Below are 72,089 nucleotides of genomic sequence, written 5' to 3'. Positions count from 1 at the left end.
TAACAGGCTGGATTTAACATGCTGCAGCTCCTACTCTTCCTTTTGTGTAGCAACGGATAGCGCCAGCTTTCATCTAATCCACAATCGAGATCTTTGGCCAGAGGGGTATTTGTCCCGTGTATTTTGTGACAGAATTCCTTCACTGGAGGCTACTGTAAGTGCTACTATTTTATCTGTACATTCGGCATACTAACGTGTTTCCTGTATATTATCAGAACGCTAGAGGTCTCCGCACAAGGCAAAGAGTATCCTCAGCTAACCTGTGGCTTCCAGTTACGATAATATATAGATTACCGAAACTTGGTTGCATTCACATTTTCTTAGTTCCGATTATTTTGGTAACGAATATCCGGTCTTCCGACGTGACAGAGATTATGGCACATAGGGTCTACAAATTTGTGGGGGTGTCCTTATCGCTGTCCATGCATCTGTTCCTGCCTTTCGACGGTACAACCTCGAAAGTAATCACTAGAGCCCAGATTCCTAAGCAATTGCCTTTTTTGTTTGTGCGGTTGTAATAGTGCCTTATCAATACAGGAGCACAAACTGGGTACTGAGGAACCTCCTGTATCGATTTGATAGTGCCTATAAATGCCTGTTCCAGCATTAGTGCCTATTTTGGCAAAGATGCCTAAAACTCCGATTACACATCGAAAAATGCCTTTAACAGCTCTAAGGCGGTGGCGAAACTTCATTGGCCAGGTGAAATTGACATTGGTCACGTCGCACATCCTTTTGAAGCCATCGATCGCTTGAAAGGCGCGAGTATCTCGAAGGTGTTGAAATGTAAAGCTGATAATTGAGAATCTGTTACTCTGTACAGTTGCTCGTTCTTTCTCTACCTTCTAGCATTGTGTGGTTTTGCACGTCGTAATTGTAAAATATAGGCATGTTTTGTAACAGTGTTGTCGGGTGTGGGGTAAATGAGGGGTGTGACGAACGAAGAGAGGCACAGCACAGGCCCGATACGATCTCTACAGTTTTGCAACATGAGGAAGCTCAAGTCCTTGCGGCCAGTCAGGGCCAGAGTGGAGTTTCTAGTCCACTATAGCCATAGGTACACGAGCGAAAGTGACACCATGTCTAGTATAAGCAGACTTGATCCCCCATATTTGCCTGCTAGTGCGAGTCTTGTGCTAATGCTGAAAACGAAATGTAGAAGGTGAAGCTTCAAAGATTCTAGGACTAAGAAATTTGCGCGTTAGACTAAAACCTCCGATGCTCCAAGCCAACCTCGCATTGCGCCAGTACGCTGCCCGTGACAAGCCCTTCTGAGAAGTGTCAATGACTAGAAGCCTTGTGACCACAGTAGGATGAATAAGCTTTGCGTTTCGTGCAGCAAAAAAGTTAGAGAAATAGTCACAACTCTCACGAAAGAAGGAAGTCACTGTGCTTTGGTGTGTTTATTCTTTCTCTGTGTTCCAGCCTCAGAACATCAATCTCCACAACTCTCATTTATCATATTGTTCTTGCAGATGTAAGTTATTTATTCACTTTGTTTTTGCACTTTCAGAGCTACAGATGAAAAAATAAATGAATTTAGAATGAAATAATGAAATGAAAAAATTAATGAATGAATACGTGCCAAAAAACAAGGTTTTTTCGTGCTTAAAAATCCGGGCTCTAGTAATCACAAGTCTGTTTGCGTCGAAGTACCAAGGCTCAACTGGCGAACTAAGGCTCAACGATAGCAAGCCTCTCCTGTGATGGCTAACCTTCCCTTTACCCCTTATCAAACAACAACAACAACGTCTTTTATCTTCTTGAGTTTCTCGATTACCATGCCTTGTCCTGTCAAATATATTTAAGAACTGCTCCTCCAACACACTGGATTTGGTAATTAGCAACTTTCATATGAAAGACATAATAACCACTTCAATGATGAAAGAAGTCAATGATGAAAGAAGTGAGTGAAGTCACTGAAAAGCTAGCCAGACTGTAGTGGTTGGTTTGTCCCTTCAGATGACGCACCTTCGGAAGTCGCTGGGGACGTACGTTAGCTTAGCTCAATTTATAAGAGCCCTGGACCGGTAATCCAGAAGATGTGGGCTTGAGTCCTACAGCTAGCTAACCGTTTCAGTGATTTCCTTCTTTCCTCATTTCTTAGGCACTTGAGACTTTGTATGTATTTGTCCTTTCTATCTGTTCCAGCCTGAGAACATCAATTCCAATCATAACTACTTCAACCGCATTAGTTGAGCCAGACAAATATCATCCACCATTGATCACTATTTTTCCCCTTACCGCTAATCGACGATATCCAGAAGTCAGAAACAGGTATGAGTACAGTAGGGGCGACTACTTACAGCTGTGCAGATTCTATGCAAACGCTGACTGGTCTCCAGTAACAACTGCTGATGACATTAATATTGCCACAGCTAATCTTACCAGGCTTAGTTCTTGATGGTATCGACAGATTTATTCCAAAATGTAAAGTCAAATTGAGAAGATACCCTTACTGTTTTTCTCGGAAACTTAGATGCCTCATGCGCAGAAAGCTTTATTTTCACCACCAGATATGTCAGTATGGGCAGTTCCTACTGGCACAATAAATTTTCAGTTGTTCGTCGTCAAGTAAAAGCTTATATAGACGGGTTGATTTCTGTAGAGGGTTCGCTTAATAGAAATCCTAAAATGTTCCAGAGATATGTTAAAATCAAAATGTCGCCTGATACCTGCTGTATGTGTCTGTTAGAAGGCAACGCCTCTGTGACTCATTCCATTGAAGTTGCCAATGCATTTGCTAAGCAGTTTGCTGAAGTGGTTTGAACAAAGCAAAATTCCCCTTGCAATTGTGCAAAGTGTACATCCAGCATTCCGACAACTTCTTTTACGCTGCCACACATTTACATAACTGAGTCAGATGTTTATTTTGCTATAAAAGACCTGAAAGGTAACATAAGTTGTGGCTTCAGCAAGATACCCAACTTCATTATGAAAGGTCGTGCTTCAGTGTTTGCTCCCATACTAGCAACTATATTTGATAGGTCTCTTAGACAATGTGTGTTCCCATCGTTATGGGAAAAATCTATTATTCCTGTACATGAATCTGGGTCGCACTAATTCTTCGGCACACTATCGGCTGATATCGCTATTTTCGTTTCTCGAAGTTCTTCGAAAAGATAACATTCATCCACCTTTCGTCGTTTTTTAAATCTTTGCTGTCAGCTACCCAGCATGGCTTTACTTCTGGTAGAGCAGTAGAAACAAACTTGGTCACTTTCCTTAATTATATGGGACAAAGAGTAGCATCGGGCTTACAAGTTGATACTATTTCTTTTGATTTTTTGGAGGGCTTCAATTCGGTTTGTCACCCATTGTTATTATGTACATTATCACACTATGGTATTAGTAATCCACTTTGCTCATGGTTTGCATCTTATCTCTCTGACAGATTCAATGTTGTTCGTGTCAACGGTTATTCATGCTCTTATAATGTATCCGCAGGTGTACCACAGGGGTCTTACCTAGGTCCCCTACCTTTTAACATCTTTGTGAATGACCTGCCAACTTGTGTGAAAAATTAAAATGTTCTTCAATAAGCAGATGACCTGAAGCTGTTGAGAGAAATTAGATGCTAATTAGAGATTGTATATTGCTCCAGGATGATATTACTTCTCTTATTGAGGGGTGCTATAAAAACTTACTCATGCTTAGTGATGGTAAGACACTCATGATTTCATTCACAAGGAAAATTAATTGTATTACCCACAAGTACTATCTTTCCACTTTAACAATTGTACGTGTCGATGTTACTTGTGATCTCAGCGTTCATCTTGAACACCCCTTATCTGTTGTTCACAATGTCAACAAAGTAACATCTGCAGCGATGAGAAACTTTGGTCTTATTGCCCGCATTTATAAATTATTCTTGAGTCCTTCTTGCTTCTTACGTCTGTACATCACTTCGGTTGTGCCACATCTAGAATTTGCTTGTACCGCATGGAATTCTTGAGACTTGACAAGACAACAAGCGATCGAAAAAGTGCAGTAACTTCAACTTTTCATCAGATTGTTCTATGGTAGACAAGTTGGCGTTTCTATTTATTACATCTGTCATCAACTGCTACGAAGATTAGGTTCGCCAACATTATTATCTCGTTGAGCTATTCATGATCTTTTGTTCCTGCACAGCGTACATAGTTCATTCCCTCCTTGATTGTACCTATCGGCTATCGTCTCTTTCTTTTAATGTGCCGTCAAAGGTGCTATGTCATTCCCCTATTTTTTACACCGCTACACACAATGACTATAGTCCATTAACATGCCTAATGACTAATTTCAATCACCTTTATCATGAGCACGGTGTCAGCATTTTTATGCCCTGTAGCTTATTTTATATAGTGCTGTAAAACCTATTGTTTAGCCGTTTGTTATATGATGTTTCTAATGTACATTATTTTGTGTTAGGTCATTGTGCACCTTTAGGTAGACCTTTATAGGTTGTTATTGAGCACTTTATAAAAATAAACTTGAAACTTAGAATGAGGCACAAGAACTGGTTCACCAATGAAACTCGCAACAGGCATGGCGCGTGCTAGGTTCATGTCTTTTGGACGTGAAGATCCAATAGCTTAGTAAGCACATAATACCTTCTCTTCATCTCAAAAATGAGCAGCATACAAGCTGTGTATGTGTGTCCTCTTTTCTGCATTCCTTCCAGTTTCTGATAAACACCAAGGAGGGCAACCCGAGAGAGGGATGAAGAGAGTACACAACAAATTCTCAAACACAGCAAAAAAACTTTGCAAACCTCCGTTTTTTGCTGTGTTTGAGAATTTGTTGTGTCGTCTCTTCATCCCTGTCTCGGGTTCCCCTCCTTGATCATGCACGAGCTTGTCAGCGCTTTGTCTCTTCTATCGATCATCTGATAAACACCCAGTTTGAAAACCTGTTGTTCGTACTGTCTTTCCCAGCCATGATCAGTTCATGAGTTCTGGCTGAAAACTTCATGAAATTTGGTGTGAAGAAGTATGAGTTTACATACATGATGATATTATAATTTGGTGTGATGTGAGAACACAAGATGGACACTCATCATTTTGGCTAATGTGCACATGGTGCGCATGAATCCAAGGAAAAGGTAACTAATGGCTGTAGTATACATAGATATATTTTTTAGATAATGTTAATTACAAGTGCAGGCAAGCTGGTGGATACATTTCATACTCAGAGAAGCCTGAGATTGGGCACTAGTAAGAGCGATATACATGAACTGGGAGATCAAGAGCCCGGTGTGAGTGTCTGCTATTCTTCCTAGTGCCCAAGCTCAGGCTTCTTCAAGTTTAGATATTATGTACACTTTTGATGACTAGCAAATAGTTGCACATGTTACAGAAACAATAAGACAGAAACAACGGTCTAGTGGTGGAAGGGATGCCCCAACCGTGTGCTTGTCTAGTGTCTCTCATGGTGACTACTGGGGTGATTGGCAAAATGCAGGACAGTGTTGAAGGCAGTACTTCTGCCTCAAAAGCAGCCTTCTGTATTTTTCTTGTCTTTTGTCTTTCTTCTGTTTGCATTGACAAATCTCACAAAACTGTGGTTCAGGTTTCTGAGGAAAGCAGTTGGAAACGCAGAATACTTGCAGATCTTCCTGGATAATAGAGAGTGACCCAACTTCAAATGGCATACATTGCCAACTTACACCAGCTTTTGCGCCACCAGCCCTCCCATATATTGAAACCGGAACTTTACACTAAATGTGTCTTTCCCCCTTAAAACATAACTCGTTAAAGTATGACGTCTACTATAAAATGAGGCTACCATAAAGCACCCTGGAAGCACCATCAGTCTACACGGGACAATTTTTTCCTCCCATGCCAGCTGGGACATTGTCTTTGGTGCCATTCTTTTCGGGACCCTTTCTCCTGGAGCAAGTTTTTCTCTAACCCAGGACTTCCAGGTCTCTCTTGAGAAGGGTCGACGTGCAGCACCTTGGGTTTGTGAGCTTGTGCGAGTAAAGCATTAAGACCCCGACCAGGCAGGACAGAAGGCCCGTGCCGAATGAGGAGTGAGAGAGGGCACGTAAAATGTTAATAGGGAGTTTTAGTACATCGGCACATTGCTAAGATTGGATTTGATAGCTTCTGTTATCATATCATTTTCATTCAAAAATTCCTTAATAACCGTTTATGAGGACGAGTGGATTAACGGAGAGGGGGGGGGGCATGTCCTGACCCTACCCTCAATTTCTGTTGTTACATACAGTTTCAATTGACCTTGGTTGTGCAATAGCATGTTGCGCAAGGCAGGACCCCCCCGAAAAATCCTGGATCCGCTTCTGTACGAGGACACTAAGCAACAATGAATAGCAAAGCGACGGTGAAGTCAGTCATTTCTGTAGAGCATTCGTTTGCATGTGTAGAGCACCTATTCAATATTGGGGGTAGTGCTTCAAAATGATAGAAAGAAAACTGGGAAGGCTATCTGATAGTAACAAATGTAAATGCAGCAAGTGACACACATGAAAGGAAGGACTGTGTGCGCATCCCTTCTATAGGGTTTAAGGAAGAAGAGCTTTTGTTCGTATGTGTTCAGCAAGAATAAACGTTTTTGTCCTCGCAAATTCCCGTCTGTGAGTTACTGATGACACCTTAACAAAGCTGGTATTTTAGAGTGTGGGTTCCTTCTTCGTTTCATGTGGATGTGTCACTTGATGTGTTTCCATTTGTTACTGTAACATACGAACTACCCTGCTTCAGCACTTCAAGCTATTGGAAACTAATTTCAAAAAGGAGTTCTCCTTGTGAACTAATAAGGTCTTCTGATGCCATTCGCAAATTCAAACACCTCAGGGAAAAGAGGTGCTGACGCCAGGAATCGAACCTGGTTCTTCTGATCTGTTGAATTCTTGGTCTCGGCACCTCTTTTCCCTGAGTTGTTTGAATTTGAGAATGGCATAAGAAAGCTTTATTAGATAAACTGCTTTTTGAAATTACTATCCAATAGCTTGAAGTGCTGAAGCAGGGCAGTTGGTATGTCATAGTAACAAACATAAATGCAGCAGGTATCACATTCACATTTGATTTTATTTTATTTGTATTTTAATGGTGCACTAGTTACTAAGGCCATAATATGCCAAATACTACTGGACGTTTTACCTAGGTAAAATTAGTGTCAATGAAAAAATGGCTAGGAAGCAAGCAAGCTGGTCAAGACGATGCATAATGTAAAATTCCGAGACTAGGGAACACGAAGGGACACAACACGAACAACATGACTTCGTGTTGTGTCTGTCCCTTCGTGTTCCCTAGTATAGGGGCTTTACATTATGCAAAATTAGTGTGTTCACAAAAATTAAGATAAATGCTGGATTAGTAATTAAAATCACAGTAAGGAATTTAATTTCTGGGCGTGTGAGGCTTACATGTCTGTGTCGTCTCTAATTATGGTCTGCCTCGGCCAATTCGTATGCGAGGTTTGGTTTTACGGACACTACAGGTTTGATTCAAGTGGGACTGTTGTTGCCTGCACACTGTTACATGTTCTTTCTTTCATTATTTATTCCTTTATTAGCAATACAAAACAAAAGAAAACATGCAAGAAATGGGATTGTAGGGTAAAGCTGCGACGCAGTCCTAGACACAAAAAATAATATAATCATAATAATAAAATAGTGTCACAGTCTTGTGAGGATACAGCAGAGTAGCAACAAACACTTTGAAACTAGAAACATAAATCTGATGTCAAAAATTAACACAATTACAACACACACAATAACAAAAATTAACACACAAAAAGTAACAACAAGCACACCTACAAACAGGAAACAATATTTGACGATGTCAAAAATTATTTATTGCCGTCAGCAGTAGAAAATAATACTTAAACTTCCTGCTTAAACTTACGACTGGAAGAAGTCTGATGTGCAACCAAATGCAAAATGTTCCAGACCTTGACACCAAAAAATACAACAGTAAACTGACCAAAATTGGTTCTGGAAATTGGAAGCTTCAGATTAAGGTTAGCAGTACGCAGTGAGTATGGTGATGAATAAACTTGTAAGGAGATCATTGATGAATTGCAGATCCTGCTTATCAATTTATAGACAAGGCTGGCAAGTTTTACCTTTAGTAAGTCAAAGACACTACTTACAGACAAAAAGGAAAGGTGAGACTAACAGAAGCGTGAGGATGTAACGATAGCACAATCCTAAGTGTCCTTTTTTGCGTAATATATCATATGTACAAATGGGATGCGTATGTGAGTCAGTAAATGCATAATTTATGTGGCTCTGGATCAATGCCTAATATATCAGAAGAAGCACTCTGGTAGGTAAAATAGATTTGACTTTTGTAAGTGCAAGAAGACCGGGAACAATCATGGTCTAAACATCCAGAATATGTGGCTTCCATCAAGGTGCTCAAGCAGTAAAACACCCAGAAACTTTGCAGACGAGAATCTGTTTACCTCATCGTCCCCAAAATGCAGTTTATAGTTAGGGCCTGACTTTTTCGGGTTTTATTTTTGGCCAAATTCGGGGCCAAATTGGCCAAATTTTCGAATGAAAAATTTCGGGTGATATTTTTCATTCAAAAATTCGGGTGTATTCGGGTTAAATACCGTTACGGCATATTCTGTATTCAGGAATTCGGGTGTATTCGGGTGATTTTTTTTTTGTTTAATAAAAATTTGTCTTAACATGGAACTAATGTTTAGCAATGTTATCAAGCTTTATTTTAATGCACGCTTACGAGTGTGCCACGCGACCCGGATGTTTTCGGGTAGATTCGGGTTAAACCTGAATTTTACAGATTTCGTTCGGGGGGTAAATATCGGGCGGATACGGGTTTAACCCTAAAAAGTCAGGCCCTATATTATAGTGAGTAGTTGCAATTGCTTCCTGTTAAGGATGAAATATGATGTAGCTAGATTTACTAGGCATTTTCAGTATTTCTGTTTGGAGATAACCATGTTGAATACCTCAGAAGAACTGCTTTAGCTTTGGAAAACAATGAGCGTGTATCATTAGCCTCGACAATGATGTTTGTGCCATCCGCATATAATATACATGTAACTCGTAAATAGCCCAGTACGTCGTTTACATATACTAGGAATAGAAATGGGACGAAAACTGACCCCTGTGGAATGCCACTGTTTATTGGCAACATGCGTGACAATGCTTCACAGATCTGTACATACTGATATCTGCTGTTAAGGTAGCTCTGGGGGACGCCACATACACCATACCTGGGGAGCTTCCTTAGTAGTATGATGTGATCAAACAGATCAAATGCTTTTTTAAGTCAATAAATATGCCCATAGTCAGCAGCTTCTGATCAATCTTTTGTTTTATGTCTTCTGTTGCATTCACAAAGGCCAACTCTGTTGATTTTGCTTTGCACAAACCAAACAGAAAAGGTGTCAATAACTTGTAACAATCAAAGAAATGCTGCAAGCGCTTTAAGATTAGCATTTCCACAATCTTGCTCAGAACCAGAAGAATAGCTATAGGTCTGTAGTTCTGAACTCCTTGTTTAGCACCTTTATGTATATAGGTATGACCCTTGCTATTTTTAACCCTGAGGGATACACCCTAGCCTCAAACATTTTGTTGACAAGGTTGCCATGGGTTGCGAGAGGACGCTAAAGGAACCGCCTGACAAATTTAGTTGAGATCCGACCGTAGTGGACCAAACATGTTTCTTGAGTCCGTGAATTAGCTGCTCAATTTCGTGGAGATCTGTAGGAGCAAGAAAAAAGTGTTAGGTTATGTTCCAGTTTGATCATAAGGGTTCGGCTCCGAAAGGCAACTATAGTGGTTCAAACCTGTTATTTCTAAACAGTTCGGTCCATGAACGAGCTCAATAACATGAACTTGCCTCCATTGGAATGATGCACATTATGTCTACTGCACTATATTTGTTTGTTATATTTAATTTTGTATGGTGGACTGAAGGCAGGAGATTGCAATGCTCATGACAGATTTTTGGGATGGTTTATGGTGGGCACTCCAGTGCGGAGAATGGACAATGTGCACAAGTAAATCAGGCGTTCTCCTCCTACCACGTATTTTTATCATTACTTCCTCTGAGAAGTTGAGAACAGGCACTGGGTACACTTTGCATATATTTTAACAGTAAGTGAAAGACGTGCACCCTGCTTTCATAGCAAATAGCAAGCATAACTTCAATCCTTTAAACTTGCGCTAGCATTACCATAACATGTACCTTTCATCTTGCGAAGTAATTGCTCATGAGCGTATTAAATGATGATGCCCTGCTCATGAAACATCGAGTGGCAACCACTGCCACCACCTGCTCAAAATCAGCAAAGCCATCACCTGTAAAAAGCCAGCAAAGCCATCACCTGAAGAGAATGTAGAAGGCGGCGTAGACTACATATGTCAGTCTGACTAAGTAATCGCTTACAATGACATTGGCCAGTACCACTTTGTTTAAACCCTGATGATGTATATGTCCTTTTGTAACACTATGAATGTTTCTGAGTTGCCACAAAGATTGTGCTCTTCAGATTGCAGTTTTCGGTCTCACTGGAGCATATGTTACCGGCAAAGTATTCTGTTGAATACCAAGATCTTTTTCGCAAAGTATGAAGTCTGCTTCCTGGTAAACGTCTTTCACACTTTGCCTAGGCATCCTGTACATTGCCAAAGCCACTTCAGGCAAAGTATGAAAAATGTTTCTTCTCGACAGTAAACACTTGTTGACGAATGAAATCTCTAATTTTTGTTATTTTGGGTGTGTATTGTTGGCAAAAACATGCGACCAGAGTGGGTCTGCCCATAGTCTGTTCATCCGTCGTGACTTGGTTAGTTTTGAGTATCTTTTTGCATCAACACAGGGCCAGAGTGGGTACAAGTACACTGTTCATCTGTCGTTACTGACTTAGGTAGTTTTGTTTATATTTTGCATGATGAAAACAAAACATTTTCGCACTTTGCCTGCCACAGCGTACACGTTCTGTACGTATTCTATAGAATGCCTAGACACTGTATGAAATGAATTTCATTTCACACTTTGCCGGCTGATTTCGAATAGTTTCTAAAATGGCTGGGGGGGGGGGGCATTCTATGGAATGCCAGATTTAACCCTTTGCCGGTAATATACGTATTACCATGAAGAAGCGTCTGCTTCGTGCAACAATTAATCAGTTCAACACATTGATTCTATTACCTTGCATCCAACATAGGTGCCCTTTAAATTCCTTGAGTATTTTGTAGTAAACCTGTCTGTCCTTTCACTGTTCCTGTCTGCTATTTCTACTGTTATTAAACTTTATACATGTTTTGCCTGTGTGTATGGTTAAACCTTTGCATTTTTCCATGTTCATTTTTTATATTTTTACTGTCCTCCTACTGTTGCACATGCATGTGGCAGTGTAATTCTCAATTTCTCGCTTCTTCAGCAAATTTTACTACATGTCATACTGTTGAGCACAAAACAAGTGAGATGGTTCATAGAACAAATCGATCGCGTCACCTGATGTAATGCAGACACAGTGCAGGAATACTTGCGATTAAAATGCACCAGAGTGCTCAGTCCCTTGCATTGCATCTGCTTTTCCAAACAACAAATGGACCACCTACGTTTAATGTTTTAACATAGCAACTTGTTGCAAGCGCCCACGTCTTCACACTCGACAACCATGCGTTTTGAAAGCCTCTGCAAAGGGTAAAATGCCTTAGACTTGGGAGTGCTCAATAAGAACAGAAACAGATGTTGGGGACCAGCTGCACTCTAAGCAGGGAATGGCTTATTATCATTAATTCCATGCCATTGTGTTTGCGTGTCAGAATGTCTACGGTTTGTGTAACTAAGCAGACCAAGCTGTTAGCCAAGTAATAATCTATCGCCAGGCATCGCTGCTTCTCTAAATACAGGTATCAGATGACAACGGAGGCGCACCGGCCGACGCCCGAGAGAGAGAGAACGGAGAGAACCGTGACACGAACGGAAAGCGGACGCTTGGCCGCACGGAGAGTTAAATTTCATCCTATATCTAGTATGTAACCTACCAAATAAAATTCAGTTATCCCGTTACGAATTCACTGACTACGGTGCTCACAACTGACACCACACAGCACACTGCATCAAACCGTGCACAAATCCGATCATGAGACTAAACAAGTAAAACGGCATGTGTCTCTTGCTTCTTGAAAATAATGATTCAAAATAAAGATCGCGGCGTGGTAATCCAATTCTCTCCTCAACCGTCACCAGCGCAGGCAGCACAACATGAAACTCCACGTAACATCGGCATTTTCCGAGGGGCTGTTACACACTTCCGGTTTACGCAGCAGCACAGGTACACAATATCACACGATATCCGAATCCGATCGGGCGCAGCGATGCCTTCCTTGGTCCTTCCTTCAATGGTGATTTATGATGAGATTCACAAATAACAGAACAAGTAAACACCTAAACATATGGCAATGTGGCCCACGGCTTTATCGACACACACACACACACACACAAATAACAGCGTATCAGCTTTCTTGCATGATGACAAGCACACTAAAGATAACACCGTGTCCGTGCAGTTGTTTCATGGTACGAAGCATATTTTGGACCGAAAACCAGAAGAAAAAAATGCAGCTAAAGTGCCACGTCTGATCAGTCAACACAAAATTCACAAGACATTTGGAACTATTTTCTGCCGCGGGTGTGGCGCTGTCACAAGGATCATCCGGGTTCGGCCAAGCCACGACGAATGGAAGTTGATAACTATTTTTCAGAGCGGACAACGACAGCCCCGTTTGTTGCTATACCACTTGACTACAGCGACCAATCAAATCGGGTGGATTCTGAACTGTTCGTTTTTAACGATATATTGTTAACCGTAGATTTTTGAGAATTTATTGTTAAAAGTGGATAGTTACGCGGTTTATTTTTAATGGTGAATTCTTAAGCATATATTCTGGGCGTTTTATTTTTAACGGTGGATACTCACGCGATTATTCTTGCACGTTTATTTTTAACGGTTTCAAATAGCTTACACTCAAGTCACCAAACCGTCGCTCGTTTCGGTTCCAAACCGTTGCGTCTGGCAACCATGTAGCAGGAGAACAAAGCATCGTACAAACGGCTGCTTCTTCCTCGTGGTTTCGTGTGGTCAACTTCAACTATAATGCGTTGAGTTTAACCATAGGCTATGGTTTAACCGGCAAGATATTGCACCATCGTGCGTGACGTTTGTTGTTGCATTCGCTATTTGTCTGACGACGTAAAAGATGGGGGGGGGGGCTCGAGCCCCCCCTTCCTGCCACGACCCGACCCACGCAAATCGTGCAAATCCGAGGAGGGGACCAGTGTGGTGATCGCGAAAGTTCTTGCTGTTCATGGCGTCTATCTAAGCGGCACTCCTGAATGGTTTTCAAAGTATGAGCTTTTCAAAGCGCTTACAATCTCGTGACACCACCTCATTGGACATTACAGCCTATATATGTAATCGTATTGTGAACGTCCAAATAAATTATTTTCGTTCTTTTGTTTGTTTTTCATCCGCATTTTGCGGTGTGGACAAGTATATGTGTGTTGTCGCACCCAGGATCAGTGGGGGGGGGGGGGGGGGCGAGATTTCGTATCGAGCCCCCTACCTTGGAGGTCTGGCTACGCCACTGATGGAAGCACAGTGTAGGCTACCGATCATGACAGATTTCCTAACGGACGTCGCCATTGGCCCTCTCGTCGCCAGTATGTCTACGTGCCGGTACGCGAAGCAAACTGGGGCAAGCAGAAAACGACACACACCACCACAAACTGACATTGCAGAATTCTAGCATCGTGACAACAGACATTTGGTCACTCGGCAACAGGTTCACAACGACACAGTGATCGTGGAAGACGAGATACGAAAAATTAGAGATGTCGGAGCATGATAGCAATTGTTAAGAAAGCATCCAAAGGCAAGCGTTAAGCAAATTTCGGCTCTTATATTTGAATTTTATGGGAAGGGGCATGTTGAGCGTAGACAGCAGTGAAGCAAGAGCAACAACCATAACATAAAACTAATCAGAATGGGACGGAACACACGGCGTTGCTTGAACATGTGGACAGTGGACTTCTGAATAGCGAACACGTGCATAATGGATAGCGAACTTGCAAATAGAGCACATTGCAAGTATATTTTGTGGGTGGGGTGGGGATGAGAATTTGTTAGCAGTAGCAGAAGTAGTCGGGAGGCGATATCAATTTCTTCTCTCTTTTTGTTTCCTCACAAACAAAGAAATACGGCGTTGCGAACGCGCCCAGAAAGTGCGCGCTTCACTGTACTTTGCAATTTTGCAGAACAACATGATCGCGGTGATGAGCGCGATCACGCAATAATCGCGCTCAGGGCAAACAGCCTGATCGCGATCACATTGTAATTCCCATGAGTGCCTGCAGAGGCCGGGCATCGTGATCACAATACAGGAATCACGAAATACGGATTACTGCCGTGAGTGTGATGGCGATCACCGCAGGTTTTCCTGATGTAATTTCAACGCTCCGTGATCATGGCAAGGGCGCTTCAATGACGATTGCAATCCCAGCCACACTCATCCCTTTGGTGATCGTGCTGGCGTTTATTGTGGGTTATCGCGATCATGTGTGATTTCGCAGCGGTCTGATATTGAAGAATTTAAGTAATCGCTTGGCTCTAAATTCTTGTGAATTCGGGTCGAAAAACTTCCAATACACTGAATACTAAATTCGGGGAGAAATTGGGCTCAGTTACTCAAGAGACAACTGACGTCGTGAGACTGAGACAATCCAGAAGATGTGGGTGCGAATCCTACAGCTAGCTAACCTTTTCAGTGACTTCCATCTTTCATCAGTCACCCAAACTAACTGTACTGATTTGGTAGAAATAGTTATGTAACTGCATTTGCTTCCAGACAAGCTAGTTAGCGTACATTCCTACAGATATCTCAATCAAGGCAGTTTGACAGGTTAAAATCAGGTCTCGCCGTAAACAGGCAACCTTTAATTCAGGGAAGACTCCGGTTATGCAAGAAGTTCAAACGAGCCTTGCTGGAGACAGGCACACAAGTACCCAAAATATGACTGCCTTCTCCACGACGAATATACCACGGTCTGTCGGTACGAAGTGACCAAGATAACGATAATTGTTGTAGATGGTCCTCCGTTCCCAGATCATTCGCTATAGGCGTTTTTCTCTCATGTGCAAGTTATAATTACCTCTACTGATTAATAAACTGGCACATATGAGTCTTTTTTCTTTTTGTATTTCGCATTGTGCTGTGGAATCCAAAACTCAATTTTGAACCTGAAATATCATGTGAAGTGCCCGTGCCTGCCGTCCTGAGCTCACCAACAGAGGGACACAGATCAGTGCAACGTACCGTATCACTATATCTTGATCCACATCCAGTTTCTGAAGGTAAAAGAGACGACGTCCACTGGGCACTTTGATGACAGCGTCCATCGCGGAGCCTTCATTTCCCCTGTTTGTCCGGACTCCAACATTTGCAGCCAAAATGTCTGGGTGGCGGGAAACAAACCTACAATGCAATATGGGATACAAACAAAACACAATCATTGCTTGTTTGTATCTTGTCTGAAGTACATCGTGTACGGTATTTCAATCGGCAAATTGCAGGCATTTCAATAGTTTGTGCCACATCAGCCTGTTCTCTGAGTCTATGGGTACTTTATGCCATGTATTCAATAGCAACAAACGATTATGGATACAATATTTTCTTTTGATACTCACTATGCATACAGATTCCAGATTCACCTTGGGAGTGACAGTTCTGTTCCTGTGAACGACATGTGCGTACAGCGGGCACAATGAACAACAAGCGCAGCCAACGATTTGATGCAGCATTTCTGGACACAACATGAAACGTGGCATTTCAGCGCAGCTGTGCCAGAGAGGAGGCATTCATGCACGTCACAAACTCGTCACGGACAACATCGGAGAAGCTGGAGGCCATTGCCTAAGTAAGATCATGCTGCAGTTATTTTGTATAATTGAGTAAACGTTCAGATTGCAGCCTCAGTCAATTTGCATTTCTTTCTCTGAGCAAATTGAGGGGTCTGCTTGCAATAATACAGCATGTACTGAACATCTCCAACCTTTTATTTTCAGATGGCATGCCACTTTACATTGAGCTTTTCACTGACCTTTAAAACGAAGCAAAGGTAAAACTAGTCAGCGAATCCTTGCAGATTTTGTTTTGGATTTGTTGCCCGGCAAGGCAAAGCAACAAAATAAAAACACAAAAGTAAGGAAGGAATGCCAGACACATCCACCCACATCCAATCATCATCATCATCATCAAAAACACAAAAGTGACATAATAAAGAAAGTAATCTGGGAATAGTAAGTGAATTCTTCCGCATTTCATTGTCCATACCACCATGCATGCAGATTAAGGTCAGACCGTACTGCTTATTTGCCTCTCAGGCTACGACACCGCATGTAGAACAGGACTTGAAAAAGCCGATGGGCACACACCTATGTAACCACACTGGACTCTTCGGTAAAACCAGTGTCCACACTGTACACTCCAGTAAGACCAGTGCCCACACTGCACTGTCCAGTAAGGCCGGTGCCCATACTCGACTCTCCAGTAGCACCAGTGCCCACACTGGGATAATCCAGTCAGACCAGTATCCAGACGGGACATCCAGTCTGACGCTCGATAATGGTTTCCAGTCTGTCCAGTATACTGTTGTTGTTGTTTTTTTTCAATAGGGCTTTTCACGATTGATTAGCATGGTAACATTACAATGGAAACTCTTCTCCACTATGTTGTCAACAGGAAAACAGGAAAGTCACAAGCCCAAAGAAATGATGTGTTGGGCTTCAATTCACGAACGATGACCAAGGCAGCAATAAGCGTGTATGTCAAAGGACGTAGGAAGGGAAATGATGTGGAAATGAAATGGACGCCACGCTCTGACCACGTTGGCTTCCGCAGTCAGCGAAGCCGCAGGCTGAAACCTCAGTTTGCAGAAGATCACTATAACGAAAAAGGACAGAAAGTTGAAACATGAAATGCAGCATGGGCTCAATGTCTGTCACTCAACGCACTCCTCAATATTTGTCAGCGCTCCGTTATGCCTTCGACGTTGTCAATACACCATTTGCCTCGATTTCCGTGCGCAGTTCACCGTGCGTCATGGAGTCGACAACTGCTGCAGTAGTTTTGTGCTGGTTCCACGCTGAATCGCGGGATTTTCTCCTTGTCGCTTCTGATACTTCTTCGCAGCAGGTGTCACTCAACTTTGTTTTGCTCTTCTTCGGCCTTGAAAGTGTATGGTACCACTCAATCCACTTGCTTTTTGAGCTTTCTTTTTTTATTATCGGCTTTTACCTCCCTGCCAGAAGAACATGGCACAACGAAATCATGCTGAAATCCCAAGCAGCACAATGTACTGAAAGTCTGGTGCAATGGGGCTGGACGGGTAGGTGGAAAGCCTTGAACAGATTTGTGAAACTAAAGAACATTGATAAGACACATACCGTCCACCCCTACTGCAATCGACGTTCAGTACATTTTGCTGCTTCGGAGCTCTTCACAGTTCTTTATTTTTCTTTCGTGCGTTTGCCCTGGTGGCTACAATTCTCTTCTGCCGCAGTGCTTGCAGTCAGACTTTTCCTTGGTGGCGAACATGCGCGCTGGGGGTCAGACCCTAGCACATGCACAGCATGTGCCCCTTGAACTCCTCCTCTCATTATCGCACCGTATGTGCTCTTCTTGGGGTACCCTATAAGCGGATTAGTACGTAAAGGAGGCGTGAGGTCTGCAAGCTTTCGCACCTTAGTATTGTTTAGGTAGTATGGCCAAGTCATTAAGGTCGGTAGTTCGCGTTCAAACTTTGACGAGCGGAAGAGAGACGTCCCCACATTGTCTTCAGGCCGCCTGGACGCGGTGACACGAGTCATCACGAAAACGGTGAAACACTCCCTGTTATATCTAATGGAATGAATCTTATTTGACACTGCGTTTTTTCTGCATAGAAGAGAGGCCACCTGATTCAGTGGAAAGAACGAACGGTCATCGTAGGAGTGCCCATACGATCCCCTATCGAAAATGTGTCTAAGAGACCACTCAAAATTTCCTGAGGGGTCTGAGAGGACCTTTCAAGAAATCTTGAAATGTCTGGTAGGACCTTTTAGCACTTCTGAAGGGTCTGAGAGGACCGTTTAGAGAAAATATGGAAGACGTTGTAGAATCATTCAGGTAGCCCTGAGCGGTTTGTGGGGTGACCTTTCAGACAGCTTTGGTGCGTCGTGCAACACCTCTCAGAGCAAGTTGCTACATGTTTTCCGCGCCGCGGGACATGCTAACTCGTCCGCTTTGGAAAATAGTTCGCAAGATTTCACATGTTTGTGGATTATTCCTCCAAGGAACAGGTGCCGTGATAACCTTGTATTGCCGTTCCTCCTTGAAGCTATTGTTCTTGCTATCCGCGCATTATTGCGCTGCATGTAAGTGGAAGCGTTTCGGCCAGTCGCCAGCGGTTCAATCAGTCTGTTTTGAAACGTTGAAGCATAGATTGAGAAGTTACCCGGCAAAAAGAACTCGTTAAGTTATCGTGTGAAAAATGTAACTAAGTTAATAACGAAGTTCTTCAGCCTGAATTGTAATTACTGAGTTACTTAAACAAAAAAATACGAGTTACTTCCAAGTTACTTCGGACACAAAATAGCATTACGCAGGTGCACCACGCGTGAGCTGTTGAGTTGAGCAGTGTTGCCTGCGGAGGAGTGCAACACGCTTAGATTGTTTTCGTCTATGTCCAACAATAGACCTCTCCCTGTTTAAACAAATGACGTCATAGTGTTCGACAGCGCCACAAATTTGGTAGAACTGAACTACGCCCAAAGCTAGAGGGGAACAAGGTCGCGCCCGAAAGCCACGTTCTTGAGGGGATTACGATATGGTCCCTTAAGGGGACGCGACCCTCGGTCCTGCTTTTCTTTCAATGGGAGGCAGCGAACAAGTGCCCGTTCGTGCAACCCAGCCCTCTCCTCCCGGTGTGTTTCGGTTTTAGTTTGTCTACCGATGTCATGATGGCGTTTCTCTTGTACAGGTCTATTCGAACGCTTTGCATCTTACTCCCTGTGTGGCGCAATGGTTCAGCTTCATTTAAGTGGCAGCGGTTCTTACTTCCTGAATAAAATACAGTCATTGATTGAATATCACGTTTTATGGCAAAGAATGCCATGAAGGAACCGGAGAGAAAGCAAGAAAATATGTGGACGTGAGTGAAAGCGAGTTAAAAGTAACTTGGAACTTAACTTACTTTGGCAAAGTTACCTGAAAAAGGAACGAGTTCCCCTGAAAGTTACCACGGCGCAAAAGTACCGAGTTAAGTTACAAGTTACCAAAAAAAGGAACTCAGTCACAGTAACGAGTTACTTGTAACGAGTTACCTTGAACTCTGCGTTGAAGCGTGAGGACGTCTGCTGCGGATCTCAAGGAATTTGTGTTTTGTCTTCGGGACTCTAACCGTTTTTTGAGGTATGTAGACGATGTGTCAAATATTAGTTAAGGCGGAGATTTGGGCAAGTTGGTACATAACTAGGTGGAAAACCAGGTGTGTTCCGCCCGAGCGACGTATCCGACTTCGTCAAGGGTTTAAGCCCAGGATCGCGTAGCGTCTTCTCACTTGATGTCAAGGACCTGTATTATTCCCTGCCACAAGACGAGCTCATCGAAGTTGTTAGTGAAGGAATCGACCGTTACGAAACCGTTCGGTTTCAAAATGAAGTTGGAGTTGATGCCTCCACCTTCCTAGCAGTCCTCAGACTCTACCTTCAATCAACTACGGTCGAGTTTTTGGGAGGAGTGTACTTGCAAAGAGTCGGAGTTTGCATTGGTTCAAGTGTTGCCCCCGTGCTCAGCAACTTGCTGCTGGCGAGATACGACAGGCGGCTTGAACGTGCCCTCCGCGATATGGGAGTCCCCAGGGTTTTCCGGTTCGTTGACGACGACTTGATCATCTTTGACACTGAGAACGTGGCCGTGGACGAGCGCACAGAACACATAACTCGCATCTTCCAGCGCACCCTCTCACCTTTCACACTCACGAGGGAAGTTACCAGTGGAACATCGATTCAGATTCCTAGACCTTGAACTCGCCATCGAGCCTGACCACCTGTGCTGGACATACGCCCCACGCTCTAAGAAGGGCCTTTTGCTGTTTTCGTCGGCCCACTCCAAGCTGGTCAAACGCAGTATTGCACTATCGGCAATGGAAAATGCCGTGAAACGCTCATGCCAGCATCAAGTTCAGCGGAGCCTCTTGTCACAAGTTTTGAGGCTTAAAACCGCGGGCTTTCCAGTTCAGCTGATAAGAGCCTTAGCTGAGGTTCTCCTCGGGAACTTGCACAAAAAACACGAAGAGGCTCCCAGGCATGATCGCTCGTCCAGGATAGCGGCCATTCCATATATCCACGCAGTTTCCCACAACATAAAGAAAGTTGCCCAGCGTGCCGGCGTTAGCGTTGTATTCACTGCACCTAACAAGTTAGGCGGTCTGTGTCGACGCGTCAACAGTGAAGAAGCCGCTGCTTCCGGATGCAACAAAAAGCATGTAAGGCCTTTCGTCCAGCGCAAGTGTAATGTTATTTATGACATTCCTCTGACGTGCGGGAAGTCATATGTGGGACAGACAGGACGGTGTCTGAATGACAGGCTGCGCGAACACTCATCCTCCCTGCAGACTCACACAGGCAGCAACCTGGCCATGCACTGTCGTGATTGCGGATGCCGACCTCGTTTGGAAGACACACGTGTACTTAGGAGCTACTCCGACAGGCTCGCCAGAGAAAGTTACGAAGGAGCACAAATTCATAATAGAGGCGAAAAATGTGTCAGCAAGCCATCACTGGACCTATTGAACAAAGAGATTGGTTATCTTCTAGAATGTTCCTGATTGTCCTCCTTTCCTTCTCTCCATTTCGGTTTTGCCCCCTTTGGGGAATAAAGCTTCAGTTGCTAGTCAGCGCTGTGTGTGTGCACTTGTTCTTCGTGTCCCGTCTCTGCGCTGTTTTCTACCTAGTGTCAATTATGCTTTTGTGAGTGACAGACATTCTTGTTCACTTTACGCTTTTACCACTTACCGATAGGAAAATTACCAACCACGCCAGGTTTTCAACGGCGCTTTGTGCCAACCGGTATGTTATATATTTCGATGCCTACACTGACTTACGATGACTTACACTTACATTTTGAAATTGTATTTCTTAGATGAATCTCGTACGAAGCGACAGGTGGTAAGAACCCAAGATGGTGAGAACCCAATCTCGCCAGTTAGTTGGCGTCTTACGCAAGACGGAAACGAGACGGTGCATCGCGAGTCCCCAGGTATACGTAAAACAGACGAACTTCATCACCGAGAAGCAGAGTTCCTCAAGAATATTTTTCATCATTGCTGTACGGACATTGCGAATGTGTATCCCATGAGTTCACGCTTTGTGGAATACGACAGTATGTGTTGATGATGACTGTATGCTTTCGTAGACATGTAAGTGCTAAATCTAGTTTCTGTTGCTGCTATTTACCGTTTCGTGTAGTTTCTTGCGAGCGATCCTTCAACAAATATTAGATATTCACAATTCTGCAAGACATCTGAAATAACTGTTAGATAATCTGATAGCAGCGTGCATGCCTTGAGTGTATCTGTACAACCGAAGGAACTCAATATACGTGGAATTTTGTGACATGTACTTGTCTGTATCAATCTCTGGTGTATGATAGCAGTATATGATTGTATCACTCTAACGACAGGTGCAGCGTAGTCGGCGAAATTGAACATTGATGTTCCGATGTCAACTCTGGACATTAGATTCTGAGAGGGCCTGTCAATCTGAGGGGTCCTCTCAGCCTGAGTGGTCAACCTGAGGGGCCCTCTCAGTCCCATAACACATTAGACCTGAGGGGTCTCTTCACTAGGGGAGTGGCGATCGCACCTCAATAAACTCCATCTGGATGCACTACGGAACACTCCACGGCCAATAGGTGAGCGCCTGCGGGCTGCACCTGCAAGCGACGAATTGATGTGCCTCCGGGAAAAAAACTTTGATACGCACGGAACTCCAAGATTTCTTTTGAAATTGATATTTACCGCTACGTGTGTAAGGGAGAGGAACGGCAGTTGGAGGAGGATCGACACTACTTCAAGATCCGAACAACATCGAGTGTCTGGATCTTCCAGCCTGTTAGACGGTTATTCGTAAGGTGATCCGGTGAAGGAACGGAATTTCGTTTCCCTAGCTGTCCATGGGAGACCAGTCTTCAGTTTATCAGCACGGTGCGCTTTGTACTATAGGGCTCGAGATCTAACACGTTTTTTTCCGATTTTCGTTTAAAGGTGGTGTCCGGACAAAAAATTCAACTGAGCGTTGAACTGACGGTGCAGTCGGAAGAGTGGGTGCCTGAAAGACATGTAACCGGAATATTTCAGTTCGAAACGATCGGAAACATTAGGAAATAAATTGAATCTAATTATGCTGCCTGCTCTTCGCCGCAAGCGGAATTGAGGCAACACTGTGCAGGCCTCCGTCATTGGCCTTTTGTTGTTGTCACATGGTTGAGCACGCATTGCTGGACCTGGCGTTTTGGATTCCGTGTTTCGGTCGTGTGGTTGTGCACCCAGACTTTTAGCATCACTCATCTACAACATGAGGGGCATGAATTGTGCTGCGGATAACTGTAAGCGGACACCACTAAAAGATCCAAGCGTGTCATTTTTTCGTTTCCCGAAAATTGCGGAAGTGCGGAAAGCATGGCTAGGGGCGTTAGGGAAACCACCGGAATGGAAGCCAGCGAAGGCAGGCAGAGTGTGTTCCGCACATTTTTCAAGCGACAGTTTTCAATTAGCCGATCGCTTGAAGTTTGATTTTGGCCTCGGGAAAGCTCGAAGAACTTTGAAGCCCGGTGCCGTTCCTGTCCACATGCATGAGCCGGCTGCTTCAGAAGAAAACGCGGAGCTCGCGAAAAGAAGACGACAACAGGTGAGCTTAAAAATTATTATGCTCTGCTTTTGGGTTAACTGAGTTACTGTCTGTGCAGCTAGTGGAGGAGGCCCTCGCGGATGCATCGCAAGTTCCCGACGTGGAAATGTTTGAGGAGCTAGCTCAGACAGGTAAGGTTTTATACGCTGTCTAGTTACACGTGCGGTGCGCAGCTTTTGTCGTGAATGCAGTGCATAGCCTATATGTGTACCATGCAAAAATCTGATGACGAGCAGAGCTTTCTGTACCTTGTTTCAGACAAAACAATGTTTTGACTAAAACAAGTGTGAATTATAAGTCTGAATATGTACCTCAAAATGTTGCAAACATTATACATATATGTAGTTATCACAATGTTGTGCTCAACAGAACCCGTCCATCCGCTTGGATCTAACAACATGACACCAAGAGACAGTGAGACTTTCCTAGTCCACTGTGTGACGCCGCATATGGGACAACTACAGTCAACAAAGCCTTCAGATGCTTCTCCAATAGCAGCTGCAGCACAGTGCTCCATTGAGTGTGCTACTCAGTGTGGTCTCGGGTTGCTCCCTCAGGTGGCTGCGACTACACAAGTCCCACCGCAGAAGCACACACGTGATAAAGGAACTCAAACCTATTTCAAGACAAGAAGCAAAGATAAGTGTACCACAGTGCTCTCTCATCATAGCAGTCATTTTTAGAGTGTTTGCATTTTTAATCTTGTGAAACTGGTCAATACAGATTGTCGTTATCTCAAGGGATCTGCTCCGTGCATTGGCAGCATTTTTTCATCAAAACGTTTTTCTCACACGTTCTCTCTCTGCACTCTCTTCTGGCACATTATTGTGCCAGTTAGTTGTGTGGTCTGTTGCACATAGCGAAAGTATTTTATATTCTTAGTTTGTTCATGTATATGTTTCAGGTGTACAGAGTAAGCCACGTAGACACGACAAAAAAATACAGACATCTGACATTCGAGCTGTCTATATACCCCGATCCTCAACACCTGTCCCAGGGGATGAGTCACTCATGTGGGATGACTATGACTTTACAACAGAGCATGCTTTGGTTTTATGGAACTTCAGAGCAAAAAAGTGAACAGTGAGACCCCATTGTCATATACTTCATTTCAGAATACACGACCCTCATGACACCACATACGAACCGAACCAAACAGATCTGAATACGTATGTCGAGCTCTTGGTTTTTAATTTGGGTTACCTATGTTGATAAATTTATTGTGTTCCATATTACAAGACCACAGATACCTCAGTGTGTGATAACTCATGATGTGAACATCATGAGGTGGACGAGTAAGTATTGTTGCAGTGCGGAGTTTTTTACATTGACTGCAAATTATTTCACACATGCTCTGTCGCAGAGTGATGGCTGCAGGCAGCAGTGCTACGGGTACATTGCCAAGCCACGATGCAGCTACCAGTGAGTATTCTACCAGAAATGAGAGGTATGATTCTGTCACTATTGTGCTAAGTTTGCTGATTACATATTTGTTACCAATATCCCTAATCGCAGGTTCGAGTGTACACAAGGTGGTTCTAGTGGGTTGCGCGAGAACAAGTACATGGTTTCAGAGTCATGCGTCCTTGAGCTGCTACGAATTTGTCCTGAATGCTTGTCACCAAAGGCAGTGACAGATTTGAACTGTAAAGGATCATGTCTGCGTGCATCCATCACATGCAAGAATGGTCACACCAGAATCTGGTACAGCCAGCCCTCATACGGTGAAAAGCCAATTGGAAATATCCTGATGAGTGCAGCAATACTGTTTTCCGGGTGCAGTCCCACAAAAGTACTCAGGATATTTCAGTTTCTCGGGCTTGCAAGCATCAAAAAGACACAGTATTTTAAACTGCAGCAGTGCTACCTCTTCCCTGCAGTTCATCAGGTAAAGTATATGTGTTGACATGTCGCAATGTTGAAGGAGGCCGCTGGTATTCTGTGTGAGTATTCTTTTTTTTTTTTTTGTTGTTGTCACATATTTGGTCTACAAGAAAGAACTGAGAACAACTGGAAGTCGCTGAGAAGGCGTGTTAGCTTAGCTCAATTGTTAGAGCCCTGGACCGGCAATCCAGAAGATGTGGGTTCGAGTCCTACAGCTAGCTAACCTTTTCAGTGACTTTCATCTGTCATCGTTCGACATATTTGGTATTTCCCAAAGTGACCAAAAAGAAATTAGTGGGAAAGGCAGTGAAGTTTGAGTGCAAAATAGCATTTGTTTTGTATTTAGTAGGGAGAAAGATAAGATCTAATATAAATTTCAGAAATCTTCATGGTGACAGTTCTCCTCTGTGTCAGTTGACGTCAACTAGAAATATGTGGCATTTGAAAATTACTGATAATTGTTACATGGGTAGTGCAATATGAGCCCCGAGTGCTATTGTTTCTCAACTGCTCTTTCAAGGCATGGAAATCCGAGCAAGCATCTCTTCTGAGCACCATCAAGGAGAAGGCTTTGACCGTCGCGGGGGATGCTCGATGCGATTCTCCAGGTCATTGTGCACTAATGGGAACGTACACACTTCAGGAGACAACACTGAATAAAATCCTTCATTTTGAGCAGATAATGGTTATTCACAGTATCATGTCCATGTGTTTGCCAATAACATGTGATTATATGTTTTACACCAGCATTATCTACTTTGCAGTCGCCTGAAGTTGGGTCCAGCAACCAAATGGATAGAACAGGCCTTGAAAGAGTACTAGAGTACCTTGAGCAACAAGACATGACAATTGAGATGCTGATAACGGACAGACACAGAGGCGTACATGAAGACAAAGAGCATAAAACATCGGTTTGATGCGTGGCACGTTGCTAAAGGTAGGTGTGGCACATTGAAACGTGGAATAATATGAGTGACATGTCTGTGTTGGTCTACCAAGGCATCAAGAAGAAGATAAGTGCTGCAGCGCAAACTAAGGCACACCACGTACTAGGCCTGTGGTGCGAAAGCATCTTACTGCACTTGTACTGGTGTGCCAGAACAAGTTCAGACAATGGGAACGAGGTTCTAGCAAAATGGACATCTATCTTGCGACACATCATTGATATCCACACGCACCCGGATCCATTGCGCCCGACGTGCTTTCATGGTGACCTAGGGGAAAGGCTGTGGCTGCAAGAAGGTAAGCCAACATGTGTCTAGCAGAGGTGGGATTACGGTGGCAACTCTCACAATTAACCGCTTCAAAATATTGCGTCAATTCTGTCCACAAAAAGGGGACATTTTCATCTGCTATGTCCATGACACCATGAAACTGCCCGCTCTCCCTGTCGAGGTTAATAGAGACTGTTAGAGACGCGTTGCTCTCCACCTCTGGTGACTACGTGATGCGCAGTTAGTGCATCATGCATTACAATATTTCGTGCATGTATTATCTATTTATGGCTTCCTATAATGAACTAACTTATTTCCTTTCGTCGTTTCTTTTTCTTTTCCCTTCTCGCTTCTCTCTGCAGATATATGTTGACATTGTTATGTAACCTACAATTTCATTTTGTGGCCTCCATCCCTTTACATGTGACACATACTGGCTTGATTTGTTTCGTATCGAGTCCAGGTTCCCATTGCCTATGTAAACAACATTGACACAATTGCTAGGGGAAACACAGTAAAACCCGTAAAAGGGTTTCGGCACATGGCGTAACGCAGCAATGAAGCTACTGCTATGTGCAGCAGCAAGGTACTCCTTTCTTTCATCTAAGCTTTTTCCACCACAACCGTAGGCACAGAAACCTACATGAAGCTCCAAAGCATACTGTTGTCCAAGCATCTGTTGGCAGACATTCCAAGGCTATCCCCAAGAGAACAGACTTATGGACTGGAAGCTTATCACAGTCTACTCATACACTTTGCCCCAAAGTGTAACAGCTACACCTACGAAGGAATGCAAGCAAAGTGCTGAAAGTTCAACATCATACTGCATGAAAACATTGACTATGCATGTTGTTTTGTGGCATTTGTTTTTCACTGTTCACTTCACTATAAATGTAAAGCAATAATGTAGAAATTTCACCTGCCCACAGAACCGAGATTGCTGCCTTGCACTATACCACAACAGCGCAAGGACCATAGTAAAGAATGATGATGGACCTGACAAATACATCTTCAAGGGATCGAAACCGAAGGAATAGTGGGTGATCATCCCACAAAAAGAGAGTGCGTCATATGGTAACCATATAAGCACATTTACTTACTGCCCATTCCTTATTGAAAAGTAAAGTTACATGGCACAATCCACACCTTTCAGGCTACATAGACAAGATCTTCACAGAGCTTGTCAAATGCCTCTACAAATGGCCTATTTTCGAGGATGCCGAGCGAGGAAACCAGCGAACGTTAACTCATTTCTTCCACCCAACCTAAGAAAGCACATCATGGTACATCATCTTTCATCATATCGAATACTGGTGGTAATGTGATGCGACAATAGTAGTGAAGAATGTCTTGGACCGCCCATTGCAACATCAATATCTGTGTTATAGAAATGTCAGTAGGTTTCAGTACTAAAAGGTGTCCATGAGGTAGAAAGTAACTTGGTAATAACTTGTTACTTTTCCAAGGTAACTCAGCCACTTAGTTCATTTGCCTTACGTGTAACTCGGTTAGTATCTTTTTTTGTGCAGTAACTGGACTTGTAACAAGTTCCTTTTCTCAAGTAACTTCCACATATCCGTTTGTGGTAATCTGATTTGTAGCGAAAGGACATTCAGTTCGTATGGTGATCTACAATGACGAGAGCACAACAAAAGTGTTGGGGTTTAATCCGATTCCTCCCCGAATTGAAGGCTGCCTGTTTAGGGTGAAACCAGGTTTTTACCCAGTAAATTACTCTTGCTAAGACATCTGCAGGAATGCACACTAGCTTGTTTCGCAGCAAATACAGTTACGTTTCAGTACGTACCAGTACAGTTAGTTTGAGCAACTCAGCCCATTAGTTGTGCCCGAATTTAGCATACCGGTAATTTTTCCACGCGAATTTGTATGAATTTGGAGCGCATGTTTATTTACCAGATTTTCACCTCCGAATTGAGACAAAAATATTTCCCGAAAACTTCAGACTCTAACAATGATTAATGGATGTAAAACAAGCCATGCACTTGGACACAGCAGGGGATGAGTTGGGTGTTCATACTGCAGCAGTGTAACGTCCATCTAACCATATCTAAACTGAGTAACCATAGAAGTGCTCCCAGATATGAATGTTACTGCTTTAGTCATGTGTAAATACTAATACTGTAAAGGAATGTGGTACATCATGACTGTAGGGCCAGGATTTTTAGGCATTTGCCTAAAAATGCCTATAAATGCCTAAATTGAACATTTTCATGCATAAATGCCTTTTTCCAAGTTTCGTGCCTACAATTGCCTATTCGAGGCAATTTGGGACCGGACCTTCTTACTTCCATGTTATATATCATGGCAGAACGGGAGGTTTTGTTCCCTTCCAACGCACGTTTCTTCTTCTCGCAACCTTGACGACTATATAGGGCAACCATCGCGTCACAAAGCCTGAAAAATACGTTGACCCCTCCGATAGCCATCCTTTCTGCACTCCTTGACTCATCGACCCTTCTTAAGAGGGATACGTTGATCCCCCCGATAGCCTCCTAGCATGGGCCTCTCTGACTCACGGACACGTAACCTCCTTAACAGAAACTCGTGGTGTGATGCTAGCTTTTTGTGTCTCCTGTCGTAGAGTTGGTTAACAAGGCTGCTCACTGCATCGGTTGGTTGCCATCAGTACAACGCAGTGAACCGAAAATGCCGAAGGAGAAGTCGACACCTGCTGCCCGGTGCAGGAGATGGGTGGCAGAGTTTGGAGACGATGTGTTTTCGTGAGATGGAGCTGTCCTTTTTTGCAAAGTATGCGAGACATCAGTATCCGGGGAGAAGCGATGCCATGTTGTGCAGCACGTTGCAACGAGCAAGCACTTCTCAAGCATCCGAAGGAAGAAGGTGGCGACCCCGCAGCTCCAGACCTATGCAAGGCGTTCCTGTCAGCTGACATACCGCTATGAAAACTGACGAACAACGAGCTTCACAACTTTTTGGAGAAGTACACCAAGCAAAGTGTACCGGACCAGTCAACGCTCCCCAAAAGGTATGTCAAAGACTGCTATAAAGAGACGGTTGCAAGAATCAGAGCAGAAATTGGCAAGAACCATGTGTGGGTGTCCATCGACGAAACAGAAGACAGTAGCGGGCGTTACGTGGCAAATTTCATTGTCGGGGCTTTGAAGGCCGATGGCGATGAAGCTGGATGCCCAATCCTACTAAACACGGAGGAACTGGAGAAAGTGAACCACTCAACTATCGCACGCTTTTTTACCTCATCTTTCGAACTTCTGTGGCCTGGCGATATACAGTATGAGAAGGTTCTTCTCTTTGTGACTGACGGGGCGTCATACATGTGCAAGGCAGCAAAAGGACTTTTAGTCTTGTATTCTAAAATGGTCCATGTGACGTGCATCGTTCATGCTATGCACCGCGTCGCCGAAGAGATTCGCTTGGCTTTTCCTGAGGTGGATTTGTTGGTGTCAAATACAGAGAAGGTTTTTCTCAAGGCTCCTTCCAGGGTTGCAGTCTTCAGGGAGTTAGCACCGGACATTCCTCTTCCCCCACAACCCATCTTAACACGGTGGGGAACGTGGATCAATGCTGCGGTATACTATGCTCAGCATTTTAACACTGTGAAGAGAATTCTGCATCAAGTGGAAGAGGATGCTGTGTCTGTGACAGTTGCAAAGGATGCCTTCAACGATGAACAAGTTGAAAGGGATCTTGCGTACATCAATGCGAATTTCTCCTGCCTGTCAACGAACATGAAAAAGCTAGAAACAGTTTGCATTTCTTTGAGTGAATCTCTAAAGATCCTACAACGTGTCCGCTCTGCGCTCCAAAACCTGGAAGGGAAAGGCTCCAGAGCCACCACGAAGATGGAGGCACTCATTCAAAAGAATCGGGGCCTTTCGACACTGCTGAAGATTGGAGAGATCCTAAATGGCGGGGACACACCTATACCAGATCAAGACCTCAGCCCGTACGAGATTTCATGTTTCAAGTTTGCACCTGTGACGTCATGCGACGTGGAAAGAAGCTTCTCCCGCTACAAGGCCCTATTTAGAGCAAACAGATCAAGTTTCAAATTTGAGAACGACTTTCATTGTGTCATGCTACCAGAATAGTGAAGAAATGCGTCAATAAAAGCTTACAATGTTATTGTGCCTATATTTTCCTATTTCACCGTTTTTAGGGCCTAAATGCCTGCCTATTTCGCACTTTTTAGAGCCTAAAAATCCTGGCCCTAATCATGAGTCAAGTGCCTCTTGAAGTCAAATCCATTACCTCAACGAGCTAATGCAGACTAATTGCAAAATGATAATAATGGGCCTGCTTTTACAGCTGATTTTAGTAAATTCACTTTCGACTTCTAGAAATGACAAGTGAGAAACAGGCAGTCGCCATACAATTTGAAGTACAGGCTAGTCAAGGAAGGTTTAAAATTCTGTGCTCTGTCTTTTGAGGTGTTCCACGTACGAAACGTAATCTTCCGTAAGGTAAAGTTGCCTAACGCCTCCTCTCCATAGTTAACCATAATTTGCTACATAGTGAGGTAGTCGGAAATGGAAAGTTACGTGTGACAGTGCTATGCATCAGTGAAATTGTCCGAAGTAGTAGAGGCAGATGCCATATGAAATGTGAATTGCCCCAGGACTCGGCAGCAGGTCAGATAAGATAAATGCGTCATGGTACACTTGTAAAGTGTCTTCAATGCAACAATGGAAACAGACTCAGACAGTCAGTCAAACTATCTTCTGTATTTCCAAGCTCTCGAAAAGAACCCTAAACTCCACGCGCCCCTCGTCCTCCTCCTCGGCGCCCCACATACTCCCTCACTTTTGAGAACCTTCCCTCCGGGGATGGTAAGGGACGACATTCTTGATGGCAGCGATCTCCATGTTTCCCTCATCGTTGGTGTATCCGATGGTTTTCAGAACACCACACTGGGAAGCTGTTTTAACAACCAAAAAAGGGCTCGTTAGGGCTCGTTGCTGGTGTCCAGGCAGCCCTTTCCATATCATGACGGAGTCGCCAACGGCGACGGGTGGGATTGTTGTCACATGCCGTCTGTCAAAGTTCTTTTTCATCGTATTTCGGTGCGACTGCTGTTGTTCTGGGCTTTTCTTATGTTCCGCTAAAGAAAGCCTGTCACTAATTTCCAATGTGTAGTCTGCCGGTAGAAGGGTCGGCTTTCCAGTAAGGGCACAAAGTGGTGAACATCCTAACGCCGCACTAGACGAACGATTGTGGTGAGCAACCGCAGCCTCCAAGCAACACTTCCAACTACCTTTGATATCTGGATACATGGCCATGTATTGCTTAATGCTTCTGATGGTCCGCTCTGCCAGCCCATTTGCTTCTGGGTGGAAGGGGGAAGTGTACTTGAGTTGGATCCCACGATCAGCAGCCCACGCTTGTATAACGTTGCTCTTAAAAGCAGCAGCGTTGTCGGAAACCAAAACTTTTGTTCCTTCAAACATTTTACGGCTGATGAGAGCGATGATAGAGTTGGATTCCTCCTTTCCAGGTCTTGCTGCTACCATCCGAGTGCACTCGTCAATGGCTACGAGGAAACATTGAGTTCTCCGCCGCCCTTCAGCTTTCTTCTTCAGTTCCGCGAAGTCAAGGTGCACCACTTCAAAAGGAACTGAGGAGTGAGGTGGCAATATCATGGTGTCTGGTTTCGGTCTGTACTTGATTTCTGTGTTTGGTATAGGTGGCACGACCTTATGTAGTTTTCAACGTCTTTCTTCATTCTGGGCCAGGTAAACCTTTTCGTGAGCTTGGAATATGTCCTATTAAAGCCGTCGTGTCCACCCGACTGAGGCCTGTCGTGGTACAACTCGAGAATTAAATCTCGCATTGTTTCCGGGACTTTCAATACACTGTTGTCTAGAACTAGACGTTCAGTACCTTCCCGTAGCTTGGCGATATTGACCTCGTGATGTGGGACGGCAGGGGCTACCAGCGGGGATAAAGCATCCGCATCAGTTAGAAGACTTCCTTTACGGTGTGAAACGTCGAAGTCAAACTGCTGGATCTCAAAGACCCAGCGGGCTAGCCTGTCCCGGGGTTCGGCAGTTTGGAACAGGTGTACGAGTGCCGAATGGTCTGTGACCAAGCTGAATCTTTTTCCGTCCAGATATGGGCGGAAATGGCGAAATGCTAGAAGGACAGCCAGTGCTTCCTTCTCAGTTGCAGTGTAGTTCTGTTGTGGTTTTGTGAGGGTATGAGAGTAATATCCGATGACTTGGAGTTGCTGGCGTCGCTCTCGCAAAATGTCTCTTTGATAGAGAACCGCGCCAGTAGCGTAATATGACGCGTCGGTGTGAAGTTCAAATGGGAGGGAAAAATCAGGAAGTGTCAGCACAGGGTCGGTTGATATGGACTTCACTAGAAAGTTGTAGGCTTCTTCACACCCTGGAGTCCATAGAAAGGGCACTTGCTCCTGGGTTAGCTGTGTGAGGCATCTCGTTTTCAGGGCAAAGTCCCGAATGAACGGTCTAAAGTGCCCGGCTAAGCCCAGAAACACTCGTAACGAGTGAAGGTCGTAGGGCTTGGTCAGGTTTGAAATTTTTGCAACGGACTCTGCTTTTGTGCTTTTGGTGAAGCCATCAAAAACACGGCCCAGGAAAGTGACGTGTGGCTGGAAAAAGGCACTTTTCTTGAAGTTCAGTTTGAGATGTGCGGAAGAGAGAGCTTCCAGGACAGCCTGAAGGTGCTTGGTATGATCATTATGGGATTTCGAGTATACTATGATATCGTCGATGTATACATTGCAGAATACACCTAGGTATGGCTGAAGAACTTCAGTCATCATCTTTTGGAACCATGCTGGAGAATTTTTCCACCCAAAGGGCAGACGATTATATTCGTAAAGGCCATACGGAGTTGTGAAAGCTGAGTATCTTTTAGTCTCCTCTGACAGCAGGACTTGCCAGAAGCCTTTAGAAAGATCTATCCTTGAAGAAACTGAACATCCACCTGTCTCGTTGATGATGTCGTCAATGTTTGGCATGGGATAGGGGCAGAGTTCGGTCTGCTTGTTGAGCACGCGATAGTCGGTGCATAACTTTAGAGATCCGTGCTCTCGAAAAGAACCCTAAACTCCACGCGCCCCTCGTACTCCTCCTCGGCGCCCCACAACACTGATGTAGAACAAGCCTCTAGTAAATAAAAGTACTGAGCAGGCATTAAAATGCTATCAAGCATGCTCTGTATGGGGTCTCAGCTGCATGTTTGCTGGCCTCAGTGGCTTAGCTAGTAGCTTGTTCGCATGTACTGGCCCCCAAGTTGCAGGTTCAATCCTGAGCCTGAGGATGTCAAGTTGCCTGAAACACAGCCTTCCGTCAGGGACGTTAAATACAGTGGGCAGTGTGTTGAGATTTCAGTGCAGGTTAGAAATCTCCACGAGGCGGTCCCCCCACTGTGGCGTCACCCATGATTACAGTTGTCTCTCAACATAAAGCCATGAACTGCATGTTCATTCAGCTACGTACACCAGTATGTGTAACTTTGCTAGCCTGCTGTGTAAGTTCACTGCGCACTGCAAGAAATAATTTGAGAGGTTTTCGGCTGTGTTTTAGGCAATTTTATTTATGTTAAACGAACTAAAGTGTCACATAAATTTGTTCTGTGCTGATTCCTGACAAAGAGGCATGTGTCACTGGCATACGTAACGTCCCTGGATATATCGGGTGGAATCCCATACGGTCTGGTGTTAGTGTACACTGAAGATTCCAGAGATGCTTCGAAATAAAAAAAAAGAATAAAAAGAAGAAGACTTGATGCTTCGAGGCACGAACTCGGAATCAAAATGAAAAACATTCCAGTGACGATGATGATGGTATGCGATGCACTTTCTTCTGAATGGTGTTACTGTCATGGCTGCACATGTAGCTGCATGGATGTTGGTTTGCACAGCAATTTGCAAGTGAGGTGGGTGTCGACACCTTGCGCGCAATAATTGGGAAGACAAAGGTGTAGATCCAGAGGCTGTTCAAGCAGGCTGTTGATGGAAGAAGCACCACACATTATAATATCATTCTCTCATCGTATTTGCCATCATTCAGAGTGGCATGTGGAACATTTCACTTCCAGAAGAGATACTCATTGTTAAAACTTTTCTACAGATCTTTGTATTTGCGATACATGACTGCAAGCCTTGCAATTTTTAGTAATGTGCTTTTCTCCGTTCGCGTACTACTTCGTGTAAACCAGGTGCATTTGTGTGGAATAAGCTGTGCATGCCGAACATGGACCTGAATGCTCAAAGCTGCTGTACACGGCCTTTATTTGTGAACTGAATTTGACATAGCTCATGATCTATTTTGCAACTATACCATGTACATAATGCTGTCAAATCCAAGTAATGAAAGTGAAATAAATGTAAACGCTATCTCAGTGACTACGATTTTTTGTTTGTATTGATTGAATTATTGTTATGATATTCACTGATATGCTGATGGCGTTTCTATGTTGAGCAGGACTGCACTGCCATGTTGCAGGAACATCGTAAAATGGATAGTAACATTGGCCCACTTTTGGTAATATCATAATAATGTTAAGGAATGTTGCAAAACGTTGCTCCACATTGGACAGCATCTGCAATGTTGCTTCAACGTCACGGCAACAATGTGTGCTACTAGGGATCCTGTCATGAAAAATATTCTAATAAGACAACGTTCATAAACTTACGTACCTAGTTATTTCTGTGTAGACGGTAACTCTCTGATGGGAAAGCCTTCCTTATTCTCCGGAGTGCACACGCTGGGATATTTTGCCCCTGTTTCCTCTTCCCAAGTTCCCCCACAGCCACCACACAAAGATCCTGTACGCTGTATAGCGCAGTGAACTGCAAATATGTTGAAGACAATTTAAAGGATATTTTCAATGATGGACAGCATGTGTGAGCATCAAGAGTTACGTAGTTTGAGTAACTATGAGCTCAATATCAAACTAAACACGACAGTTGACTACGCACCTGTTTGCGTCGTTGCAGGCCGACATGTATGTTGCGCAGTAAAACCTCTGCATTCTGGCGTGCACTGCTAATTGCCTGCCGTCTAGACACATGTAGGGAAATACTGAATGCTCGCAGACGCATTCAACAGCTTACTCGTCGCATATGGCCGCTGCCTTGTCGATGTAACGGCAACATAGCCACCGATCATCTTCCACTTTGCGGCAATGACCGCACAAGCACCTGATGAGCAGCTTTATTAGGACCTAAATTGTGCTATACTGTACAAAAAGAAAAGAAAGTCTGAGAGCATGTCTTACCTGAACGTGGTGCGTTGCGACAGGTCAGTATATCCGCCGCTGGACGGGCTACTGACGCCCACTTCCTCGCTGTTCTGCGGCAGTGGATCCGTTATAAAAGGCGATTGCTCGTCGCATATGCCAATGTCATCCTCCGATTCGGATTCCGACACACAAACGGATAGATAACAGTTCTCTTCTTCCATGCTTTCGGATTGCAGGCTATCCGACGCTGTCCGCTGAGTGAATGCGCGATTGGCAGATCCAGCCGGCAACGCCAATTACGTCACCGGAAGACAACAACGCGGGGGCAGCTGGAGAGGGTCGTTTCAACCGGAACTTTCGGAATCGACGTTTTTTGTGTTTTATGAAAAAACCTGGCCGAATTTTGGAGAAAAAAAAAACACCTGCGTTATTTTCCTGTAAGCCATTGTCAAGCAGATATTACGTTTACTTCAGAAATATTGAATCTTCGCGGACACCACCTTTAAAACGTTTCCGTTTAGACGTTTTATACGCCGTTTAGATTAACGTATAGTCTGGAAAACGTTTCCTTATCAAACGTTTAAACGTTTTGTTCATGCGAAACGTTTAAACGTGTCGTTAATGTGAAACACTTAAGCGTTTTGTTAAAATGAAGTGGTTGAATGTTATGTCAAGGTCGTTTAAACGTCTTGTTAATACGAAACGAAACGCCTTTCGAAACGGATAGCTATTTAAGCAACTTCTTATCTTTATTAATGGGAAACATGGACGTGCAGGCACTACGGGGACAGAGACAGAAGTTGTCCCCGTTATGCATGGCGCGTCCATGGTTCCCATCAGTAATTACCAACTACGCCAGTTTCTCACTGTCTTACACTTCAGTTCATATTTGGCTTTGATGCAACACCCGTACATTTCATTATGAACCGACGTATTTCACTACAGTTTTAAACATGTCGAGCTCGTAATGGCGGTGACGACGTCTGAATCTTTTGGGTAGTTTATACTAAAAATTCCGTATTTACCTTCTTTACGCCAGTAGTTTTGTGGTGAAAAGACCAACGCGGAAGATTGTCACCTTGAGCGACTACTTTAGCCTGAAGTATGTAACCTGCTCTTTCCTACTGCTTCCCACTACTGCACTCTAAAACCAGAACATTTACCAATTAAGAACCAATCACTGTCCCGAATGATATCATTCTTGCGCCAGAGTGGGAAAAAACGGATGAGCACGACATTTGTGGCATGATGCGCTGACGCGAATTCCCCCGAAGAGCCGTACACCTCCCGTTATGAACAAATTGAGATGGAGAAAAGGATAACACCCAGAATTGTAATTCTGCCGGACGATATCGATTAGATAAAGCTCCGTTTTTGGAGTGTCAGCGATCCCAATGCCATGAGTGCACGCGGAGCGGAGTTCGGTGTCCGCTGCGAACGGAATAAAATGCCTTCGATCGTGTGGAACACTCATACCTGCTTGCTGTACTACGAGCGTATCAGTTCCCTCAGTGGATTCGAGACATCATCGCACGGCTGTATAGCAACCACCGTAGCTGCCTGTACATGCTGCGTCACTTTTCTGGGGAGTTCCGGGTCTCCAGGGGAGTCCGGCAAGGATGTCCGCTGTCACCTGCTGTGTTTGTATTGTCCATCAACACTTCTCTGTGGAGCATTGATACGGCCACCAGTATACGCCCGTTCCGTACTGTCCCTTCCTTCTTCTGGATCTTGGAAAGTCGCAGCTTATCCAGATGACGTCACCCTTCTGCGAGACCCGTCTTCGGTGTCTGAGGTGCGTCGCGTCTACGACATCTACGCTGCTTACTCTGGTGGAGCTCTAAACCTCCGGAAGACCCATCTGCTGCTGCTGGGTCACCGTATGTCCACCGCGTATCTACCCTTCTCATGCACGACTTCCTTAAAAATTCTCGGCGTCTTCTTTGACAGCACCGGGCCCACGCCTGCTAACTGGTCGAACGCTTTGCAAGAACTTTGCGCGAACTGCGAGGCTGCCGGCGCATTCAACTTGACGTACCTCGAGCACTCATATCTCGTGCGGAGCGTCTTCTGTGTACGCGTGTGGCATCTGAGTCATGTGCTGATCGCAACGTGCTCAGTTGTCTCGCGGATCCGCACTACCATCTTAGCCTTTATTTGGCAGAAGAGGCGCAATAGGCCTGTGGCCCGCATTTTCCTTCGTCTTCCAGTGTTTCGAGGGAGCCTAGCCCTTCCAGACGTGGGCCTCATGAACCGTGGAATCGCACTCAAGACCGCTCTGCGGATCCTCTGCGGAGAGCCATCGCCCACGTAAGTTCTTCTAATGTACTGGATGGGGCCTCTGGTGCGCACTCTTTCACCGGAGTCGTTTGCACCGTCACGCCCGGCAACACGATCACCACGGCGGTTCCATGCTGTCATTCACGGTTACCATCGCATGCTGGCTCGGATCACTCCCCCTGTGAACCCTAACTTCTCCAGCCCCGCTCATATGTCGCAGGCAGTTTTGTGGGACGAGGCGTGCAGCAGCACAATCTGGGCTCACCGTCGTTGGCAAGTGGACACCATCGCGTGGAGCAGGGCTGTGTGCTTGTGGCTCCCTCCTTCCTTGTTCGAGACACTGTGGAGTTTTGCGTGGAGCATACAGCCGACGCGTGATCGCCTCCACGTGTGGAACATTACTCCGACGAATATGTGCCCATACTGCGCCAGTGTGGAGACCAACTGTCATGTACTCTTCGAATGCCGCATAGCCCGCATATTCTGGCAGCTAGTCAGGCGGCATACAATACATTATGTGCCCAATACCCCTTGACCGGAGAAGTGCCACCCAGCGGTACAGTGTGATTGTGACGGCTTGTGAGGCCCAGGTTTTGTGGGGTGCGAGGTGTAAGGCTCTCATTCATTTGTTAATAGCCGCAATTTGCATCACCCTGTATCGTTGAACTTGTGTGTATGTTATGTGCGTGTTGTGCTTGTTGTATAGTACTCATGTGAAATCAGTTTAGTAAATCTCTCACACACACACAAATGAGCGGGGCAAAGTAACATGTCACTTTAACAATACCCTGCACTGTCTTTCAAGGAAAGTGAGCTGTAGTGTTTAGAGGAGGACCGAAAGCGATTAAAAACGATTATGTAAAAGAAAACGATTAAACGTCTCCTAGGAAAACGTTTATATACGTATACGTGCCGCTGTACGTTTATGCGAACGACAACGTTTAAACGTATCCTGGGAAAACATTTAAATGCGTATACGTGCTGTTGAACGTATATCTAACAGAACACGTTTAAACCTGTTTCAAGAAAACGTTTAATCTGTGAAACGTGTTACAAAACGCGTTTCTTAAGAAAACGTTTAACATAGAGTTCTACTTTGTACCACTGTTTTGGGGAAATCTAGATTGCAGACTACTCGGGAAATTATTGAAGCTTACTGAATTTTTGATAACAGAGATAATTGTGTCAGCAAGCCCTCGATTACGTTATCTGAGCGGGAAATACAATTTCTTCAAGGTGCACACGGGTGAACCTTGATATCTTTTCACATTTTTTCCTTGTATAAGATAAAAAAAAATACTACTTGTGTACGTGAACCTGTGAGATCTGTGGCGCTGTTTGTATTTTCCTTTCTTTTTGACTACCTTTTGTGTCAGTAAAGTTGGAAGTGACGCTCGTCCTGTCTGTTTCTCCGTCCCTTTGTCTTTTGCGCCGTGTTTACTTCATTATGCATTCGCACCAACTAAACCAATTGCTCGTCGTGTTGCGGTGCGGTTTGGCCGACTATGCATTACCACTGGAGAGGCTGCACATGTACATAGCAACAGGGGTGCTGCGAAATAATTAAATTTGTCGCCATGGACGAGGGAAGGAATTTTTGCTATGACATAGCAGTGGGAGCAGTTGTTGTTTGGGGGAAGCTGGAGGACTTTTCCTCCCTATTTTGGAGGAAAACCAATACAATGACGAACATCTTGAAAAAACACATTCGCATTGGTGGAAAATTAACTCGCAAACACCATGTTCCTTAAAAAGTACGAGCCTGTGCTGCGTAAATACAGAAGACTAAAACGACGAAAGAAGTATACCTTTGCTCAAACAGAACGTAGCTTTTCCCTGCCCCTTGTAAAACAAGGTGAGCCGACAAACACTAACACGGGGGACAAGGAAACTAGGAATACGGAAGTTCAACAGCTGAAGTACGCACTGGAACGTCTAGACAATAATAATAAACAGTTGCAAGAGAAGCTAGACGCCAGGTCTTGCAGGGTGTAGAGTCATGAACCTCAGATCCTTAGCACCAATGCTCTTCCAATCTCCAGTGTACCGCTACGCATTGTACCAGAGCCGTAGCAGAAGGAAGCAAGAAAAATGATAGGTGTATTCTGCAAAGCTTGTTGAGTCCCGTTGAGTCAAGCAATGAACCCATTTTATCACACGCTGGTTTAGAAATCAGAACAACAATTGTGGACGCTATCACCAATTGCATCACATTGACCATCGTATATCTGTGGACGCAGGCGCGCCAACCCTTATGAAAGAAGTTTTCTAGATTGTATAGAGTTTGTAAACAAGAACATAGAATGAGAGAATGAATCCTGAATAGAGAGTGTATACAGCATTTATCTGGCTTCGATGTGGTTCCTTTCCAGTGATGGGCAGTAACTACTCATGAGGTAGTTTAACTACAACTACTAACTACTTCCCTTAAAAGTAATTGGAATTACTAATTAACTACATCTTGCAAAAAGTAATTAAACTATATTTGTAACTACTACAAAGTAGTTTCAATTACTTTTCCAACTACTTTGTGGAAAATGGCTGTAAGAACAATAAAGGTGTCACTAATAAGTAATAATAGACAGCAATATCGGTTGAAGTAATAATTTAATTCGATGTACATTCGTAATGCGTTCACACCATCCTGGTGCCCCTGAGTCCCAAAGCGCTCACCTGCGCTCCGAAACGTCCTGCGAGCAGGTACGAGCAACATCTCACCACATACAGGCGTGCGCGCCATTTGCCACATCAACACAGGGTATGCATCGTCCAACGCCATTCAGAAACAAAGGAGCCGGGACATTTTTTATGGTTGACGCCTTGTAGATCACGACAACCAAATGTCTCAGCAAAGGTGCACGCGATGTAGTGAAAGAGGGTATTTGCAATGCGAACAGAAAATGGTAATCCTAAACGAATGTGCACTGCCGCGTTGCCATTAAAATAGGAGTTGCCGTTAATCGGTGGAAATTGTCTATAGCAAAGCACTTGAATACACAGATCATTTATTAACGCAAGTGAATTTACTAACCCGCACGTGTTTCAAGAAGTTACTGGAACTTCTCACGCTGCCGGACAACGTACGACAGGGGCAAAACCGGCACTCTGCAGTGAAGTTTGCGCTTCCCTCCTTGACCTTAACATTCTTGTAGCAGTACTCAATCACGAAGGAGTCCATCCCGACAGTGACACAGGCAATAACGCCGACAAGAAGAAGAACGTGAAACATGCTGCAACAACAACGAACGCATGCTCGCTGCAACCCAGAACGCTAATACTTGGATTGGATTGCCTCCGGCCGCGACCAAGCGGGTGCCTCGGGCTAAGGCGTCTGCTACGGCTTCGCGCGATCACCACGAGGTCGCGGGCGCGGCTTCGTAGTTAAACTACAGTAGTTAACTACAAAAAGTGTAATTTAACTACCAACCTGCAACTACATATGACAGAGTAGTTATAATTACCAAGTAACTACTCGAAAAGTAATTTAACTAGTAATTCAACTACATGTAATTGAACTACTGCCCATCACTGTTCCTTTCAATAATTGGTGATAGAAACAGATACAAACTGGATAGCAAATTTGAATCGAAGCTGGAAACGATATTTTATAGAAACCAGAAACAATATTAGGTAGGAATTGGAGAGCATATTACAAGTCGTATACAATATGAATAGAATCTCGTTTCATTTTCGATACAGCTTCGACAACTGGTTGACTACGCATTGTTTGCACCGCCTAGCCGATGGCAGTAGCTCGATAATCTTCTTTTGTATTTCAAAAACCCGGAACTTTCCATTTATTTTACCGCCACATCCCACCCACCCACTGCATGCCATCGCACTCCAAAACGCAAAAAAAAGAAAAGGAGAAAAAAAGAAAGCGAAGAAATACGTAAAATAAACAGAAACAAAAGGGAAACACTTGCACACGCACAAGCCTGTGACGTGTTTGCAGAGGAACAGATACTGGTAGAACACGCAACGACATGGCTAGGCCACATGTGGAGCCGTCCTAGCTCGAGATGCAAGCACACGGGTGAGGAGAGCACGCATAGATTGTTATTTTGGTAGCGAATAACAGTCATTAAAAATATTTCCTCCAATTGGTTAATATATTACTGCATTAAGGACTGTGTTTATTACTCAAATTACTCGAACTAACCCAGCACAATCTCCACACCAAATTAATGTGGTGCTGCACGTTGCGCATGCATGGAGCCAGCCCCGTACTATACGATTAGCTACTCTATCAGTGAGTTACACTTGGTTTAAACGATGGTATAGACAGTTGAAATAGGTACAAAAATGGTACTTCCGCCCTGGTTTACCTTTTTCATACATACGCTTTTTATACCTTTTCCTCTGACAGTGTAGAAGCAGCAGTTCGTCAAGCGCAACATTAAAAAGTACTAAACGGTAAATGTTCACGTTGCCTGAAGTGATAAGTCACAATATTGCTATGAGCATTTGTATCTATGTCCATACATGCACAAATCACGTCTATTAGTTGTTCTTCAAATGTACAGCAGAAAACAAGTAACACATGTCCGTAAATAAGATCTTTCGGGGCAGCTGGTATTAGCTCTATAGAGACTGTATAGAAAATGTATACATTCTAGAGTCTGAATCCTGTATAGAATGTGTATAGAGCTTACCAGTTAAAAACCCTATACAGCTTTTATCTATTTCCTATGCACACAATTGACACTAGATGCGATAGATAGATTATCTATAGGTCCTGTATAGAAACTACAAAATCATTCTTATTGCCGGCTTGTCGGCTGCGTTTCCCGTCGGCGCAGGGTGCGGGCCACCAACGCTTCTGTGGCTATGGGCGACCGGCACTCGGTGTCGGGATAGCTGGCGATGGTTTTCTCGCCGGTAGCGGGATTTTGAAAACCGTGGGAGTATTACTAGGATTTATATTAACACGGTTTATTTCGGCACGATTTATTTTGGACGGTTTATTTCGGTCACCGCCCGAGGAGAGCACGCATAGATTGTTATTTCGGTAGAGAATAACAGTTACTAAAACATTTCCTCCAACTGGTTAATATATTACTGCATTAATGACTGTGTTTCTTATTCAAATTACTCGAACTAGACCAGCACAATCTCCACACCAAATTAATGTGGTGCTGCACGTTGCGCATGCAAGGAGCCAGCACCGTACTATACGATTAGCTACTGCGATCAGTGAGTTACACTTGGTTTAAACGATGGTATAGACAGTTGAAATAGGTACAAAAATGGTACTTCCGCCCTGGTTTACCTTATTTACACATACGCTTTTTATACCTTTTCCCCTGACAATGTAGAAGCAGCAGTTCTTAATGTGCAACATTAAAAAGTACTAAACGGTAAATGTTCACGTTGCCTGAAGTGATAAGTCACAATATTGCTATTAGCATTTGTATCCATGTTCATACATGCACATATCACATGTATTAGTTGTTCTTCAAATCTACAGCAAAAAACAAGTAACACATGTCCGTAAATAAGATATTTCGGGGCAGCTAGTATTAGCTATATAGAGACTGTATAGAAAATGTATACATTCTAGAGTCTGAATCCTGTATAGAAACTGTATAGAGTTTACCAGTTAAAACCCTATACAGCTTCTATCTATTTCCTATGCACAAGATTGACACTAGACACGATAGATAGATTGTCTATAGGTCCTGTATAGAAACTAGAAAATCATTTCCATAAGGGCTCTTCCGTGTTCTTCGTACCTTAGTATGGCAAGAACGGAGCAGCAAAAAATCGAAAGTGTAGTTTCAGTTTTCAATGTGTACATTGTGAGCAACACCTCATGGTCGCATATGAGGCGGGTATTCCATCAACTGCCTTCACACACCTGCATTAACGAGTGTCGCGATTTTTTTGCTTTGGCGTATTATCTGAACTCCCGGCACTGGCCCAGGGACACAGGTGTATTTAAGGCAGAAATACGACGACATGTTTTGAACATGTCGGAAGACTGTGGACTACAACAGGACGCATCTGCAACACAGTTGACAATCAAAGTCGAGGGTGATGGGTGTAACATGAGTAAGGCCACAACATGCACGATGCTTAGCTTCCTCATAGCTGATCCGTCTCTGCTCATGCAAAGCCCTAAACTACATCGTCTTCACGCAATCGTCAAAATACCAGAAAACTACTTTGGAATTCGAAACAGGATTATCCATCTCATGACAAAAATAAACGATGTCGTGGAAAAGAGCGGTATCGACGTATAGACGACACCTTTGTGAGAGTGCAATTGCACTTAACGGCGAACATGAAATTTATTTTACTTGTTCAAGGAATGCAGGCAGCCTCTTCAAGTCATCCATGCCCAATGGGCAATGCGGATTCCAGTCAACGGTGTCACACCACTCTCACATCTAACGTGTTCAATAATCCTCCGCCGTTAAGATCACTGGCAGGCAGGAAGGAAGACTGCGATCAGACGTGAAACTCAGTCCGCCATCCAGCACTTTTGTCCATAGAACCTCGTCACACCATTCCTGTCGTTCTACATATGAAAATAAGTATATAAGAGCGACTTCTTGAAAACGTGCTTTTGGAAATGCAAGATGTAGACGCCACAAACAACGCGCGTGACCTCAAAGCAAAGGCGAAGCCGTGGCAAAGCTGCTTGACATTGTAAACGACTGTAGTGCAAACGTTAAGCTCTTCCGCGAAGACAATACAGAGCTCCTTAAATTTACTTCAAGTGGAAGTGATGCAAACTGCTTGCTGGAAAACCTCCCACACCTCGTAGCTCCTCTCCTCTACGAAGACACTAAATATGAAGTCATCGAGTTGTGGGACACCTTCCGAAGTGTAATCAACGAATTTGAAACGGATTCAACAGGGAACGACTTGAGTGAGCAGAGGCTGAAGTTCGTAAGGGCATTTGTGCACTTCACTGCAGTATATGTGGGACTCGACCTCAAGGGATACGGACTGGACCGTGTCACTCCATGCATACACACTTTTTAACGTCACGTTCCAATGATCCATAAGCAACAAGGCTGCTTAGGATGGTTTTCCAGCGAAGGCGTACAAAGAGAAAACAGCAACCTAAAAAAGTTGCACCACAGCCACACAAATAAATGGGACGCTGCGTGGGATACCCTGAAGATATGTGAGCGAATGGAACAAAGTTCAGGGCCACCTGCTGCAAAGGGGTGTATCCCGTTTGAAACCCTTAAAAATCACATTTCGAAAATAAAAATAAAGTAAGTAGCCACTGTTGAGAATAAATCTCTCAGAATATCCGTTTAAAAATCAGCGCACAAAAATGATGACTCAAATATGCCCGTTTAAATAAAAGCGCTAAGGAATCCACGGTTAGGAATATATCGTTAAAAATAAACTGTTCTAAAATATATCCTGTAGTCCGATACGACAGCGGAGTGACAGATGCGCATCTCTACTCAGAGGATAGCAGTAAGACGTAGCTTATATTGGTGGTTTTTGCCTTTGTTAGCACTCACCATCAACCTAGTGGTCTGTCATGGCTGCCATATTTGTTCTGTGTGTATGTTGCTGCTATGCTTTTCCGTCGATGTTTTTCCTTTCTAGTGTAGAAAAGCCTATGCATTATATACATGTCCCGCGTTATTTCGCTTGACAAAGCATCGACGGGAACTGTGGCAGTGCTGAGCGCTCGTTCGTTTGTACGTGTGCTCTGCGTTCGCTCTGCACTGACGCTCAAATGAAGTACGCTTGCTTTGCGTATGAAGTATGGAAGTTCGATGTACGAAGTATACTAATGGCAGCAGTCCAATTAAATTCGCCGACTGTGAGACCATTTGTCGAAGCGAGTTGTTATTTCTCTCGCGGCCATACTACGTGACATTAGCAACCGTATGGTTCATTTTGGGGTGATTCTGACACGATTTATTTTTAACGACATATTCTTAACCGGGTATTCCTCAGAGTTTTTATTTACACGGGGATATTTGAGCCATTATTATTTTCTTTTTTTTGCGTTGAAGCATATATTCTGAGAGGTTTATTATTAGCCGTGGCTACTTACGTGTTTATTTTTGAAACGTTAATTTGAAGACTTTCAAACGGGATACACCCACCTCAACACTGGTGCTGACTGATCTATATCGCTCACACATCAAAGGAGAAATATAGCAAAACATAATTGTGCTCTACCTCCCGCTTCGGCAGGTAAATTGCTGTGGGTGTAATTGTAGTTGGTTGCCATGCGAAAAACACACGTCTCGACTTGTTTGTAATCACATCAGCCGACACCACTTTACATTTCAACCCCTTGTCCCCCAGTCTTCCTTCTGTCCTCACTCCGTGTCCACGTCTATACGCCGCTCATAGCCACAGTTGCTTCGCTGCGCTAACACGGAATAAAAAAAAAGACTTTACATTTCGCGATTATTCGTACATCCATCAATGTTCATCCTCCATCTTAAATGTAAAGAGTACCTGATTTCCATATGTGTGGCCAATATCGTGTGCGCGATAATTGTAAATCTAATCTCGAAAGCTCCAACCAGTCTTCGTACAAGGCTTCAAATAAACCTTTACTGAACGTTATCACGATGCGGGAGCGCAGGCCCCAGGCGTTATACAGCAGGTGGTCAAATAGCTTACATTGCTTGAGACCCGTGTGCTTCGAACTGTGGTTTCATCACCCTGAAGATATAAAGGAAGACATTGTGGGATTTGATAGCGTCTGAAACAGCGTTACTTACCTCTTACGTATCGCTGACAAGCGATAACTGTACGCGGGCGTACGAGCGTAAGTGACTCGGTTCGATGTAAGGAGCCCGGTCCTGGGACAGCCGTGTCAGGGTGAGGTCTCGGTGGGCACGTTAAAATGTGAGGAAGTTGTCAGAATAGATCTTCAGCGGAACGCCACGTCTCGCGATGAATCTTTTGAACGCTAGAAAGCCAGCGTAGCAATGAATCTTCGCGGAATCCTGATACGAGAAAGCCCCACCGCCCCACTCACTCGCGGTAACTGTACGAGGGCGTCTCCCACTGCACTCACTGCGGTGCTGTTGAAGATCTCAAGCACATTCTTCTCCATTGCCCACACTACCACCCTTCCCGTTCCATACTCTCCCTCAACGAGCTAGACTCCCGTCCCCTCTCCCTCACGAAATTGCTTGGCTCTTGGCCGCATCCAGCTCACCAACGCTCTGTCTTCAAGGCTCTCTTCGCTTTTTGGACGCCGCAGGACTTCGATCCTCATTGTAACGGGACCTATTCCTTCATTCCCTGCTTCCCCTCCAGCAATGGGGTAGAGTATCGCCCTGGCGATGAAACTCCCCACCCATTATCCTGAATTAAAGCTGTTGTTGTTGTTCCTGATTTACATTTTACTTGTGAGCTAAAGATGACGCGGATCCACCACAACACGTTATGTGTATACGTTCGTGAAGCTCCTTGATAGCACAATAGCAGGGTGCTGTAAAAGCGTTTCGACATCAACTTTATGTAAAGAGATATGTTTCAAATAAATTTACCGGGCCTGTTTGCTGCACTGTGATGACCATCATGCCCCACAAAGGCAATTGTGCATGAGTTTTACGGATTCCTGTACGATGCTGGAGAGCCAGTCCGCGGCTTGATGTGCCAATTGCGCACACACTTGGGCAGAAACGCTTTCCTTCTTCCTTTTCTTTTACGTGCAGCTCCAGAATGCACAAAATGAGAGGGCAGGGCGGCCAATGGATGACAAAGGAGACAGTAATAATATTGGGTAATTGGTGCTTCCAACCTAACAGAGGGAAAACGTTACGAAACGCGCGTAACCAGGTGGCACAAACAGAAAGTCATCTGCCTTACACAAATACACGTAGCTGCGCAGATAAGCTGGTTCAAGGACAAATCATAAGGATTATTAAAGGTGGCGAGGCCGGATCCCTGTTTTCGGGCTTTTGGAGACAGGTGTAAGTGACTAAAATGTTACCATTACCCATTGAATATCATCATCTTTCCAGGTGATTTTCGTTGTTCCTTTCAAAGCTTATTCAGGAATATGTGCTATAGGAGTGGCTCGGTCTGTTCCGTCAGGCAAGCGGAATTTGGAGCGCATTAAGTTCATGGTGAAGTGTGCAGAGGAACCCCACATCGGTGCTTCCGAGCGAACCTCCAGCGACAAGTCGAGCAGAAAAGTCAGGAGCCTCGAAGGGACCCAAATGCATTCATCCACATATCTGCGTTTGAAAGTATTACCATAAGAACACACTACCCTCCAATGGCCTCGTGGTCTTGCATTTTTTGGATTCTGAGTTCAGACGCAATAAACACATTAGAATCGTACGAGCAAAATGTGGGAAACGCGCTCTTCGATTTTCAGTGCGGGCATCGCAGGAGGTTGGTGATGGCTGCTATATATATACTCCCAAATTCTCGGGAGGTGAAAATAAAATCAACTGAGTCGGCCTCAGAGCTTCGTTAGAGCCGCTCATATCACCGCATTCCTTGCCTTCGCGCCACTGTCAAATTTTCCCACATGCTACCTGTATTGGAGGAAAAGTCTCACGACAGAAAGATGATACTTGTTTTTGTCTTTATCCACAATAAATGATGAGGACCTACCTGTCTTGTTGGGTGTATGAGAAGCCGTACAGAGCATTCAACTCACACGTTTCTTGCAAAATGCATGTTGCATTCGCGTTAACTCACCTGGTCGAGGGCTCAGTGCATCGCGAGAAGCCTTCTTTAGAAATAGAAAAATTTAAACCAAAATGGAACCTCGAAGACCCAAACATTCGCCAACGAAACTTGCACCAAATGTTTCCCCATGACACAGGCAATATTCCTATAGCGAACGAATGCAAAACGGCATCAACGGAACGTACTGCACGTACCTTTCTCTTCCGAGTACATCTCTTCTAGGGGAGCAGTATCAGGGGAAGCCTGCTTCACGTTGTGACCCGAATTGTTGGGCATGCGATTAAAGACAATCACAAAGCATGCTGCTCAAACTGCTGTTCCCTCGAAGAGAGGTCAGAGACCACATGAACCTAATAGTTTTAACCCAAACTACAATGTAACACGTAAAAAAAGCCAGTATCGCTACTGGGTAAAACAAATAATTATGTACCTTATTCACTATATTACATGGTAATAGCACCGTTTCTGGAACCAGCACTACCGAACAAGCGGCGAGTAGCGGCAATAAGTCGCTACGACAACCTGTTCCTAGCAGGGGGCAAGTAAAAATTATCCGAAGCTGTTCTTCCTTTAAGATTGTCAGCTTAAAGTTTTTCTTCCGTTAATCCTTCACTTGCTTTGCACACGACTTTCAGAGGTAACTCTCTCACCCTGACGGGTGGACATCACGTTCCACGTCACCGTCCGACGCCGCAACAGAAATCATTTTTTGGTTAGAGTGGAAAGTGGATTCAGCTGCTTGGACCTGAAGACAACATACCGCAAGAGTTCAAGTGCACAATAGATGGCATCATCCGTCGGTGTTTCTGTACCCGAACCTGAAATCTGTCCTATTCGCCTCGAGATCGAACTGTACGTGGCGCTGCGACGGATGCCACAGTGGGGATACGGCATGATCGGACGCGGCAGGCTGTGGCTTTTCTACGCAGATATCGCAGTGTTTCTGGATGAAATGCTGCTGTCAGTGCCTTACATATTGTGGATGTGTTGAAATGCGATATTTAGAAAGCTGATATGGTATGGAAGTCGACAAAAGTGCTGCACTGTGAAACGCTCAAGTCGCAAAGTTGTGAAAAGAAAATCTCCTGTGTGCTTTTGAAGGGAAACACTGCCTCCTTTGTTCCAAGCGAGATTTTGTCTTAGTCTTTTGCTGCTCTCGCTCGAATGTTTATCCGTCGCTTGTGTATAGGCACTATGGCCTTCGTCGCTAATGCGCCAAAAAAACCTTAGCTTGTGTATAGCTGTCTTACACTGTACCTTTTTATCTTACGTCGCGACAACAAGAATTTAAAAAATAAAATAACTCAAAATTCCTGTCTCTACTGATCTCAAAGTACGATGCACTAATCAACAATAACAATGAATCTAAACGTACGAATGTGCACCAATCCAACATAAGGGCCCTTCGCTCAATTTTTTTCGTCGAATAACAGCAGTGGTTATTCAGGTCGTGCGAGTCCGAGAGAGGTTCCACGTTTGATTCGTTTGCATGCCGGCATTCATTAAATGGTGCTAAAATACGTTAGCAGATGACCACACCTGTGTGGTGGACTTGACTTTGTGTGAGGTGCTACCGGTCAGGAACTAAATACATGTCTGAGTTTTTGGTTCGAGTGGTAAGTATATTCTGAAACATGCTGTTACAGATGTGCTTCATACCTCCCAAAACACGCGTGTTTTACATAGAACGTTCAGGGATGGTGCATTTTACCTTGAATGCGTGAGTTCCGATGATTACGTATGTGAAAGATAAAAGTCTAGCCTGTCATACGGTCAGATGAAATGAGACTAAAGCATGAAATTCACACATTTAAAAACACCCGTGTCATATATATATATATATAGATTAGAAGCTTAGGAGGGCGGTTGACCACGAGAATGAAATAAGCAGGGAAAATCAGAAGACGACAAAGAGCTTACAGGAAAACACAAAGGGGAGTTTATTAAGACATATAGGGATAGGGGTCGACGTTTCGGCAGTCAGCGCTGCCTTCGACGGGACGGACGTCCCGTCGAAGGCAGCGCTGACTGCCGAAACGTCGACCCCTATCCCTATATGTCTTAATAAACTCCCCTTTGTGTTTTCCTGTAAGCTCTTTGTCGTCTTCTGATTTTCCCTGCTTATATATATATATATATATATCGAAAAGTTGGAGTTGGATCGGACGGCTACGTAATTATAGTTGAAATAAATGGGAGACAGAAGACGAAAGTAGGGGAAGTAACAAAAAAGGGGTTTATTAAAACTTAAAAATCATAAAAGTTAGGGAGGATGTCTACGTTACGGCGGAAGCTCCGCCTTCTTCGGGACAAAAGAGCTAAATGTGGCCACGAGGCTGATAAGGGGCTTGAGAATGACGTGGTCGGTTGGGGGAAATTCCCGCCACCTGGCGGTTGTCAATTGGGGAAATTCCAGAGCGTTTCTGTGTCAGGTCCAGGAGTGGGGTCATCGTCCTTGTGGGTCAGTGGGGACCTTGATCTGGCTGAAACGAGAAAAGGCAACAGGGTCTTATCTAGGTTGTTAGACTTCTTATTGTTGACAGCATGCCAGGGTCCTCGTTAATGGCCGATCGGAATTTGTAAATTAGGTAAGATTCCCGTTGTTCCCGGGAGCGGTCGGAGGTAAAGTTCGACTGGAGAATAAAAACTGAGGCTTCGTTGATTGAATGTTCTGGTTGTTTGAAATGGCGTGAGACTGGGAGATTAGGTTTCTTGGTAACATCCGATCGGTGATTGTTGAATCTAATTCGGAAAGAAGTTTTTGTCTGACCCACATATTGGGCCCGGCATGTGTTGCATTGGATTAGATAGATAACGTTGCATGAGTTACAGTCTACGTCTGCGTTGATCTTGACGGTAAAGTTGGAATTCGTACTTCTGACCGTTTGTGCGGTCTGCATTAACTTGCAAATCTGGCATCTCCTGCCATTACATGGATGACAGCCCGCCGGAGGGCTAGTGGGTTCGCCTACTTTAGAGCGGACCAAGCTATCTTGTAAGTTACGTGTACGTCTGTAAGCGACACGTGGTGGATTAGGAAATATGTTTTTCGTGCGTTCTGACTGGAGAAGGAGACTGTGGTGGCGGCTAAGTATGTTGTTAATGTTTGGGATATTTCCGGCGAATGTTACCGGGGAACCCCGGACGTCCAATCGTCTCCTGCAATGGGACAGCCACTGAAAAACTCTCTAGTTTCGTAGATCATCTTCTTAAGGACATACCGCAGCGACTACCATCGTACATCAAGGATACCAATCACTTCCTGCAAATACTAAATCAATGTCAGCCACCCCCATCTAGTCTCCTAGTTACGTTAGATGTTTCTTCCCTGTATACCAATATTCCCCACGATGATGGCATAGCTGCAGCCGAGGCGGCTTTTTCAAAGTACTCTGATTCTTCTTGCGATCCATCTGTCGTATCTACTCTACTAGAACTGATCCTAAAGAACAACAACTTTGAATTTAACGATGGCCACTATTTACAAGTCAACGGCACCGCTATGGGCACTAAAATGGCACCAAACTATGCAAATCTATTCATGGGTTCACTAGAACAAGCATTCTTGAGCACGCGTGAGGACAAACCCACTTTATACAAGCGCTACCTTGATGACATATTTATGATCTGGCCACATTCGGAAGACAGCCTATTGGAATTTATACGCGATTTCAATGAGTTCCATACTTCTATTAACTTCACTCACACCTATTCTGCCGTCACTGTTAGCTTTCTTGATGTTCAAATTAAGCTAACCAATGGAGTTTTAACGTCTGATCTGTTCCGTAAACCCACAGACTCTCAGCAGTACTTGTCATTCCATAGTTGTCATCCTCGCCACACGAAACTGGCCATTCCCTATAGTCAAGCCCTTCGGTATAGGAGAATCTGCTCGAATGACGACGATCTGGACAAAAATTTAGAACAGCTGCAACAAACCTTTGTCGGTCGTCAGTATCCACCCGATCTAGTTCAAGATGCTCTCAACAGAGCTCGCAAGGCAAACCGTCTAAGCTTACTGGAGGCAAGACAAAACAAATCAGAAAGTAATGCCGTGAACTTAACTGTAACAACATACATAAGCCGCCACCACAGTATCTTTCTCCAGTTAGAACGCACGAAAAACATATTTCCTAATCCACCACGTGTCGCTTACAGACGTACACGTAACTTACAAGATAGCTTGGTCCGCTCTAAAGTAGGCGAACCCACTAGCCCTCCGGCGGGCTGTCATCCATGTAATGGCAGGAGATGCCAGATTTGCAAGTTAATGCAGACCGCACAAACGGTCAGAAGTACGAATTCCAACTTTACCGTCAAGATCAACGCAGACGTAGACTGTAACTCATGCAACGTTATCTATCTAATCCAATGCAACACATGCCGGGCCCAATACGTGGGTCAGACAAAAACTTCTTTCCGAATTAGATTCAACAATCACCGATCGGATGTTACCAAGAAACCTAATCTCCCAGTCTCACGCCATTTCAAACAACCAGAACATTCAATCAACGAAGCCTCAGTTTTTATTCTCCAGTCGAACTTTACCTCCGACCGCTCCCGGGAACAACGGGAATCTTACCTAATTTACAAATTCCGATCGGCCATTAACGAGGACCCTGGCATGCTGTCAACAATAAGAAGTCTAACAACCTAGATAAGACCCTGTTGCCTTTTCTCGTTTCAGCCAGATCAAGGTCCCCACTGACCCACAAGGACGATGACCCCACTCCTGGACCTGACACAGAAACGCTCTGGAATTTCCCCAATTGACAACCGCCAGGTGGCGGGAATTTCCCCCAACCGACCACGTCATTCTCAAGCCCCTTATCAGCCTCGTGGCCACATTTAGCTCTTTTGTCCCGAAGAAGGCGGAGCTTCCGCCGTAACGTAGATATCCTCCCTAACTTTTATGATTTTTAAGTTTTAATAAACCCCTTTTTTGTTACTTCCCCTACTTTCGTCTTCTGTCTCCCATTTATTTCAACTATATATATATATATATATATATACGTTCATATATTCCATATATTCATATATTCGATGCAACTCGTGTTTAGAGCGTGCAGAACATCCTAACTCAGCATTATGAAGTAATTTCGAACCGCTAGTACAGAAGCCATTCTATAAATAACTGTGATGTAGTTGTATGCTCATGATTTGAAAAAAAACTGTTACAATATTGACCTTAGCTCTTGGTACATTTTTGTTTGACACACAGAACAGCAGTGACAAATATAATATAACAAAGGCCGAGTGGAATCCGTATACTGGAACGTATGCACTCTCTGCTGTTTTCTTCTCTGCTAAGCACGCTGGTGCAGAGAACTAGAGAAGTTGAAAAAGTTTTCCTCCAAGTCATTTTCACTCATTTTGAAGCGGTCAAATGTCCAGAAATTGACCCTTCCGAGCACGTTTTCGAGCACGATGACCACAGCGAAAGCACCGGCTCAAGCGGCGCGTCCCCACTAAAGGCAGTTCACGGAGCAGCCGCATGGTGGCGACGCTGCTCGATCTCGAGGTGAATAGGATCCAAGGTCTCGCCTTGCCCCGCAAACACTCGACGGCTTGCTCTTACTTAGGTCAGCTACATTCTGCGCACGAACCTCACGTGACAACAAGCGCCAGAGCACAAGAGGGGCTCGTTGCTTTTTTCTAAGCCACGTGATGTAACATTGTAACCCCCTTCTTTTTCCCCCTCTGTTTCACAAGTCGGATATAATAAAATAGGTTATTTTCGTTGCAGTAAGTTCTCATTACACCATGTGAGCTGAAGCGGTTTGGACCGGTTTCGAGCCGCTATGTTTTCTACTCCGGAGCAGAACCTGAACTGAACCGTTTCCTTTGAACCGGAACAGAAACCGGAACGAAAAACGTTTCTGTTCGACACCCTTCGTCGACACGCCGTTCGACACCTACGCATTCGCTGTCGGTCTGTCAATTGTCTTCTCAACGTGGGGTAACTTTCCTTTTCGGGTAATTTTCATTTTTACATACGTACTTAACGCTTCCGGTGATTGGGTGCGTGGAGACGTAGTAGTATCTGCAATAGCAAGAGGTCATGATCTTGTAATTGAATATTACCACTGCATAAAAAATGATGTGTCAATAACCAATGTGTCCGTCTCCTCTACACCTGTAATATGCAGCACGACATGCATAGGAGGTTCATTCACACGATGCGACACCCTACAACATCTCTACGACACTTCCCATCTCTGGAAAGCCATTGGGATGGAGGACTAACGAAAAGTTACACATCCCTCCAATAAGTATGCACTTCTTTTAACTAGTAGCAAAATCTGTAGTCTCGTTCGTGTGAATGATTTTAATTGAAATACGTACCTTCAGGTGTTAACATGTCGGGGGATACTTCGTTGCCTGCAAAATGCGATGAAATATGTAATGCCCGGGCACACAATTTTTATCCTATGTTCGCTCTAAAGCGAATTCCGTCTCTTGTTACATTAAGAGAAGGTTACAAACTTCAAAACACAACTCCAACATATAACGGTATCAAGGACGTCGGCGAGACAGAGCGATTTCATAAGCAATCTTGATTTAACGAGAAACCAGAGCTTTTATCTGATCATTACCGCCAACCCAAAGCATGACAAGAAAGGAAGAAGGATGACCGTCGTTCTGTGCTTCGACGTAGGGCGCGCGTCAGCGGACAGATTCCTTCAAATACATACGCCCGCACGAGTTGGAGCAAAGCTTTCATTATGAATTCCATGCAATGCCAGGATGCTGCGTTAATTCATCACATCAGGCTTCTTGTATCATTAGCTCGATAATTTTAATTATAAGTGCATTCCGATTTTAAACAAATTAGGGAAATATCACAATACTGTTCAGAATTGAAGTGATACGTTGGGTCAGTAGGAAAATTTAAGATATGCCCAGGCAGTATATCGCTGAGCCTCCAGTTGCTGTATATCTTGTCAAAGGTTCTCTTGTATCATTGTCATATTGAAGTAAAGAAGCTGGGTCCCAGCATATTCTTGCTGCATTCTTTGATCACATCGTTTTCTTCGGCAGTCATGGACCTCACAGGTGAGCACTTTCGCGCAATGATTTTCTATGATTATAAGTGTGGTCCGACTGAGCATCAATGCCTAGTCACACTCCAAAACGCTTTTGGAGACGATGCACCTTTCCGGGCAACAGTTCTTCATTGGTTTGGTGAACCTAAAAGACGTAGAGCATTGCTGAAAAATGAAGAACGGAGTTCTAGGGCTGTGACAAAGGAAATCATTCACCATACGAAGGTCATGACGAAAGAAGCACCCCGGTCAACATTCAGGGAGTTGGAGTCACACCTTTGGGTCAGTTCGCCGAGCTGACATTTTTTTCAATTCTTCATGATCACCGAAGAGCGAGGAAGATTGCAGCACGCTGGGTGCCCCATAACTTGACCTGAAGAAAACTGCCGCGGGTTGATTGGTGGTATCAAATGAGCGCTAGATTCGACAAGGGCAACTCCCTCCGCTGTTTTGATATTAGGGAGGTTTGATTATTAGGGAATCGTTTGTGCTCGAAACAAATGACTGATTCTGCCGATTCGAAAAGCGAATGGGAATAGAGCTACGGTGACTTTTAGAAAATCGGAAGAATCGTTGATCTCCCAATGTATTTCAGATACATTTGAGTAACAACGGATCATTCCCACCATTTCTTGCAGTAAACATGACACATCGCAATGCACTTTCAGTCGACTTTCTCTTTGCGGAAGGCGCAGTTCAGCCGATCTAGTTGGTCACCGCGCTGTCCACGCGCTGTGAAGCAGAGCACAGTCGGGAGACCCGATCTCACGTTGACGAATCACGATGATCTGTTTTGCATTGAAGAGGGTTAATCATCCGTGTGCGAGCCTCTCTCGATAGTGAGACCAAACAGGTAACGACGCGAAAACGAGCATTTTGCATAGCTTTAATGCGCCTTGCATATACAGACAAACTTTCTCACACGGACTACATGTTCGGGCGCCACAACTGGTCGCCGAAGCGTGTGAAACGCTCTAATGAATACGTCCTTACGTCCTCCAACTTGCCGCAGAGTATATGCACTCGTACATCGTCGGCACCAGTAAACATCTCGCAAACTCACTGCAGCTCCGCTATACTCTATACAATAGCCGCCGTCTTGCTTCGCGATGTCAATCGGTTGTGATCGCCGAATAAAACGAAACGACTCAGCAGAGTGGGTCGTTCGTATACGAAACCGCGCTCCCCACGACTCGTTCACTGATTTGTAATGGGCATGCGCGACACTCGAATCGGTCGTTTCGTTCATTCGAAAACGACTCGCTAAGACTCCCTATTGTCACGACGAATCGTGACGAATCGTGGATCTACCAGTTCGATCCAGAAAAAAAAAGAAAAAGGGCAATCCAAGGTGTGGGCCTTCCGGGAAGAACAGCAGCACGTGAAGGTGAAGCAGCAGCGGCGTGTGTAGAAGAGAATGGATGCGATGTTTTTCACGTGCAGCGGACATTTGGCGACTGTCCCACTCGTGACAACAATAATAACAACTTTATTTTGAGATAATAAATGAGGAATTTCATCGCCTGCGGAGATACTCTACCCCATTGCTGGTGGTGATGCAGGAAGTGAAAAAAAAAGAGCCCCTTCACAACAGTCCTCCTTTTGAAACGAAGAACAGCAGCTGGAAATTGGTACACGACAGTTTTCTGCCTCAAATGTTCTCAGCTCTGCAAGAACAAAGACCATGAACGGGACTGATTGGGTTCGTGCTTCACCCTGACAATGCATCCTCTCACACTGCGAACTTGACGGTCACAATATATGCGTCCCTCTCCTGGGCCATCCAGTCTACAACCCTGATTTGGCCTCTTTTGACTTTTTCATTTTCTCAGAAAAATTCACGAAAAGCTAAAGGGCTGTGGCGGCCCGTGGAAGACGACGATGACGCGCCTCTGCTGCCGAGCGCTACCGCGCCTGGCAGCCAGTTCCACCGGCACGGCCATGGAGATAGGGCACCGTCATCGCCTCTCCGTGCCATACCATCATCGCCGGTCGGGGCTCTTGTAGAGGGCTCTACTAGAGGGGCTACCATCGTCCTCTGCATTTGGTGACCCGAACAAGTAACACCATATTCGGCGTAATTCGGCCACTCAACATCCAAAATTTTTCGGCAAACCAGCAGCGAACCACCCTCTAGCAGGCAAGGCGCACCGGGACCACTGTTCCACCGGGGACCCGCAGGGAGACCACAGTAAGCTGACTTTCCGGCCTCCACCTGCTTCATGATGGTCCTCCCCGGCACTTCTCTGGCGGCAACTGGCATTCACGCTGCCGTACCGGTCGCGGCACTGTCGCCCACTCAGCAACGCACTCACCCAGAAACAATCAGTATACTCAGCAATTCACTCACTCAGCAACAATCAACGCACTCAACAAGGGCTCAACGCATTCAGCAGACACTCACCACAATCAGCAACCACTCAAGCACCCAACCACTCAACCAATCGGCATTCACATCTCATCTCTGGAACCCGCCCGGACCGCAGCGCTCTTATTCCCGCCATCCCGCTGCTGCTGCATAAACAGCCACAAGCACAAGCCGTGTGTCCAGTCACCACCATCCACGAGTCGTCCTCATTCTCCTCTTCATGGTATGGACGCGGACCTCAACCCCATGCACCGCTCCGCGTCTGAGGGGAGGAGTGACGTTGCGGCCCGTGGAAGACGACGATGACGCGCCTCTGCTGCCGCGGCGCTACTGCGCCTGGCAGCCAGTGTTACCGGCACCGTCCTAGTGGGAGGCCACGTCCATCTGCCCGCTGGGGCATTCCATCATCGCCGGTCAGGACTCATGTAGGGGAACACCACCTCCTCTACAGGGCGTTCCTTTTCTGACTGCAGAAGCAGCTGTGGCTGCTTGTGAGTTTCCGAACTGTCCCGAAACGAGTAGCGTGGGTGCTTTCGAGTCTGGTTTCGGATGATGTCCATCTGTATTGAGCGCGAGGGAGAGTACTTAAAGAAGATTTCGCTAATGATACAATTTTCTGAGGTTTCTTGTTCTTGAGTCTCAAAACTTTCCTAGTGATGCTTATGAACGAGCTACTGCATATACAGTACAATCGTCCGACTAAAAATGTGCATGGCTCGATAAAAGCGCCGGAATTATTGTTGCTTCGCGTACGTGCACGATTACATTTCCAGTTCGTGCCCTGTGCTGGAAGCATATGGCATACTAAAACTGAAAATGAAAGTCTCCAATGCCCTCGCATGGCCAGCAGCAGAGGTGCATGTGATGACACTATTCAACAGTCAACCTCCGCACACACTTTCCGAGGAGATTCCCGATGCCTGTGAGAGTGCAAAATATCACAGTCCTACCAATATGTGCTTCATTTCACGAGACACAAAATTTGCAGCTCCGTTCGTATATATGATTACAAATAAAGTTCATACCCTGCGGAGGTGACACTTCCGGGGACGTACTGTAGTCTGCAAATAAAAAGAAGCCGTATCATGCCAACTTACGCAGATTCCTTGTATTATGCACTGGCATCACAAACCACATTACATACGCCTACTCTCGGAAATGCCATCGCCATCGCCTGTGAGGGTAACAACCACTGATCTCTATGTATAAAGGCTGGATCGCGCATGGGAGAGGGGCTCGTGGGGGAGAGGCACGCATTCGGGCCGCCATGTTGGGAGGCCCTAAAGCGCTGTGTGCGCCCATAGAAAACTATGGGAGGCAACGGAGATTGTGAGTATTTATTGCGCTGCAGGCGTTGATCGTTGTTTGTCGTCACACAATTTTGTAAGGTGCCAATATACTGATGTATCCTAACGGTGTTTCACAGGTGCCCTGCCCTTCGATTCTTAAAGGGACTCTGACCAGAAGTTCGACAAATATTTCGTTTACATCTATTACGAAGGTATAATATGCCTCCAAGCCACACGCGAAATATTTTGGCTGTGCGCGGAGGCAAAGTTTGCCAAACAGGGAGCTGAAAACCGGCTTCGCTTTTCCCCCTCAACTCGCGCAATCGGGGCCGAAATCTAGCCTCTTTGCAGTGGACAACCGCCAGTTTCCGTGTGCGTGACGAAATCACGAGGGCCACGTTTCATTGGGCGCCCGGACCGGAAGTTCTGTTGTTAGTGAGTTTGTGAGAGCGCCGGCATCCGTCCGCAAGGCGATCTTCAATATGGACGTCGAAGGCAGAAATGCGGAGACTTCGAGCCCGGAACTTCTTTCTGACCTTTCTGCGATCGAGACATCGAGAAGAAAATTCTGTGTGCTGAACAACTCGGTAGGCTTTCGAAACGTCGCCGATGCCGCGAATGCGAGACGAAGTTAGAGCTCTACGAACATCAGTTACAGATGAAGCAAACAGCATGAGTCGCCTGTCTTCAGGTAAGCCATGAGCTTTTTAAAGCACACTGTGATCGAACATGTAAACGTTCTCATAAATTTCGTGTTCTGATATCTAATGCGCACTTGCTGTTCATGGTGCCGGTGTGGCTGGTGTGTCATAATGCCGAAGCAGATCGAATGCTTGTGCTGCAAGGAGCTCGAAAACACTGCCGAATGACTGCAGTATGAGTGCATTACAACCCACAAAGATTTCCAACTTCTATTCTTCAATATGACTGTCCTGAAGGTCGCATATTGAACTCCGTGGGCAGCGCGAACCTATGAGCGACTGTATTCACAAGTAAGTCACATTTGTCCTTGTCGAACGATGTTAAAATTTGGGCGCCCAAAACTGGTTTGGTCCTGCAATAGAGTCGTTAAAAACTCCAGTACAGGGCGCATCACATAAAAAAGTTATACAGTACACGACTCTGAACTGGAGAAAACCAATATAGGCAATTTTGTAATTGTCAGTGTGCTGTGTCCTGAGTCACGTTTTTATGTATTGCCCTGTGCATAAGGTTTTAGCGTAGGTTTTTAGCGATATTGAGTGTTCTTGATTGTCGATTCAGTGAAAAGTAAAACAATTTTGGGTTCTAAAAGAACACAGCATGTGTAGTAATGTACAAGGTGTGGGCAGGTAAACTGCAGTTACTCTCAGGTACATGTAGAAATGACAATGCACACACACTGTACTGTAACGGGTTACCTATTTGCCTAAACTATATTTTATGTACATCTGTGTAGACGATGCAGATACACTGCGTATCGCCAGTTTGCAAGGTGAGTATGGCACAAGCTTAGAAAAAACAAGATCATGGTCATCCCAGCCTGTGCAGTGAAGAGGGTCTGGCAAGCCTTTCCCACAGAAAATGCCACAGGCTTCAAGTACCCAAGATCCTAACTGGGGGTACCTCTTCGCACAGCTCGTCTATCACATTTAAAATAATTCAGCATCTGTATTTAGGATGATCTATAGCTCTCAGGATGATGCATGGTTCATGAGTTCAACATGTTGTGTTGAAACACAACACTAGTCCTTTTTAATTAGTCTTGCGGAACGATAGATGAGCACTCCTTTCGTGACATTGTGTACCATTGCTACAGTGAACAATTTCTTGAGCAAGACTGATGAACGAAAAAAAAATAGAGTCTTGTCTTCCAAATATGTATGTTCCTTGTAACTTACGTATTTGTTAAGTGACCCATGTTGATGTCCCCCCTCATGTAATGCCTGCAATGGCCTTTGAGATATATTCATAAATAAATAAATATCAAAACCGGAAAAAGATGTAACACGTATCCTCTCTTTGTGTGAATGATACATAGACATTCTCAGAAGATTTGTACATAGTCACACTTTGCCTCATTTTGCATAAAGCCTAGTTCCACCTCTTACATCATCTCCACATCTTCAATCTCCAAAGCAGTACAAGGCTAAAGTAATCAGCTACTACATAAAAAGAAGGAGGGGAGGAAAACAAATGCTGGCACATCTAAAATTCGAAGAAACCCTGGTACTTTCACGGGGCTACTCACGGCTCAGTGCTGGATCAGATCCCGATGGAAAACAGCTTTTCTGAGCCTCAGTGATAGATTCCCTTGATTGCACTGACTGTGAGGCACATCTCATTGCCTTGGTGGCAAGTGGGCTTGCGTCTGATAGTAAGATTTGGAAGAAAGTGAGCAAGGAACATCTCTCTACGGTCTTAAGAAGGATATCAACGTTACCTGTCAAGGTACAGCATTTCATGTTGCTTTCAGTAAGTACAACACTCCTCATAGTAGTTACCATTCGTGTTGGGAAAGCATGCTGAAGTTAGCTCAGGCAGTGCATCCAGAACTGTGAATCGGGTTCATAGAGAGCACCTGGTGAGAGGGACAGCAACAGTGTCCAGTAAAGACCCTCCAGGAATTTTGTGCAGGTTTGGGGGTCACACCTTTTAATAGTGTTGATGGAAAGCAGGGTGTGTGAAACACTGACTTCTGGTAGATGAATTCTTGTTATTTATAACCAGGTACCCGTGTTCTAGTAATCTAGAAAAAGCCTTGGCTCTCTTGGAGGAAATTGCTAATGAATCTGAGTGTCTTTTGTGGAAACAGGTTGTAACTGCCTTTCTATCCACCCTTCTTAGTTGCCCTAGCAAAAGCAAATATGTAATGCTGTACACCATATCTGATGCTAGCACACGAATTGCTTTGAGTGTTCTCAGGCTTCTGAAATGAAGCTACCTCGTACATACGCTGTGCCATGTCGGCAAGAACATAAATCAGACTGCCTTTACTTTTTAAATTGGCCCTTCAGTGCTTCATGTGACTGCAAGAATGGCACCCCCAAAACAATAGGCAACAAGAATGATTTCTGCAATGTATTGAGCTTTGTAAAACAACAACTTTATTTGAAAATATATTCCAAAAGCCGGGTGACAACCTCATAATGTAGCATCCTTTACTGCAAACACCGCTCAACACAACGAATAAAAGCAGAGCGTAAACGTTTTGTCGCCATATCCGGGTGGCATCATCAGTTCAACAGAGGCCAAAGATGAGCACATCAGCCTATCTAAGAGGGAATCTTACACATCCGATAGGGGGCCACGGTATGTATTACAGGCTGAAGCATCACGCCTGATAAAGCAGGATTCTAAGAACTTTCTAGGGCCCCATCGCTAGTCATGAGCAAAGGTTACTGCACCATCAAAATATATGTCCCTTAGGACAGCAGTGGTAGACTGATTCGGTCCTGTTTAGTTAAGCTAAGCATTAGTAGCCCTGGCAACTGGCTCTTTTAGTCTTGTCCCACGTCTTTTGTCTATCTCGCCAATGTAGGTTGCATCACATTCTATGCACTCAACTTGATATGCACAGTCAAAACGCCTGATGGGCACAGTGCCCTCCAAATAGCGTATGAAATACAGTGGATGAAAGGAATGCGGACTACAGATTTGACTCCTTTGATGTTGTTTTTGATTGTTCTCTGTTGAAGGGATGATGCCACCTGGAATGACTGATTCATCTTTCGAAGGCAGAGGTGCAGCTACCACGACGCTTCGCCATCTCAATGCTTCGGAGCGGCATAGCCTAGTAAGAAGCCATCAGTAGGATCTCATAACGATAACTTGGTCGAAAAAGTGGAGGGTTCTGTGGGATATGTAAGAAAGCATACGCGTTACACAACAGCTACGAGAATGATCGACTGCACCTGCATGGTTTTCAGTACGTAGACTTGGAACTGAAAAATAAATGTTCTAACCTTGTTGATACTACTTTTCCGTCACGAGAGCACATTTGTTTTTTTTAGTTGAAGGTATCATCAGGTCCCCATGCTCCTTTGAGATGCAGCAGACAGAAGTTCGCTGAGGCGAGTGACTGCCGTTGCGGTTCGTCGCTTCGCAGCAGATCAAGAACAGTACGCCGCAACGATAGGTGAAACGTTCAGAATATGGTGACCAACTACAACACCAACCCAATGACCCGAACAAAGAGGATGAACCGGGAGTCACACAAGTTCGCAGTTCGCAAGCTCGGCAAGGTATATTTAAACAGGTAGCGCAACTCCCATAGGCCCCTGTGTCTTCAGAATGACGCCATGATAGAGACGGTCAGCGCCATCCATCCGTTGCGCGGACTACTACGATTGTAAATAAATGACGTCACAGACGACGTCACTAGTATGAATAATAAGTAGTGCCTAATTAGCCATGCACGTTTATACTGGCCCACTTCGCTTGCCTTGTATTCCCTTTTCCGCGCCCAGTCAACAATACCAGACGAGAACACGGAAAAATAAAGCATATCATATTTAATGAATCATATCAATTCCAAATACATACAGTTATCACAGATTTTGACAACTCCAAACAGAAAGGCGTCGTGATGACCACAAAGAAATTAGAAAGGCTCACATAAGGCCCATTTCTCAACTAGAGCTATACGTACATCTAGTGATTAGACGTTTGCATTTATTCAATGAGTGGCCGTTATAGGTCCATTGCAACAAAACACAACATGGTTGGTGCACAGTTGGTTCCTGCTAACACTCACACCATCATGGCCGCTCGTCCCATGACGAAATCCTTTTTTCGCGGGCCCAGCAACAGGAGATGCATTGCTGCATTCATCTGTTCACACCTGTTAATCTTGGTCTACAGCACGGAGATGTGAAGATCGCTTCCTGTTTAACCCAAAGAGTGTACGAACTCCGCATTACAATGCACGGACACACGGTACGGATACAGAGACACACGGATAAATACCCCTCAACTGTGTCACATGCGCAAAGGAGCAGGATACGGAAATGTACTGGAGTGGTAGATGATATCGTATATGTGCACGAGTGGGGCAACAGAAAGCTTTTTCTATATTGAAATTAAGAATAACCTATTAGTACACACACAAGCCAGGCCCACGTTGTAAAGTTTTTCTGTTTACAACCGTACTTCTACTGTCAACACCCAGGATCGCTCGCGCCTCATGCTGGTGGCCTTGCCGATGGGTCTGATTTGGTATTTTCGCTAGTTTTCGCTACCAGTTTAGATATACCTTGAGCTCGGCATACGGCATCCATTACAGCTGACCGGATACGGAAGCATATATCGAACGCCGTGTACAGATTGAAAAGAAAATCGTAGAAACTGTTGCAGGTGATAAATGTAGGGTATATTTTTCTTTTTGAGGCTCTGTAACAAAAACATATTAACGTAGAAATGCCATTTCATGAAGGAAATTGACAGATATTGCGTGACCACGTGACGCGTTTGAGCGAATTGTGGGTGTTGCGAGTGGCCCCGTGTTTACGTCATCTTGATGGTGGGCCGGGGTGGATATTCTATATAAACGTATGTTTTCTCGGTTTGACGCTAGGCGTGCTGCACTCGGATGAAGTCGAATGTTTAAAATTCGAGTTTAGAGAAACCGTGGGGTTTTAATGCGTGAATTTTTGCATGGAGAGTCCTTGTTGGGTGCTTTATCGACTACAAGTACGAAAGAGCTCCCACAGTTTCTGGTCAGAGTCCCTTTAATTACGTTATGTTTGCATTCCGAAACGATACCGTCACTGCAGTGCAGCGCTGGGGATTGTACTACACTCTAAATAATTTTACACCTTAAAGGGTGTAAAAGAACATGTGCATGGCGCGCACCTTTTAAGGTGTAACGGAACACCCTCAAGAAATCGCGGGTGTAATCGTATGGAAGGGTGTAATGTAACCTGCAAACCATAGAAGAGGCACTTTGAAATTATTACAGTTTCACTGCGAAATTATAGCGTTTCTAGTTTTTACAGAAGGCACATGCTGGGTACGTTGGAGTGTAATTGTGGCTATCTTGGCATCACTCTTCGTCACAGCCATGCCAAAATGTTATTTAAAAAGCCAATAATATACTTTTCTCACACTGGACTTTTAATATTTTCCAGGTATACTAGTCAGCTATACGCAGTGTGAAGCAAAAATACGACATTACAGACACATGTTGCACAGCACACACATGTTATAGGTGATTGATATGGGTATATGCGGGCATCGTGCATATAAGACACAATCACAGGAACTGATTAGGTATGCTTTTATTAGGTTGACATTAGTAGGCATGAAGGTATTCAAACTTATCACTTTATACAGCTTTATTACATAGTAGTAATTTTATATTTTCTAGTCCTCTAACCTTGAGGGGTTATACGACAGTGTACCAGATGTTGAGTTACTGAGAATTTGGTCTTTATATCATAACTTATATTAACCAAGCTTAATACAAGTTGTGCAAGCTTGTATATAAGAATACAAGCTTGTATTGCAAGCTTAAGTTCTAGTACCACAAGCACTCCAACACTGCACAGGAACAGGAATATATTTAACCTGAGTAATGGAGACTGTCCCACCTCCAGATACACCCTGTGTTGCACCCTCATCACACCCTTCTGATAATGTCTCATAAAAGGGTGTAATTCACCATAGTTACACCCTCGAAAATTTTCAAGCCAGGGTTCTAGGGTGTAAAATAGGTGTAATACATGAGAATACACCAATTTTACACCTTAAAAGGTGTGAAAATATTTAGAGTGTACAGCACGTTTCCCAGCCAATATTTCAATAAAAAACGATGTGAGATTAACAACAACCATGTATATAATCTCCCGTGCTGCGTTCTGGGCAAAAATTGTCCCACAAAGAACAGTCTCAGAAAGGATATAATAATAATAATAATAATAATTTTTATTAGTGCCCAAGAACGGCCGCTAAGGCCTTGGTGTTGGCGCACACAATACACATAACTCACAGTAGATACAATACAGACATATATATAATACATATACAGTGGGATACAAACAGAGGTATATTACAAACATAACAGGCATACGTACTTACATATTTAGAGACAAGTATACCAGGCAGTACATGCAATGAAATATCAGCAACAAAACTACAATACATAGATTACGCGCAGCACATAAGTTATAAGATGGAATGAGACGATATACTGTACAAAACAAAGGAAATAATATCACGATTGAAAATTCACTGATGAAGGAAAGAAATAACGTCGCGTTTAAGGGAAGCGCTGGAGGCGTGGAAAATATCACATGTGGGGGGAAGCGAGTTCAGAAGAATTTGGCATCGGGTAATTGGATCGCTGGGGCAGAAGCGTTTAACGTAGAAGACTGGTGGATTACGAAAAGCCGCGCGAGGAATACAAAAGTTTAGGAGGTTCACCAGGAGTGGCGAATCAACACGGGCATGAACACATTTGTACAGAAATAGGGCGTCGGCGATAGAGCGACGTGTGGCCAGTGAGTGAAGGTGAAAATATTGCAATAGTGTGTCGTAGTCATACAATAACTTTTTTCGTAAAAAGCCATTGTGTATGATATAGGAAGGGAGTTGCCTCAGGACAGAAGCCGCCGATATTTCGAACAGAGACTGTTCTTCTTCTGGGCACCGTCCTCATCATTGGCATGGTATTTAAAGGGTTAGGTGTGACGTGTTTAAAGGTTCATGCGAATTGTGGGTCAACAGCCCGGAGGGAAGAAAGGTCCGTACGGGTTTTTACGGCGGGAGTGAATGGCTGCTTTGTTAGAGTGTGGGGGGGATTATGTGAACGTAGTGATCTAGGCTACAGACCGGTTGCAGAAAAATGGAAGGTTCACGAACACGTGGACGAAACGGGACAACAGGCAAGAATTCGCAAGCATAGCGAAAGATAAGGAGGTTAGTGGTTACGTGGGGAAAATTCCAGAACGAGCATTTTTTTTTAATTTTTTTTTTAAATATATATTTGTAATACAAAGTTGTGGCATGCAATAAAGAGAGCAGAAAGCAGTGGCCATGCAGAACATAACAGATGATAATGGAGGTAGATGGGAAAAGCATATTTTATTTGTGAAGTGTTTCTAGGGTGCCTTGTGATTTGTTGATACCGGACGGGTGAAGAGCGTTGAACTTGTATATGAGATAAGACTCCCTATCACGTCTGTCACGTGTGGATCTAAACCCGGTTTCTAGAATATATAGTTTAATGTTGTCAAAATTGTGACCAGGAACGTTAAAGTGTTCGGCGACTGCTTTGGGGAGTTTGTTGGACGTGTCGGTTCTGTGTCCGGTAAGGCGGTTGTTCATTTGTTGGCCGGTTTCACCAATGTATTGCATAGAGCAGTCGCCGCATTCAATGCAGTATATAACATTGGAGCTTGTGCATGTGAATGCGTGGTTAACGGGGTGGGTGTAATTGCTCGCAGTGCTTTTGATGGAGTTAGCGTGTTGAACGTGCTTGCATGTTTTGCAGCGCGGGAGGTTGCAGGGTCGTGTTCCCGTGTACGGGGCGCTCGTTTTGCTGATTTTGGCATTGACCAAGGAGTCTGCCAGGTTTCTTGCGCGTCGGTATGTCACCTGTATGGGATTTGTGAATATGTTGTTAAGTCGGTCACTGCTTTGGAGGAGGGGCTCGTGCTTCTGTAGAATGGCTTTGATGTTTGGAAGTGCGTTGGAATATCTTGTGATGAAGCTTATTTGGCACGCGTCGGGATTTTTTCGGTTTTCCAGAACCTCGTTTCGATCGAGTGTGAGTGCCTTGCGACGGAATTCGGTTAGGAGGGAGTCTGGATAGTCCCTTTGGGCAAGTGTACTGCAGAGTTCGTCAAGCTTCTCAGCGTAATCTGTGTCGTTTGAACAAATTCTGCGTAGTCTTACACTCTGCCCATTAGGAATTCCAACCTTACAGTGACGCGGGTGGTGACTCTTGAAGTGAAGGTATTGTTGTTTGTCAGTTGGCTTTTTGTACAGGGTTGTGACGAGGTTGCCGTTGTCTAGTGATATCGTGGTGTCGAGGAAGTTAATTAAGTGAGTTGACTGTTGTGATGTGAACTTTATGTTGCTATGCGGGGTGTTCAGTAGATCTACGAACTTTTGAAATTCATGTTCCCCGTGTTCCCATATTATCAGTATATCATCGATGTATCGAAGGTACACCGTGGGTTTTAATGAGAGGGCGCTGAGAACTTTGTTTTCTAGGAACCCCATGAAGATATTTGCGTATGTGGGTGCAACAGGTGTGCCCATACTTGTACCGTGTACTTGTAGGTAGTATTCACCATTGAACTCGAAGTAGTTCAGTTTAAGAACCAAGTCCATTAGAGCGAGTATGGTTTCCGTGTCTTTTCTGGTGTTTGTAGTAGAAAGGGTATTGCAGAGGGCTGTGATTCCGTCGTTGTGTGGGATGTTAGTATACAATGATGTCACATCCAGCGTGGCTAGTATTGTGTCCCTACCAAATGTACGAGTGTTGTTTATATCTCTGATTATTCTGAGGAGGTGGGGTGTGTCTTGTACATGCGATGGCAGTGTTGTCGGAATATGGTTTAAATAGTGGTCCAGGAATTTCGAGAGTCTTTCTGTTGGTGTGTTGTTATTAGATACAATTGGCCTGCCGGGGATGTCAGCCGTGTAGAGCTCGTTGGCGTGTACCTTGTGGATTTTGGGCAGTAAATAGAAACGACCTGCGTCTGTGTTTGATGGGGTGAGATATCTGAGGTCATCACGTGTGATGAGCTTTCGTTCGTGGAGGTCCTGTATGGTATGGGTTATTAGCGCCGTGTACTCCTTTGTTGGGTCATGGTCCAGTGTGTCCAATGTGTCCAGTGTCCAATCCCATACAGGTGACATACCGACGCGCAAGAAACCTGGCAGACTCCTTGGTCAATGCCAAAATCAGCAAAACGAGCGCCCCGTACACGGGAACACGACCCTGCAACCTCCCGCGCTGCAAAACATGCAAGCACGTTCAACACGCTAACTCCATCAAAAGCACTGCGAGCAATTACACCCACCCCGTTAACCACGCATTCACATGCACAAGCTCCAATGTTATATACTGCATTGAATGCGGCGACTGCTCTATGCAATACATTGGTGAAACCGGCCAACAAATGAACAACCGCCTTACCGGACACAGAACCGACACGTCCAACAAACTCCCCAAAGCAGTCGCCGAACACTTTAACGTTCCTGGTCACAATTTTGACAACATTAAACTATATATTCTAGAAACCGGGTTTAGATCCACACGTGACAGACGTGATAGGGACTCTTATCTCATATACAAGTTCAACGCTCTTCACCCGTCCGGTATCAACAAATCACAAGGCACCCTAGAAACACTTCACAAATAAAATATGCTTTTCCCATCTACCTCCATTATCATCTGTTATGTTCTGCATGGCCACTGCTTTCTGCTCTCTTTATTGCATGCCACAACTTTGTATTACAAATATATATTTAAAAAAAAAAAATGCTCGTTCTGGAATTTTCCCCACGTAACCACTAACCTCCTTATCTTTCGCTATGCTTGCGAATTCTTGCCTGTTGTCCCGTTTCGTCCACGTGTTCGTGAACCTTCCATTTTTCTGCAACCGGTCTGTAGCCTAGATCACTACGTTCACATAATCCCCCCCACACTCTAACAAAGCAGCCATTCACTCCCGCCGTAAAAACCCGTACGGACCTTTCTTCCCTCCGGGCTGTTGACCCACAATTCGCATGAACCTTTAAACACGTCACACCTAACCCTTTAAATACCATGCCAATGATGAGGACGGTGCCCAGAAGAAGAACAGTCTCTGTTCGAAATATCGGCGGCTTCTGTCCTGAGGCAACTCCCTTCCTACATCTCTACCGGTTCGCTGGATTTCTACCCATCTACGTTCGCTACTGACGATCCGATGGCCTCAGGAGGTAAGCAACCCGTCCTCTCTTTCTCACATGTCGCACTCCTAGGGGATAGCTGTTAGAAGTACATACACGAACACATCCCACACGGAGAACACGGACCTCACATACACTTCTCAAGCGGCGCAAGAATACGAGACATCATGACACACGTAACCGCCGCCCCACCGAACATCACGCACTTCATACTCCACGTAGGGACCAACGACATCGCACGCTGGACAGCACAACATGTCATCCAGGAATTCGAAACACTAGTTTCCTTCATCACAAACAACAGACCAGGCGCTGAAATAGTACTGACAACGATACTTCCCCGAAGACAGAACAAACACCGAACATACATATACCAGGACACATGGCTACACGAGTTCGACAGGAAGGCGCGCGCTGTCAACAACCACCTCATCCACATGCGTCAGGTACACACCAACGTTATGGTTATCACACACGCAGCTTTCGAATACCACGCTGAAGTACATCTCGCTCGGGACGGCATCCACCCAAACCACGCAGGCGTAAGAGCTATGGCACACAACATCAAACACCTAATGGTCCATAGATGCCGTCCTGCACTGACAAACGCTCAAACACAACATCCTCAACCAGCTTACACTTCAAGTGCCAGCACCGCAAACACGCCAGAACACACGATGGCATCAAAGGGGACCACAACGACCACTGCACCCACGCATACACACGCGGCAAACGACAACACTCCAAACACAACCCGCACACACACAAAGTTCACGCAAACTGTGACACGGAAAACCACAAGCACGCAAACACAGACAGATGACATCGAGGAACACAGCGAGTCTCCCCAGCCACTGACCCCACAGCCACCGACCCCACAGACACGACGCACGCGCACATCACGCAGAAAACACCGTTGACTATCTAATCACCAGCCTACCATGCAGTCAACGAACTTTCTACGAATGCGAAAACTCATGGAGAAACGTAGCCGATACCTACATCATCTACGGATCTACACCTACCACCTGACTCACAACACAGTACCTAAAGGCCTCACCCCTAAAACAGTTCCTGCATTAGGAAAACTGACACCTGAACTAGAGCTAGAGTGGGCATCATCCCTTAACAACACAGCCCGTACGTTTCTTGAAATATTAAAGAAACAGTGCCACGCGCAACTCGCTACGATCCAGGCCCATATGAACAATATCAGTCTCACCGACGCGGAGGCAAACACTCTCGAACTACACATTCAACAACTCAACCGCGAGCTAGCTAACAAGGAACACTCAAAACTCGGAAAACCTAATTCCAACAACGACACGGATACCGGACCCACTAACACGACACACGCAGCAGCCGAACAAATCATTTCCAGCACCACAACCACAACTCTCCGCAACATCGCTGAGCCACCCCGAGAAAACGCTGACGCGAGCACCGTAATAGATATATCACGCTCACTAACCAGCGACGAACTACAAGTCCTCTCTAGGGGGTTAACATTCTGCCCTACACTCAATTCTGTTAACGAATACGAAATCCACAAAGACATATCAGACTTTGCGAGACGGCTACGCCTTAGAGAATTCTTCGCTCATACAACACAAGAAAACAACAACGACCTCCGACTACCATCAACCTGGACACCAAATCACGGCCGAGAACCCGCACTAGACCTGTACATTAAACAAGTAAGCAACGACATCCTTCGCGGTATTTCCCAAAGCTCGCGTGGTCACAACCTCACTAAAACACAACGTGACATCATCAATGCGCTAGCTGACAGAGATGATATCATTATCAAGCCCGCAGATAAGGGTGGGAGTATCGTCATCTGGCCCACAGATAAATATATCTCTGAAGCACATAGGCAACTCAACAATACGCAACACTACCTCAAACTGGACCATGACCCAACAAAGGAGTACACGGCGCTAATAACCCATACCATACAGGACCTCCACGAACGAAAGCTCATCACACGTGATGACCTCAGATATCTCACCCCATCAAACACAGACGCAGGTCGTTTCTATTTACTGCCCAAAATCCACAAGGTACACGCCAACGAGCTCTACACGGCTGACATCCCCGGCAGGCCAATTGTATCTAATAACAACACACCAACAGAAAGACTCTCGAAATTCCTGGACCACTATTTAAACCATATTCCGACAACACTGCCATCGCATGTACAAGACACACCCCACCTCCTCAGAATAATCAGAGATATAAACAACACTCGTACATTTGGTAGGGACACAATACTAGCCACGCTGGATGTGACATCATTGTATACTAACATCCCACACAA

The 72,089-nt window shown here is 44.7% G+C and overlaps 1 protein-coding gene and 1 long non-coding RNA gene across 2 annotated transcripts; both read right to left on the bottom strand.

The window, feature by feature from the left end:
- Positions 1-30,838: 30,838 nt before the first annotated feature.
- Positions 30,839-31,678, bottom strand: LOC135383746 (uncharacterized). Its single transcript, XM_064613087.1, has one exon. It carries the CDS (start codon positions 31,676-31,678, stop codon positions 30,839-30,841), a length of 840 nt encoding a protein of 279 aa, XP_064469157.1.
- Positions 31,679-48,425: 16,747 nt separating this feature from the next.
- On the bottom strand, positions 48,426-58,658 carry LOC135368142 (uncharacterized). The gene is made up of 4 exons (XR_010414692.1): positions 58,622-58,658; positions 54,528-54,563; positions 54,184-54,225; positions 48,426-48,532 (listed from the first exon to the last, which is right to left on the bottom strand). It is a non-coding gene; the product is annotated as an uncharacterized LOC135368142 (long non-coding RNA).
- Positions 58,659-72,089: the final 13,431 nt, after the last annotated feature.

Source organism: Ornithodoros turicata, chromosome 1 (genome assembly GCF_037126465.1).
Source record: "Ornithodoros turicata isolate Travis chromosome 1, ASM3712646v1, whole genome shotgun sequence".
Lineage (NCBI taxonomy): Eukaryota > Metazoa > Arthropoda > Arachnida > Ixodida > Argasidae > Ornithodoros > Ornithodoros turicata.
This window is presented reverse-complemented; position numbering and strand designations above follow the sequence as displayed.

What these genes read in the sequence shown, in the direction of transcription:
- LOC135383746 (XM_064613087.1), bottom strand. Translation starts at nt 31,678, where the DNA reads ATGATATTGCCACCTCACTCCTCAGTTCCTTTTGAAGTGGTGCACCTT.